Raw genomic sequence first — 56,744 nt, 5'->3', positions numbered from 1 at the left:
ACAGGTGGGGGGCCACACAGAGGGGGGTCGCGGGCCGCCAGTTGGACAGCACTGAAGATGATAGATGGATAGACAGATAGATAGATAGATAGAGCAGATCACATAAAGTTCACCAATATGCATTTAACAAAGAAGTAAACTAATCTAGCATTTAAATATAGCAATCAGAGAAGGGGTTGTCTTTTTTTTTTTTTTTTTTTAGACAGGAAGAAGTGGGTTAGAATAAATGATGGTGAATGATTATCTAGTCCCATGGACACTGAGTTACAGAGCAAACAAATACAGTCCTGTTTGGTTATTCAGTAATTCCGAGACAAATTATCCAGTTCTTTTGTCTTTATAAAGCAGACTCTTGCATTGCAATTTTATAGCAGTAATCACCACTTTAGCCCAATATCAAACAAAGCACAATCCCCTCAAAAATATCTTGCACTAAAAACCTTGAATAGCATTAGAATGATCATTTGTATGTTCTGCTCATATTACAGCCTATTTCTGCATGAATAGATGATTCACATATATGGGCTTATCAATTTTTGCATTTGTGAATTGGAGAGTTTTGTTCTAATTTGAATAAGCTTGCACTGTAAAAAAAAAAAAAAAAACCTGAACGCTTGCTTATTTATTAATATGAAAAATCATCCAAATAGAAAATCTGAATACCTCAAATTTCTTAGTTCAGTATAGGTTTGTGTGTGTGCTGGGTTCACTTGGAAGGGTTGAACTTGCTGGACTCTAGTTGTTTTTTTTTTCACCCCAGTATAAAGCTCGCAAGCTTTTAGATGCTGAAGATTTATATTCAAGTTATTGGACATTAATGTTTTTAAACTACAGTTCAATTTTGGGAGTTTCAGCACAAAAAACTTTGGAAACCGTGGAAAAAGTTTAAATGCAAACATTGATAAATCACCATCGTCAGTTTCTCTTCTGTTACCTGTGCTTTTAGTAATTATAACCTTTTTCTAGCACTATCTTGCAGTCTCATTCACTTTACAAGCACAATGTTCCTCCTCAGATTTTCCAATTACGTATTTTCATTTAAGATATTCGTAAGACAACAGACACGCTTTCTGGTCACTAGGTGATACTGGAAATTATGTACAACAGTGTCTACATTCCCCACATACTTCACCTGAGGTGGTGGCGATGATAAAGACAAAATACTACAATAGAGGAGTGACTGGAGAGAGGCTTTTGTGCTCCTTTCCCTTGGTACCATGTGTTGTCCTGTTATAATGAAGACAATACTGCATCGGGTGTGATCGGTCAGCACAAACCTCCTGCTGGAAGCTGGTATGCCCTGCGTACAATTACCCATATAAGCAGTGTGATTATGCATCTCTGCTCATTTCATCTTGTGCCGCCTTTCCAAAGTTGTTGCTGCTGCTCGATTCATTCTCCATGCTCCACCTGCCCCCAAAGGCTGTTTGGCATGCTTATTTCCTAAATCAGAGCTGTCCAAATGGAGGGACGTGGGCCAAATTTGGCTCTCCTAAGGATTTTTATGCCCACCTGTCTGCTCGAAGGCTCCATAGACTTCACAATATAACACCATAATTTAATTAAATCCAGCCCTCCAACATACTGTATGGGAAATAATCAGCCCACTACATGTAATAAGTTAGACAGCACTTTCCTAAATAATACACACAACTCCTGTTTTCACAATTTTGTTTATTAAACCTCCGCAGGGCACAGTCACAGAACAATCAATAAGATTGGTGAATATCACAAGCTCTTTTTCAAGCAAAATGCATCAAAAAGTTAAAAAGTTAAAAAAAAAAAAAGAAAACAAAAAAGAAAACAAAACAAAAAACAATTTAATTCCACCCAAAAAGGTGATTAATAGCTGCAGAATGTCTCTGAGAGACCGGTATGAGCCAAAAGAACAAAGAAATTATTAATAATAATAATAATCGTAAACTGAATCCAGCCTGAAAGAATTCAGATAAAGGTTACTTCTTGCAACTGGAGAAATGTTGGGCGCTTTCATGGGCTGCACAGGTGGAAGTTGCAGTAGGAATGGCATCAGTGACCAATGGCAAATAACTAAATGACATTAGTTTAGACACAAAGATCACTGTGGCACAAGATGCCAATCTGTAATGTGTCTATTGCACAGGACAGAGCTTCATGAAAACATGCTGGCATAGAAATAACTGATTCAAATGCAAGGTCAGCTATCGACCAATAAAGCTGTACTGTGCATTTTTTTTTAAATCATAAAATAACTTGGGGTAACTACTGAGGAAAAGGACACCCCAGAATCAGTGCCTGGAATGCACTGTACATGCAGAGGAAACAGAAAGTTTAACCACTGGTAATAAAATACTGAAAATTACACTGCTCCTCTACTGCTCCATGATAGAAGGGTAGGAATCAGTCTTAATTTCTATTTTATAACAGGCAGTGATTAAATCCTTTAGTTTCATCAAAATGAACAAAAATCACCCCCAAAAAATGCTAGAAAAATCATATAAAAAGAAAAGCATTAAGCTTAATTTAGCAACAGCGTAATCAAAGGGCAAAACTAATGGCAATGTGCCAAAAGAACAGTAAATGTTCTATGCCAAATATTCCCATTTTACTTTCCTGTTTCTGACTGAAGTAATGATCGCACGTTAAATGCCTGCACCTTGCGATACAGAAAGACCATTTTCAATGTGGATTTGTGCTGTACAAAAACAGAGAATGAACAAGCGCCCTACATTTCACAGGTGCTTTATGGGCCTTGAAAACAAACCATTCAGTCCAAAGAAGCCTTAGTCTTGCAATAACAAAAGCTGCCAATGTAAGAAAAGGACCAACCCAGCTAACCTAACATCTAAGCAACTGCCCCCCCATCACACTGAACAAGAACAAATTGTTCAGTCCGTTTAATCTGGATGTGAGCTGTTTTTAGATCCACACCTACTGTGCAATGGGTCAGCCACTTTGCTTAACAATAAAGCTGATCCAAAAATTATATCTTAAAAGGGAAATGGTCATCCCTTTAATCTGGTTTCTGCTCTGCTTCAGAGTGAAAGGGAAGTAGTGAATAGCAAGGAGCAGCCTCTGGATACCCAGAAACAGTTCCTAACAAAAAACTCCAAAATGCCATCTGGCTGAGATTCAAAAGAACAGCCCACTTTTTTGCTTACCTTAAGGCAACAACACACCTAATGGATTGTCTGCTTGCCCCCTCATGCGTATTTTATACAGGCAGAGGAAAGTGGATATGCTCTTATACATAACCCATACCTCCAATGACAGGCCCAGGCTTGTGTGGAGCTACATGGAGCATACATCAGCATGAAAATGCATACATTTCATGTAGATATATGCTCCATGTAGATACACATAGGCCAACACTGGGCCTTTAAGTGGAGCTGAGGGATGCACGCATAAGAGCGTATCCACTTTCTTCTGACAAACGGAAGCAGAGGAAAGCGGACAATCCATTATGTGCATTCCTTGCGCTTACCTCTCCTGCCGATTTAGAAACTTGAAAATGTATAAGCCAGTCCATGAATCAAAAGGTGTTGGTGCAGAGCCTATGCTACCCCCCAACTGTTCAGAATCAGAGCCAAGCAGGACTCAGTGAAAGTTATTTAGTCTCAGAAAGCAGCTACTTGGGCTCCATGCTAATCACCGTGTACCTCGCTCTGATGCAGAGCTTTTTCTTTTATAAGGGATTCCAGTATCCATTTAATGTTGCCATTACAATAGGGTTTAAACATATAAAACATAAGGTTGGCTGCTCTCAACAAAAAACACTTTAAATGCAGTGCAAAACAATGTAATTACTTGATTTTGGGAGCCTACAGATCAGGGCATTTTCCTTCAAAGCATCTGTAGTCTTAAGACTTCAAGAGCTACATTCTACACATATCCTTTATTATTATGCAGGCAAACTAAAAGCCACTTTCAGATGGTAGCCCTCCAAACTGATCATATTTTTTTTTTAAGTGACAGGCCTACACAATGATCCTAGGACTCAACATGACCAACTATTGTTTCCTTCCAGATCCAGGTAAAATGAATGGAGAGTGAATATAAAGAATTTGATCCCATACACCTAAAAAGTATCATACCTGTGACTCTCTTTAGCCACCAGGCATGGTAACACACAGGTGCCAAACGCACTAATTCTTAGAGAGATCTGTAAACAAACTAAGCCTTTCTGAGCTATATCTGAATATAGGGAACTTCACATTGTCCTGGGGAACAAAATCCTTATTACATGACATAAGACTTCTTTGGGTTGAAAACAGCTGGATGCTGGCTTTCTTTACAGTCACAGATCCCAGCTAATATAGTCATTGCCTACCAGTTAAAGGCTTCCCCACGTTTCTACATTATTGAGTTATAACACCATTAGAAAACAGCAACTTCACAGAAGTTATTGGCTAAACAAATTCGTCTGAATGCTTTTTCATTTTCTTTTTTTTTTTCTTCATTGTTTTGATGAGGCAGCTGGTAAAAGCAGGAATATTGTGATTTGATATTTGGATAGAAATTAAGAAAACAATTATCATTTAATCTACTGAAACAGACAGGGTAGATTTGGATTAGAAAGGAGAGAAGCAAGAAGGCTTTGAAGAATTGTTTTCCATGTGGAAAATATAATGTTGAACAGCACCCAAGCAGCTAACTGGGATACAAGTTCAAAAGGAAGAGTATTATAAGCAAGTTGCACGTAAGTGCTAGAGGGAATAACAAGAAGGGATGCAGAAACATTGCACTCAGAGTCTGTAGCTGTACCAAATGCACACAAAATGTTTCCAACGAGCAATGGCAAGGCCCATATGGACATTACAGAACAAGTATGTTTTTAGGCTAAAGCTTCTATTTACAGTTACAGTGCTTAGCAGCTGAACAGAGTAATCATTTGGGGAGCTACTCTGACTACTGATTCTCTACTGAAAGCAAACCCCATCCCAAACAGTACTGTACAGACCATTTCAACAGACAGAAATTAAATGCCTGCCTTTATAAGGAGGAACTCTAACCATGCACAGCTCAGCAGATTTCACTATATATGCAATGTAAAGAGTACAGTGCCACGTGCTGAGGTTACTTAATAATTAATTCCTACTGGATAGCTGATTTAACTTCCAGTGACAACAGAACAGCTATTTAAACATTAGGATACAGTAAATTCCCTCTTAATGACTGGTGAGAACTCTAGAAAACAAACTGGCCGTATGCAACATTTACGGTGACAGTTATAAATAGCTTGTTTCAAACTTCCGTGGCCGTCATTACTGCTATCCAATCCTGCAGTATCAGAACTAGTTCAATAATAATGCCAATCAAGGCTAAATCATCCCCTATGCTGGCATCAGCATTTATTTGCAGGTCAAGAATCTGTACCATCTGGCATTAACCTTAGGGTTTTGTAGATAATCTGTTGTATTCTAGCACAATGGAGTTAACAGAACAAGCACTTTTCCTGCAAATGCACCAAAGTTTACATTCTGTGACTCTTCAGGTAGGAAAGGACCACAGCCACAAGACCAGAGGGGCAATACAAACACTGAAAGGCAGTAACACAGCAGTAGGCAGGCTACTATTTCAACAATTATAAACTATGAAATGTATTAACCTTTCAGGAGACATAAAAGTGAATTTATCACACCTACTGCATTGTAAATATTGGCACACACACCAGTCTAGTTAGAGATGCTGTCACATGGGATACATTCAGAATGCCCGTAGAATGCTTTTAAAGTTGTCAATGCCCATACTTTCCGATTCTATGAACCAACCTGTGCTCTAATCTGCAGATGTATCTCTAAAAAATTTGGGGAAATGTTAACAAATGTGCAGTCAATGGAGATAAAGTGTCAGTAGTAGCATTACACTGACCCAATTCCGTCTAGTCCTTCTGACCATTTACAAACAGCTTCTCAGAAGAGAAGTAAAAACACCAACAAAAAAAACAGCAACGTCACCCCAGTGACTGTAACCAAATAGAAAGACAGAAAATATAAAAGTATGCTAGCCCTTTGTCATCAGGAGAAATGCTGAGAAGCTTTTAATATGTCTCGCTGTCAAAAGCTTGTTTTAAATAAACTCAATATTATGTCAATGATTGCTAGTATGATTGAGATCTAGAGGAAAGAAAATGTAGCATTATAAGGATACAAGACATTCCTGCACCAAACAGCTGCACTCATCCAAAAAGAAAAAAGAAATTCTTAAAAATATCTTATATATGTATGTGCATATCTGTAACTACACACACACACACATATAATCTATGGTCATTATTTAAATTAAAAAAAAGAAAAGAAAAAAAAATAGAGTTAGCTTGAACCCCAAGCCAATATATGTAAATATCAAATGTGTGACCAGCAGGTCCGAAATGTTCAATTTAATTCAATGTGAAACAGTATATTAAACGCGGTGCCTCCTCCTGGCAATAAGGAAAATCAAACAGGTGCTCCTTCCAAGCACCTTTAGTTTGGAAACCTCAACTGGTAGGCAATGGTGGGATCCAAAACCCATATTTTCACCTTGAAAGGTACGTATATCGTACAATTTTCTTTTAACTTCTTTCTTAATAGGATTCGTTGAACATAACGCTGAGGCGGACACTGGCTCAGCAGGCGATAGAGAGGAAGGAAATAAAGGGAAGGGGGAAAAAAACAAAACAAAAAAAATCAAAACACTAAGAAATTACAAGAAACAAAAGAATTAATTCTCGCTTTTACCCCACCATAACGATGTGGGAGGTTATTACATAGCCAGTTGTGTTTAATCTTGCAGAGATAATGCAAGTGAAGACCATTTGATTGCTTTAAGTGTTGTGCTACGGATATGGCAATGCTGAGGTGATCAAACCGTCTCAGGCTTCTCTTTCAGTCATGTCAGCTATGGAAAACAGCTGGGACAATAGAATCTTTGCAGATTCGTTATTTGCAAAATGGCTTTAAAAGGATTTCTCTGCCATGCATGGCCAGCCCCTAAATTCAATTGGATAACAAAACAGTAATGCTGACTGGTAACTAAGGGCGTGTAAATACCCAGAGGATGACAGGATACAATTCCAGGCTTATTTGAAGATACTCTTACTGTCAACTCTGCAGAATCGCATACAATTTTTTCTTTTAACAAAGGTAAAGTTATTTTCCTAGATTATTATCTTGGCTTTATGAAAAGCTCAGGAAGAGGTCCTATGGGGTCAAAAATTAATATCTTTTAGCTAGGTCTGGCTTGCATGGCTGATTTACTGGCTATGTAATAGCATCCAAATAAAACAAGAAAAAATAAATGTAATCTACAGCAATAAGATCGTACAATTAATCAAACAGAGTATATATATATATAATATCTTCCTTTTTTGTTTTTAAAGCCTTGCATCCAAGGCATCCAAAGTTATTAAAATTAAGTTCATTCACAGAACAAAAACAACTAATCTTGAATTGCTTGCAGATACTGCTAATTTTCATCTGTGTTTTTTTAATATATATTTTGTATTCAGTATATTTTTTATTAAAAAATGTGTTAACGTGAAAATATGTGCAGAGGTTGTTCTTTATAGTGGTGTTTTCAATGCACATTATATATGTAGTCAGTCATGCTTTGGAGAAGAGGAGGAAGAGGAACAGGGTCACAGATTTTCTTCCTCCTAGACCCCCAAAAACGGGGTTTAGGTAAGTAATGCAAATACATTATCCTCTTAAAAAATCCTGACTTGCTCAGTCTTCTCCCTCCCTCCAAAAAACAAAACAAAAAACAAAAAATGCTACTCCATTTGTTTTCTACCCACTAGACCAAAACACCTTCAATTAATATTTTAAAAAAAGAAGAGGGGTGGTTAAGGGTGGTGTCAGGTACGTCGCGTGGGTACGGTGGCCTTCACAGATTAAGGAGCAGCAGTGGAATTAACTCCAGATCTCAGCGGCTCACTCTTGTCTCCTCCAGCCTGTGGATCTTCTGAAAGAGTTAAAGATGCTGTCTTGCTAGACAACATGGAGATGTCCTGTGTCAGACCTGATCCATTTGGCACCTCACTGCTACAACAAAAAAGTAAAATAAATAGGTAAATACCTTAAAGGGCAAAAGTTAAGATTTATGACACAGGAACAACACAACAGGTCAGCCTTTTCAATAATACATAGTTTAGGAGTGATATATTACAAGAACAGGGTATCTGGCAAACCATGCTGCTAGCAGCATAATGGTCTAATCGCAGTGTCCATGAGAAATTATGTAAACCCAATAATGTGCTTAAAGAAAACCAACACTGGCATGTACTGCTACCTTAAGCCATAGTTGGTAAAATTTGTTTTGCTATGTTTCACTAAAAGGGTACAATTTAGGCAAACAGTCTATGTCAATTAAATACTGTCAGTAAAATGGGTAGGCTGTAGAGTGAAGACACACGAAGCTACTAGTAGTGGCTTCTTGTTATGGCTACAAAAATAGACAATGCTGATCATTTACTGATAATTGTCTCTGTGTTTTAGCAGAGGCAATTCTCAGCATTGTCTATGGCAGGGTATTTGTAGGCGTGTAGTAGCTATAATAAGTGGCTGCTACTAAGTACTATATAAGCAGAAGTTTTTCAGTGCTGTACTTTCTTCACCTCATCTTAGCTGTACTAACAGTAAAACGGAAGCAAACTCATATTTCACACAACCTGTGCCTATTTTTGCCGCATTTGTGGCAAATTTAGGGAAAACCCATGTTAAATATTCAGTAAGTTATTTTTTTTTTTTAAACATTTAAAAGTAGCAAATAATCCACACACACACAGGGGCAAAATATAACGTCCTTATTGTGTGTCTTTTATCCAGTATTGCAACCCGCTAACGAAAAGTTTTCATTAGTGTATGCAAAAAAGAACTCAAATTTCAGATTAAAACACAAACAAGATTACCTGAATGTTAGTGGGAGTTCATGTGATAGAACACTTGTCGGTGCCTCCAGTTGCCCATTTTCTACTTTGATGGTATCTGCCTTGCTTTTCATACTCAAAGAATGGCTTTCCTTTAAAGAGAAAGAATATTGGTAATTTGGATTTTATATTTACCAAAAGATAAACGCATGGATGTTTGTTAGTAAAGATTCTCTGACGAATAACAATACAATTAGAACATGGACAATGCAATGATCAAATAGTAGAAATCCTTATAAAACAAAAACTGGCTTACCTAAAATTGTCTCTCCAAATGCTAATGATATATAATATTTTGTATGTTTCCTTTATTTGTTTCTTATATTAGGGATTGAATTATTTGCTTCATTTTATTTCCTTTCAATTTTTGAATTTCCTTACAGTTATGTAGTTGAGTTGGGTTAAAAATTACCAAAGTTCATCAAGTTCAACCTCTTTAAATTAACCCCAGTGCGTATATACACTGCTCAAAAAAATAAAGGGAACACAAAAATAAGACATCCTAAAACTGAATGAATAAAATATTCTTATTAAATACTCCTTCGAAGAGGAGAAGGGAAGAAGGGTTGGTAGGGAGTTTGCACATTTGCTCGCATTGGGGTTAGTGAGACTTAAGGGGTTAATATGGTAAATTTGGGGTGTCTGCTGTTGTAGGCAGGGGGTCCCCTTCCACATCCAGCCATGGTTGCCATACTTTATCAAACTTTGCTGGGCATCCTCTGGCAAGGTATGTCAATTTAATGGAGGGTAGGGCTCCGTTGATGAGCTTGATCCATTGCTTTTTCCGGGGGGGGTTTGGGTCCCATCCAGCGAAGTATAATACATTTCCGAGCATAGTAGAGTAAGGATCGGGCAAATAGTCTAGAGGCGATGCTTCCTACTTGGTCCTCCAGGATGCCGAGTAAGCAGGCGTATGGTGAGAGGAGGGGAGGATAGGCAAGGTGACTTGACATATGTGTGGTGATGTCTATCCAGAAATCCTGGATCCTAGGGCAGTTCCAGATCATATGTAGAAAGTTTGCTTGGTCTGTTTGACATCTATGACACTTGTCAGTTTCTCTGCGGCCAATTTCCTTTAGCCTGACCGGAGTAAAGTAGATCTGCATCAAAAATTTGTATTGAATTAGCCTATCCCTTGAGGATATCAAAAAGTGATATAGGTTCTCTGTTACCTCCTCCCATTGCTCCTCTGTTAAGTCGCCCAGCATTGACCTCCATTTGAGGTAGGTTCTGTGGAAGGGGGCCTGCGAAGCTGAGTTCAATAGTATAGCCTAGACACCAGCTTGGGGGGGCATTCCTGGGTCAACAAGTTTTCTATGGCGTAATTCTCATATACTAGGGAGGTTTCCCGGAATTGGTCCACGAATGCCTCCCTCAGCTGTAAGTATTGGTACAGTTTAGCATCAGTCAGCAAGGGCCTGCTTCTAAGATCAGTGTATGTGGGGAACAAGTTCTCCTCAAGTATATCCTTAAGCTTTTTTATAGGCCAGATTTGGAATTGAGGTAGTTGCGTAAGGTGAATTAGGTTACTATTGTTCCAGAGGGGGAGCCTGGGTGAAAGCAGTGGTGGGTCTATGCCTAATTTGAGCAGTGCCATGAGCCACAGTCTGTGCGTGAGCTTTATGATAGTGGTAGTATGCTGTATGTCTCCTTGTGTTCGGTATGGGGCGTTTTCCATGGCTTCAACCGAGCCCAGTATTGTGGCTTGTAGTGCCATATTTGGGTTTTCAGCATCTGGGGCCAGCCACCAGTGGATGTAGGCTGCTTGGGAGGCAATATAATACGTTTGGAGGTTGGGTAGTCCCAGCCCTCCTCTTTCTTGAGGGGCGCATAGGGTCTCCTTGGCTATTCGTGGAGTTTTGTTGTTCCAAATAAAGGATGTGGTAATCTTGTCTATTCTTCGAAAGAGTTTTTTGGGTAGGTATATGGGGGTGTTACGAAGTACATATAAGAACTTGGGAAGGAAAATCATTTTAAACAAAGTTACCCTTCCCCAGAGTGTAAATGGGAGTCGCTGCCACACCTCTGCTGTTCTGGCATAGTGTTGGATTATGGGCTCTAGGTTTAATGCTATATATTGAGATAAGTCCTTATGTATAATGATGCCCAAGTATTTGAAAGAGTTCGCTAGTTGTAGATCAGGGTGCGGAGGTCTGATAGGGGCTGTTGGTTGGTCAATTGGGAAGATGACGGATTTCCTCCAGTTCACCTTGAGCCCTGAGTGTGTACCATAGGTTTGTATCAGTTCCATCGCTATTTGCAGAGAGGGTCCTGCATCCTGTAGGTACAACAGCACATCGTCTGCATATAGCGAAATTTTTTCCCCCACCTCCCGGAGTTTGAGCCCTTTATAGTTTGCTGCTTTCCTTACAGCAATTGCCAGTGGTTCAACCGCTAGGGCAAAGAGGAGGGGGGACAGGGGGCATCCCTGTCTTGTTCCTCTGTGCATGGTGATAGTCGAGGATAGGATTCCATTGACTCTCACCCTAGCCGTGGGTTCTTTGTATAGGCGCTTAAGCCAGCCTATGAACTCTCTACCTATATTATAAAATACTTCGTTCTTTACATAGTTGAATGTGCTGACAACAAAATCACACAAAAATTATCAATGGAAATCAAATTTATCAACCCATGGAGGTCTGGATTTGGAGTCACACTCAAAATTAAAGTGGAAAAACACACTACGGGCTGAACCAACTTTAATCTCCTTAAAACAAGTCAAAATGAGGCTCAGTAGTATGTGTGGCCTCCACGTGCCTGTATGACCTCTGTACAACGCCTAGGCATGCTCCTGATGAGGTGGCGGATGGGATCTCCTCCCAGACCTGGACTAAAGCATCCACCAACTCCTGGAATGTCTGTGGTGCAACATGGCGTTGGTGGATGGAGCGAGACATGATGTCCCAGATGTGATCAATTGGATTCAGGTCTGGGGAACGGGCGGGCCAGTCCATAGCATCAATGCCTTCGTCTTGCAGGAACTGCTGACACATGAGGTCTAGCATTGTCTTAGATTAGGAGGAACCCAGGGCCAACCGCACCATCATATGGTCTCACAAGGGGTCTGAGGATCTCATCTTGGTACCTAATGGCAGTCAGGCTACCTCTGGCGAGCACATGGTGGGCTGTGTGGCCCCCCAAGGAAATGCTACCCCATATTACTGACCCACTGCCAATCCGGTCATGCTGGAGGATGTTGCAGGCAGCAGAACGTTCTCCACTGTGTCTCCAGACTCTGTCACGTCTGTCACATGTGCTCAGTGTGAACCTGCTTTCATCTGTGAAGAGCACAGGGCGCCAGTGGCGAATGTTGGTGTTCTCTGGCAAATGCCAAACGTCCTGTGCAGTGTTGGGCTGTAAGCACAACCCCCACCTGTGGACGTTGGGCCATCATACCACCCTCATGGAGTCTGTTTCTGACTGTTTGAGCAGACACAATAACATTTGTGGCCCGCTGGAGGTTATTTTGCTGGGCTCTGGCAGCGCTCCTCCTGTTCCTCCTTGCACAAAGGCGGAAGTAGCGGTCCTGCTGCTGGGTAGTTGCCCTCCTACGGCCTCCTCCACGTCTCGTGATGTACAGGCCTGGTCTCCTGGTATCGCCTCCATGCTCTGGACACTACGCTGACAGACACAGCAAACCTTCTTGCCACAGCTCGCATTGATGTGCCATCCTGGATGAGCTGCACTACCTGAGCCATTTGTGTGGGTTGTAGACTCCATCTCATGCTACCACTAAAGTGAAAGCACCGCCAGCATTCAAAAGTGACCAAAACATCAGCCAGAAAGCATAGGAGCGGAGAAGTGGTCTGTGGTCACCACCTGCAGAACCACTCCTTTATTGGGGATGTCTTGCTAATTGCCTATAATTTCCACATGTCGTACAACAGTATGTGAAATTAATTGCCAATCAGTTGCTAGCAAAAAGGAATCATAAGATGCCATTGGTAGCACAAGGAGCCAGCTGTAATAAAATTGTATAGGCATACCTGCAGTAAGAACAACCCTCTAAGTCTGTTAATTGTCTGTACACAAATATCAAAACAACATCAGCAAAGGTAAGCCCAATGTACTATTTCCCAGTGAAAGTGAATGTGTCTATAACAAAGATTCATACCAAGCTGAGTTCACGTGTTCTCTTCCCAATCTCCCGTTCCACTTGATGAAGTTCAAGACTCAGCTGTTCACTGGACATCATACTTGGCCACTTGGCTGGTGGTTGTGGTGGAGGTGGCTGCTGGTTTCCAAGTGAAGGTGCCTCTCTTGGCAACAGCAGGCGGTTAGTAGCTACCTGTTCGTACAAATCAAAATGCACAGTAGAGTGAAAAGCCGGATTTAAAGCTCAACTGTGAATTGGTTGGCCCCCAGGATTCTAAAGGAAGAGGACTGCTTGCTCACATATCCCCTTGTCCTGGTGCAGTTTTCTCCTAACAGGTGCACCAGCCAGGGGTATCAGGTAAGCTGGAGGGTGGGTAACATTTGTCACCCCCCCAGGGATTTAGCCTTCCCTTCTCCTTTGAATAAGTTTACCTACTTAAAGGACATGTAAATCCCACACACAAAAATTTAAATCAGTGAACAGCCTCTTTGAAATCTTTCAATACCTGCCATACTGGTTATCCAGAGGTTAATAGTAAGGCTGCAGTGTTCCATTTATCACTTAGATTTCCTTCTCCTCCTCTAATCAACCTGCCCCCCCCCCCAGGAAATTGCTTTGGCTGTTGGCTTGTGGGCAAGCTCAGTTGTTCTAAGCTCACAGTCTAGCAGCCAGTGAAGAGATGGCATTGCTGGTTCCCATAGAAATTCAGCTCTAGCAAAGACAGTTCTGCCTGTGTGAGCCTGTATTCTTGATGAAATGTATGCTGAATTAGGGTCTGTGTGTGTATGCTGTTTGCAGATTTAAATGTATCTGATTATGTATCAGAGGAAAAATGGCCACCGGGTGAAAGCTGCTATTTGCTTTAGGAAAATGTGATGGTGCTAGGAAACAGAGGGGATATATGCAGTACAAATGATGCCGTTTGGGTGGGGGAGAAGTGCCCAACTGATACATTGTAGGTAAATATAGGCTTTACATGTCCTTTATTTCATTAAATGAGCAGAACAATTTACCAATATATATTGCATACCTCCATGCCACGCATTTGTGTCTGCTGACTGATCTGCTGGTTAACTTGCTGCAGTTCCATCCTAAGCTGTTCTCTTTCAGATGTTGGTAAAGGCTTGGATATCCTTTCACTGTGACAAATTATAAAGCAGGAGCATTATTTCTACTACAATTGTTTTGTGCACTATAGGGCATTTTTAAAAAGATCATCATACATACAGTGAGACAGAGTATGATAAAACAAATTTGCAACTGAAATCCTGTATATATGCTGTTATAGCTGCAGTTTAGCAAGTCCACTGGCTAAAATGGCGGTTATTGTTCAGTATGCAAAAAGCTTCTTGGTACTGTCAAAGCCCAGGAACTTCACCTGTTTTGTTGCTACTGCTTAAGCATTCTAGCAACCAGGCAGCAATCACCAAGTGATGCAAGAAGATTAGGTAAGGGCCTAAAAAGAAAACCTTAACAAACAGATAGGTATTTCAGTTGCAGGCAATATAAAGGCTAAGAATAAAAAAAAGTAAACAAAATTAATAACGAAGACCAATAGAAATGTTGCCTAAAATACATAGTTAATTTATAGACGAACTTTCACTTTAAAAGAGAACTAAGCCGAATATGGTTAGAAATGCCATATTTTATATAATAAATGGAAAGCACTAGCTTTTTTTAGCATCTCTATAGTAGTAATGATATAGGTCTTTACAGTTGTCACAGATGCTTCCCATTTTGGATTCTGTAGAAGTGTCCAGGATAGTGCATACGCTCAGTGTGCTCTGGGCAGCTGTTAAGAACAAAAGCTTAGGTCCATCGCAAATTATTAAAATGGAGTTTGTCTGTCATATAAACTGATGCTACAGGTCTGATTATCAAATTCTGATGCTAATTGCATGCTTTCAGAGCTGCCATGTAATGGTATACTGTTACATGTATGTATGTATATATATATGTATGTATGTGTGTATATATATATATATATATATATATATATACACACACATACACGCATACACAGTATATTGTGAGTCGGCCCCTAACTGACAGCAGCACAAAACATTTGCTGTGGTTGTCTTGGGCTGGTACAGCTTTAGTTAAGCTTTAGTTCTCTTTTAAGTGCATATTGCACAAGCTGCCCTACAAAACAGACCTGGCAGCTTCTTGTTAATGATAATGTAGCAACCATTAAAACTGTGTAGTTGCAGAGATACTGTAGAGGTACTGTAATGTAATATGCATATATATGCATATATGCATATATATATATATATATATATATATATATATATATGTATATATATATATATATATATATATATATATATATATATATATATATATATATATACACACCTTTCACTCTGCATATATAACTGTGTGAATTCTAATGTAGAATACTCATAATTCATTATTTTGCAGATAGTGTTTTTACTTAATGTGGTACATCTGAGCAACTGTGGTCTGAAAACAGACGTCCATGTCTGGAAGCAACAAACATGCAGATGTGCATTATGTTTAAAGGGAACATATTGTGTAAAAGAAACAGGAATGTGCTAGAGCATTATACCTCTAAATATAGAAGGTATCTGCTTAGTAAAGTTGAATTTCAGGCTGATCTATTAAAGTTTCTCTAAAATCCCTGCTTCCATGTCCCATGTCTTCCACTTCATGCTGCCTCCTTTCCCAGGCTGTGCAGGGGGCCAGCAGAACACTTGTCACTGCACTGTAGTATAGAAACAAATCAGCAGCTAAGCTGATCTGATAGGGAGCTGAAGTCTGCCTTTGCTTGTGTGACTGAAGGGCTGTGATTGGTTATCCCCCTCTTAAAGTGCTGACAGGGACAGTAAGAACACACCCACCCTTCATCTGTTATGGACAGGGACCATAACAGATCTAAAAAGAACTCTAATAAAGGGGCCGTGTTGAAAGATAATGATCATTTTTAGCCCAGAGTAAAAGCTGGCACATATATTATTCATTACTGCCTACAAAACTAGGGGGAGGGTTCACTTATGCTATGTCTCCTTTAAGAGAGACTTTTTTTTTTTCGATGGAAAGTGCTTGGTGACTATATAGTTTTGCGGTCATACCAAAAAGTTACATTTATTAGTCTTTAAAGAGAAGCAGAAGAGAGAAAAAAGGTATAAAGTGAAGCTAGAGATGTTCTTACCGCTCACTTAACTGTCCCTGAGAAGAAAGGTTTTGATGGGGTGGATATGATGCAGCACTCAAGCCACCGTGACTGTACAAGCTGTAATCTTTAATGAGAAATCAAGGCAATTTCAGATAAATTATACTATATTATAGTGCTCTACCAGAAAATGTATTTACAAACTTACAAATGAATTAAGCTTTGTCAATCATTTCAATACATAACTTGCTTTTTGCGTTGTGGCACCATAAGATCTTTGCATACATTCCCTTTGTGCAATGGAATACTAAAAATTTAATGTATACAGATATTTCTATTGCAGGTCTTTGATATAAAAAAAAGCCTCACCAGACCTAGAGTTATACAACATTCCTAGCTAGGAGTGGCAAAAAACAAAAGACTGCACTCCAGACCTATGTAAAAGAAAGATACTCCACAAAAATGTTGCGTTTGCAGCTAAACACTACCATTAATACTACTATTATTAATACTAAGGTATGCATATGAATAGTTGAACATTAGACCAAAAAAAATATAGGGCTGACCAATAACAAAACAGTCGTCTTTCACATTGGTCTGGAGTTGAAAAAAAAAAAAAAGTGTCTAATTTCAGACATTAACAGGCTACACCCTAAATTGGGGTGGACCATGGCCATGGCCACTAAGACATGCTCCTTCTGGGTACTTAGAAGCTAGAGAATACACTGTACAAGTAAAAAAAATCTGTGACATTTTCTTCTTTACACTACTATGCAGAAAACACAAAAGTCGGTTCACTGGACTAGAAAATGATTCAAACAGAACAGCTTTTGTTATTCATTGAAAGTCTCTGGAAAATATAGTTCATTTATTTAGCTCACTGGATTAATTGTAATCTCAACTAAAATGTTATTTAAATTGCTGATAGTGCTCTATTTTTTAATATTTCAAACTGATGAGGTGCTACAATATTATTGTTTGCTTTACTTTTCTAAAATTAAAACACACACCTGTAATGCTAGATTTTACAGCTCCTTGGGCTGCCAAGACCTGCTGCATTGGGCCTGGTGGTTGGTATAGGGCCTTCGATGTGCGGGAGATGGCCCCAAAGCGAGAAACGGTAGGTCTGTCTCCAAAGGGAATCAGATCATCCTCACCAGGCTCTGTAGCTCTTCGCTGAAGCTCAATGCGTTGGTCTCGTAGGGATTTGCTGTCAACATTCTGTAAAAAGAAAAGTACAGTTCTGGAATATATGTTTGCCCCTAAACCATCTCCTGACTTCTGCAGCTTTCCAGCAGTTTGCAATTAATTACTGGACATACAGTCTCATCACCTCGTTAAAGGGTTTCCCACCTGCCATTGCTCTGAAAGCAGCTACTACTGGGTAGCATATAGTCATATTTAATATATAGTTTATATATTTACAGTTACAGGTTTGAGCCTTTTCCTACTTTAGAAACCCTTCAGCAGCAGGTTGATATCTATAAAAAAAAAATATGTCTTTGCCTTTGCCTGTACTGTGACCCCCAACTCTGCTACTTACCTCTCTTTGCACAGTAATTAAAATATATATTTGTATTCAGAAAATACACGTTTTCAATATAGTTGACTTTCTTGTACTACAAACTCAGCACTCTTTGTTGCAAAGTCTTGGTGCATCCTCCTCAGTTCTTAATCCCTTACTCTTCACACCTTCTCATGAAGTCTTGCTTTTAACTATACAACACTGCCAAAGTTCGGCTCTGCATAAAATCTCTGTTCCTTTTCATATTAACTTTTATAGAAACATTTAAGCATAAGAGAATGGCTAGATATATTATAAGTGGCAGCACTCGTATTACAGAGGGCAAATTGTAATGAAAAATAGCAAGAGGTCGCCTAGGCTTTACAAAATAATAACATTTGAATGAATGTATAAAAAAACCCAAGCACCCAGTTCTCTCCACTTACAGCTACTTCCACGCTGCCACCAGATGAAACATCTTTGGATTTGTTGTCTTTGGTTCCAATGTAGGAGCCGAATGTGTCACAGGACCAGGGTGAATACTGACTGTAATCGTTCCCTTTAAATTTCCCAGGTACTTTTAATTCCTCATCAAGGTACTGTGTAAATAAATGAAAGCAATAATAATGAACTAAAGCAAACCCTTAACAATCACAAAATTAAAGCCTTTGCGCTTCAGAGTGCTGATGGGTATGTTTTCAAAAGCAGCCCTGTTAGCATAACCCTTATACAATGTCTGTTATTAAAAGGGTAGTTTAGCATAATTTAACTTTCAGTTTGATGTATACCAGGAATGTTAAATTGGTGGTCTGTGGGCCAGATTAGTCCCTCAAAAAGATTTTAATGGGCCCAAGACCTCTTTAAATAACATCATCATTTTGAAGGGATTCTGTCATGTTTTTGATGGTGTACTGTTTATTTCTAAATTACACTGTTTACATAGCAAAAAATTCACTCCACATATTAATTGTAATATTGGTGTGTAGGCAGCCATTCTTAGTGCATTGTGCCCGAGTCTGAGCTTTCAGAGCCAGCGCTACACATTAGAACTGCTTTTCAATAACCTATTGTTTCTCCTACTCCCATGTAACTGGAATAGTCCCAAGCCAGACTTGGATTTCTTACTACCTTTTTCTTACTATCTTGCTACCTTCCCATTGTTCTGCTGATCGGCTGCTAGGAGGGGGGGTGATATCACTTCAACTTGTATTGCAGCAGTGAAGAGTGACTGAAGTTTATCAGAGCACTGGTCACATGGCTGTGGCACCCTGGCAAATGAAGAATATGGCTAACCCCGTGTGAAATTTCAAAAACATACAAAAATCTGTGAAATTCAGACTTCAATGCTGGAGAAACTCTATTAACTAATGCGGTTTGAAAAAAACATGTTTTCCCATGACAGTATTCCTTTAACATATTGCAGCCTCTAAACATACAGCATATGTTAATATTTGGCCGACTACATAGAAACTGTCAGACAGCACTGATAAAAACAGCTTTTTCCTTTCTAACGAGTTTTCTAACATTTTAAACTTTACCAGCTGGTAAAATGGGACCCCAGGCAGGCCTTCCTTTTCCCAAAATAAGCACTGGCAATTTTCATTAAAGAACCATGCCACTGTTTTCTTTTGCTTTTCAAAAGATTCCTGTAGTGGTACATGCACAGTAAAATATGATACTGTTCATGTGCATGGGATCTTAGAAATTAGGGAAATTAGAGGAAAATGGTGGTGCTGTGCTCTAATGACCATAATGGCCATAAACTGGCCAATTTCAGCTGCTGATTTGGCAACTTACCTGCCCGTGTATGGGCACCATCAACAGGCCTTCCTGACTGACATCTGGCAGGTTTGATTTTTACATCAGATCGGGGACTGCATGGTATGGCCACCATAACTTGGGCCAGTATGTTTTAATAGAAGAGCAGTGCCCAGTTTAGCAATCTCAGACACCTGGGGTTTATAGTTTAATCTGGCCCTTTAGCATTACATAAATCACTAGTTTGGCATTTCTATCTAGTTGATGGGGTCACTGACCATGCTAAGACTGGGAAGAGACTAGAAGTTCAATAAAAGTTCATAAACTAAAAATAATAAAACTATAGCCTTCTGGTAAAAACTAAAAGCTTACATGACAGGTTTAAGATAGGCATGATATAAAAGCAAATCATTTATAAACAAAAGAAACAAAGTAAAAAAATAAACACTCATCACAAGGTTGCTCAAATGAGATTTATCCTTAAAATTTGAATTGTTAACATGAAGGAGATTGTCTCCTTTAAGCATGCCAGAATAATGAAGATTTCCAGCAGAGGCTAGGTATAACACCCTTTAGATCAATAAGTGATGATAAATGCTTAAAGAGTACACTGCTGGGACTGTACACTGAAACACCTTATGATACTTTTCTGTCAAAGCTTGTTACCTCTTCTGGATGGAAGCTGTGAGGCAGAGTAGGTGAGGGTGCAAAGGGAGGAGGGGAAATCACTTTTCTTTCTTCTAGCTGAAGCATGATCTCCTTACGGCGTCTATGAAGTTCATCCAGGCTGGGGTGAGGCTGTGCTGTGTGCTGAGGAGGCAAACGAATATATGGTTCCTGAAATTCAAATAATTACATAAAGGCATCAAAAAACTTACTTTGTGTGTCAGATATATCAACATTTTTTTTTAGAGGACTTTTATTGCCTCCTAACTTAAGAGGTACATGAGGGGTACAAGTAAATAAATATGAAACAATCTATTAATGGAGAATTCAACCATTAATTCAACAACAAACGAGACAAGTCGTCACTCTGCATATAGTCTGCCTTGTGCAGTTTATGTTGTACATTTTCTATTATTTTCCTTTTGTACTGTGCCCCCTGTATTGTTCATTCTTCCCCTCCAGTTACTTATTACTCTTACCGTTTGTTCAGAATCTTTTACTACCCTTTCTAAATTTAAACTCTTTAATCATCCTATCATGCCTTTTCTTTGCCCTGTTCAACATTCATTCTTTAACACATTTACATTTGCCAATGACATTTTGCTCAATCATGTGATATCTTAGCCCTGACAGAAACTTGGCTCTCCAGAATGATACTGCCATTGAGGCTGCACAAGCTCATCTCCAATACAATTTTTTACCAATGACCACAGCAGTGGTTTCCTTCTCCCTGTCATTTCAAATATATCCCTATACCTCAAGTCTAATATTGCCATTTTTTGATCAAATCTTCTACCCTTGCACTGTAGGTGCAGACCACCTGGTACTTCCTGCACTTTCTTTGCTGCCCCAAAAACCCTGCAATCTCCTAGGTGATTTAAACTGCCATGCTGTTGATCCCTCACAACTGTGACCTTCGTCATCTGAATTTCAACAGAGCACAAACATATCAAACAATAAGGATGGGCTTATTATGGAATTAGAATATCAAAATCAGACTTTCTACTTTTAACAGTAACCCATATCCATTTTCAACCTTGCTGCCATTTTTTTTTATCTAAACTTTCCACCGTCAGAATACCTGCCCTGTTATCCTATTAAAGGAACAGTAACACTAAAAAATAAAAATGTTTTAAAATAATTAAAATATGATGTACTGTTGCCCTGCACTGGTAAAAGTTGTGTGTTTGCCTTAGAAAGACTACTATAGTTAATAGAAATAGCTGCTGTGTAGCCCCGGGGGCAGTCATTTAAATTGAAAAAAGGAGAAAAGGCACAGGTTACATAAGAAGATAACAGATAAACTGTGTAGAATACAATGGGAATCTATGCTACTTATCTGTTATCTGCTTAGTAACCTGTGCCTTTTCTCCTTTTTTCAATTTAAATGTCTGCCCCCATGGCTACACAGCAGGGTATTTATATAAGCTGTAGTAGTGTTTATGAAGAAAACACACAACTTTTACTAGTGCAGAGCAATAGTATATAAAATATTAATTATTTTTATACACTTTCATTTTTTTGGTGTTACTGTTCCTTTAAGTTTGGAACTGCATTATTTCCTCTGACCCTGAACCATTGCAAATCTAGCACAAGTGAGAAGTCCAACCAAATTTCTCACAGAACAATTCTCACAGAACAATTTAGCACTTCCAAAGGTCAAGCAAGATTACTATATTACATTCAAATAATATACTGAATTTAATAAACTTCTATCCCTCAATAGCAAAATCACTCAGTTTTCATATCCTCAAGAAAAACTGCTTCTTCCTACCTATGCCCACCTTCTTCAAGAACAGTCTTCTGATTCTGAAGCCTCCAAGCTTCTCGTCATCTCCACTCACAACTTGTTCCCTCAACTCCGTGCCCTCTTTTGCTTAAACAATGTGCTGCAGCTCCTTTGCATATATTCAGCTCTTCCCCAGCTATCGGAATTTACTCTTGCTCATCTCAAGTATATCTTACAAAAGGCCACTATTGACCCATTTTGTCTGTCCAACTACTATTGCATATCTTTTCTGTTAAAGCTATGAAATCTGGCTTTCAACGTGTCCACTCTGATCCTCAAAGACCACCTTTCTATCCTCAAGGCTAAACTTAAAGACTAAATCTTGAAGCGTTGTTGTTGTTTTGTTGTAGTCGTATGGATATATACTAATTCTTTTGTAAAACTAGTTACACCCTCATCATATGGGTAATGGTAAGATATCACAAAGATTGAGTATGCAGAATGGGGGGCCCTTATGACAGATGATGAAGAGTAAAAAGGAACAAAGCTAAGTTGAACTTGGCCACACAAAACCACAGCGTTTCACTTATATGAATACTGCATGTTTTTGTACAAAAAAATTAAAATGTGCGGATGAAGTACTTAGTAATGGCAATATTTATTTTAAATATTTTAGAACCCTAAAATAATCTCACAGTGTTGCACATTTACTTTAGCTATTACATTACCATATATTATTTGTTGACCTTGAGCACTCTTTCCATTTGCTTGTGTTCTCATACATACTCAGTTAAGAGGAAGATGGATATTATACTTACCCTATGATATGATGGCCTTATCTGTCCTGGATGTGTATAATAACCTTCAATTCCCTGATATCTCTCTCTGGATTCAGGAACATAGGGAGAGATAGCAGCAGGAGGCATTTCTAGAGGCACCGGACTTGCACGAACTATTTCCTCCCTTTGGTAAGGTGGAGCATTAGAGGGATAAACACGACGGTTGTCATAATGTGGCTGGTACTGGGTGGGTACAATTGTCTGGTACTGCTGAGTGGGAGTGCCATACTGTGTGCTGACAACTCTGTCCTGTAAGTAGGGAGTATAGTGGTCGAGGTAGGTGGCGGCTGGTTCAGTGGCAGCAGGAGGAGGTCTGACAAAGCGTGAAACACACTGGGAGGACTGAGGTGGGTAATAAACACCTAAAAGTGAATTTGATTAACGTGAGAACTTACATAGTTGTTTCTTAAAAAAATCATGTACATTAAAGGCCATTAATATTTACATTTTTTCTTATGACTACACAAATTAGGCTAAAGTCTCCTGGTGTGATGCTATTTGTAGCATTGCCAAGCAATTTGCATGCATGTGCCATGTGTCCTGCAGAATGTAAACCACTGGAAAGTGTGTTAGACATCACAACGGACAGAATAGCTGAGTTCACTGCAAATACCCACATCTTAATATCTTAACATCTTAGCTTGTGTGTCAAAGATACATGACGGGTAATACAAGCTGGATTACATTGTGAAAAGGCTGCCTCTAGTTTCTCAAGCCGCTGTCTGAAGAAAAGCTTGCACACAGGACTACCCACATCAAATGATCTACATTAAATCTGCAGCAACTTCCAACTACATGCAGTGACAAATTTATATTCATCAACACTTAATAAAATGAATATTTAATGAATTAAACATCACTTACCTTGTGCATAGGGAGCTGCATCAAATGGAGGTCCACCACCCCGACATTCTTGGTAAAACGTATCTGCTGGAGGAGGGGCATATATTTGTGAACCACGTGGCACCATTTGGATTGGCTTGGAAACCGGCAATGGTGGCATATCACTGGATACACGCGAAGCAGCAGGATGAGCATTGACAGGCAAAGCAGACATAGATGCCTTGGGGACAGAATCCAGCCTAGCCAAAAATTGAAATATAAAAAAGTAAAAAAAAATATTTTCTAGAAGCTTAGAAACTGCTGTGAAGCCTCATGGCAAAAACTCATCTAACTACAATTGTAGTTAAACCAAATACATAGCCAAAACCATAACACGGGTCTCCAAGCTGACTCCCAGAGTTGGACTGGCTCCCACTGAGAAACCCTGCTTAAAATGTTACTGCCAAATCAGAAGCAATACACATTTTTCTATGCTGTTTTTAAAGGACAAGAAAACCCTCAGCATGAGTCTTAGGCATGTGTTAGGATGCAATAGAAGGAGCGCATACACACTTACCAATTTTCTCCCCTCCCATCATATCCTGTTTCATCAAGTGCTCCCCAAAACTTAGTGCACGTGCATTTAATAAGTCTGGAAACCTTTGCATGTGCATAAACACAGAGCTTTTGTATACTACAAAGAAACATACATCAAGTAAACATTAAAGTACATGTGCAGATCAAATATGCTGGGGTTTTCTTTGGCCTTTAAGCTACAAAATTAAAAATACAAGCTATCTACCAAATAAATAGTCTCTTCCATCATCTAAATAAAAATACATTTTTGGAGAAAGTTGACACCTAACCTAGCAAAATTAAAAGACCAAAAAAATAAATTTATTAAAAAAAAACACCCTGAGATTCTTACAGTTCTGGAGGAGATCCAGGTGCACTGCTGCTCAATTGATCCAATTTTACTTGTTTCAGCACTGACTCAAAGCCAGAGTCTGTACTCCTTGAGATGAGCTGTGTCCCCGGAACAATGCCGTTGGGAAGCCCACTTGGCTTTCGGGGTGGCAAGTCCATAGGACCTTCATCAGGTGCTCCTATCGGTAGTCCAACCTCATTCAACTGACCAAGCGAAGCACTGAGTGGCCGTCTTGGAACCAAACGTTTGTTCATTTTCCGAAACCTAAAGTAAACACGAGCAGGAAAATGTCTAAAGCAATAAGTTAAGTTTTACTGTGAGATGCCACGCGTTGGTACTGCCCAGTCATACAACCAAGAATGGATACTAGACCCTAAACTGTGCCTTTTAAATATCCTGGTTGACTATGATATGAATATGCAAGGCTTTTGAAAACTGTAGGCAAGCAACAATATATTGGTAAAGCTCATCTCTGACTACCAGGGAACAATAGTTAACAGGGAACTGTCATGAAAATCAAATCGTTCAGACAGACAGACAGACAGATATGATCATGATAATAATATTCTTAAATAAATGTTAACCAAAAACGTAAACACTGCAAAAGTTCCAAAAAATGTTATTATGTGAACTATCTGTAACGTTTCAATACAATAAAGTTGCCTGACTGGGAAAAAAAGAAGCATTTGTAGTCATTACACAAAAAAAGACAAACAGTTTATAGCCTAATTCAGCGCTGTCCAAGTTATTACATGAAATAGGCCTATTTACCACAAGCCTCTGCTTGGACAGCCCTGGCCTAATACATACCACAAAAATCACATACATAAAGGGACATATTTACACTTTATAGCATCTCCCTAAAAACATACCACCATCAATGATAAGACAAAGGATGTCAAGATCTCTTGCTAAAAAAAAAGGATGAAAATGTAATGTAAAAAGTAAACAAACAAGTGAGCAGAGAAAAGAAGAAGTAGAAAGTATTAAAAAGGAGATTCAGGAAAAATCAGTGTGCAGAACAAAAAATAAACCAAAAGGCTTAAGAGTAGAATGAGGGAATAGAAACAGAACCATTTAAGGAAAGTATTCCTTGCAAAAAGGAAAAAAAAGGGAAACGAATATAAATGAATGAATGCAGAGCAAAATCAGCTGAGGGGTAGGAGAATAAAGAAGCAGAACAAAAGGAAATAGTAAAATAAAAAGTAGGGCAACATAGAAAGGAAACACAAAAGCGACAAAGTTAAAGACCAGAATATTAAATATTGGAAGAGACAGTGAATGAAGAAAAATGACTAAACCACTCACCGCATAAACATATAGAAACACATTTTAGCACATAAAAGACTGCATGCCTTTTACATTAAAGTGTTTGAACTTACTTTTCTAACTCTTCTTGAGAATGGGCAAAGGTGCAGCTTGCCCCACGGGGACAGCCTCCTCTCTGTTTCATATCTCTACACATGTATGTTTTGTACTTGCTGTGCTGTGGAGGCTGCCAGAGAAAGCAAAAGGTAAGCATTTCTCCAGTTCACTGTAGGTTCCACTACCTTTATGGAATTTGGTTAAAATCATTTCAGTTAACAGAACCCAAATTTACTGCCCTCCAAGTGACTCTAATCACTAACCTGCACTCCTCTTTCCTAAAAAATGTATTAAAGTGCGCCGCCAACTAATTTGATTTTCCCGTGGGTTGGCACATCCGCAGTACAGAAATTTTTTACACTAAGGGGCCCATTCATTAAAGTCTAATTGAGTACGAATGGAAATTTTTAAAAATTTCTTCTAACTTTTAAAACTGTGCGTATTTTTTTTCGTATTTAATACATATTTTTCCCCAAACGTACTTTTAAAAGTCTGAAATTCGGACTTTGATAAATCAGCCCCTTAGTGTAATGCACATATACCAGCCCAGGAATCACTTGGAAGATGGCAGTGCAGCACAAATTGGGTCCCATGTTAGTGATTAGAGTTAGTGGAAGTTATAAAATGCCCCCCTCCTCAGAGAACCTGGGTTCCAATATCCCATTAAGTAATATTTGGGGAGAATGTTTGTCTTTCTTGTTATACCTAGAAACTTAGCATAAAGAGCAATTAAAATATGTGTATTATGGACTCATAGCAGAATGTTTTATAACAGTGATCCCCAACCGTGAGCAACATGTTGCTCCCCAACCCCTTGAAGGTTGCGTCCCAGTGCCCCCAAACCAGGTAGTTATTTTTGAATTCCTGGCTTGGTGGCAAGTTTTGGTTGAATAAAAACAAGATGTACTACCAAATAAAACTGCCAAAAAAGTGTGCATAGAGGCTCCCTAAAAGCCAATCTTAGCCCAATTTTTGGCACCTCCATAAACTTTTATGATGCTTGTGTTGCTCTCCAAAGTCTTTTTACATTTGACTGTGGCTCACGAGTAAGAAAGGTTGGGGACCCTTGTCTTATAATGTTTTAATAGAGATAAAGCCTTAACTAAAAACTAGAATTACAGTGTCATAATTTGCTAGGAAATTTGAAGCTAAAAATCTAACACTGCATTAAAAGCCAGAGGCTCAGACTGCCATTCTCAAAGTTATTAATGAGACACAAAATATGACTATTAGAATGTTTTAGAATGTGACAAAAATATAATCCCAATGTGACTATGAATGTGCAGAAGACACTAATCTACAAGAAAATGTTTTCTCTTACCTGCTGTTGGTCTGTTCCCTTCTTGCTATGATTCTGAATATAATCCACTAATCCATGCACTACAGTTTTCACTGCCACCAGACCATCCTCTAACTGCTCCCATGTTGGAGGAGGGGCATCTGAAAAGCAACATGTGATGGCTTTTAAGTACCACTTTTATTTTCCAACTGCATCTACTGAATACTTTAAAAGCTTCTATGAAGGTATTACTGACTCAGTTTGCAGATTCTACATAAGATCCCATTTTTGTCTGGCTGCCCTTGCAACAACCTGCCTTATCACTCCCATAGATGTTCTGGAATGTTTTAACTTCCTCTGGTCTAAAAGGACATAGATCTATGTCAAATCAAAAATTGAACTGTACAAGTATGTGTACAAATATATCTACATGTGTTTATAACCTTTCATAGAAATACCATACAACTATGTCAGCACAGACATCCCTTTGTTAAAAAGACATCAGTCACTTTTTGTAGATTCTAGACACTTTGGCCTCCTTCTAGTAACTTTGATCCTATAAAGGATTTTTTTATAGTATTAAACCTTGTGTTAAATTATGATTAAGAAAAAAATGAGCAAATGAGCGTGAACTGCGACAATGAAAATGAAGGGGGGGGGGGATTAATGCGGGGTGTGAGGGCAACATGGGGGCAATGGAAGGACAATGTTCCAGACTAGGGGTAGACAGAAAGGTACGTGCCAGGCACCCCCCTGACAGTTGCGCCCTAGGCACGTGCCTCTTCTGCCTACCCCTAGTTCCTCGGCAAGGAACATGCACCCAGTGAGCTCCCAAGACAAGAAGGCACATAACTTTTCTTATTTGGCTCACTCAAGTGTCTATATACAACAAACCTGATTCTAAAGTCATGAAATTTGTATCAGTCAGAAAGAAGCAAAGGTGGCAACTGATGCAGATGATACAGCACTTCTTAGCCACTTTAACATTGGTTGGCTAACATGGTTTCATTGTTCTATCCCATAACAAAACAGTTGGTGCCCTATTTGGATAAGCCACCCACTTTAAAAAGGGGCATTATTACAAAATGTCTTTTCATACAAAAACATCCCACAGTTGAAAGGTACATATTTTACTTTACTGCCTTGTAAAAAAGGGAGGTTATATATGGTCAAAAAAAATCACAAATGAATCAAACATTTTGTACAGTTGAACTTGCTAGGTATGTTTAGTTAAAAGAAAAAAAAAAAAAAGGATTAAGTACACTACGCCTATGTTCCCGTACATTTAATTTACTGGAGATTAATCCTATAGCATTGTAATATTAATTTTCTTTTACTTGCCAGGTACTATCCAAATGCTTACCTGGACTTGGGTCTATGTTCGCTAACAACTCCAAATGAGGTCGAAGTCTATTAAGATTTGCGGGGTCTCCAGTCCTTTGCAAAGCAATGGTCAGTTCCTGGACACTCTGAGCAAACGAGGCTGGGGTCTGCAACTTAACAAAAATTTTCTTGTAATAAATTAACCAGTGTACTAAACTCTAAAGACTAGAGTATCCATGATTTATAAGAATGACACATTTGTTATCAAAACAATCTATGGATAGGAAACAGATCTGGCAGAACAAAAGGCTAGCACAGTAAGAACATATGAAAACTAAGAGAGGAATAAGGCTGTTACCTTGTCAATGATAGACTGCATGTGGGATTTATGCGACTGATCTCCATACAGGAGGGAGGACCACTGATCAGGAGCAATGCGCAATCCTGCTTCCATGGCTATTTGAACAATCTGAGAATCATGCTCTCGACGCAGTGCTTCATAGGTGCGAAATTCCTCCTTCAGCTGCATTAGGGAGGAGTCTTCATCACGTTTTGTTACCTGATTAAAAGAATAAATGGGTTGAAATAAAACATTTTAAAGCAAGTAAGAAAATTCACAGAATTTATCAAGCGGCAAAAGCATATCAAACACATTATTTATTCCTTGTCTTGCTGTGCAGTTTTCATAACTACTTAATATCACTGAACAAGCATTATTTAAGTAAAACTTCTCTTACCTTAAAGCAAGAGGCTCGGTAGAGCAGCTGGACAACATGCCCAATGCTAGTTTTCGAGGCTTGGGGGAACCGTGGTTCGAGTCTCTGCACCACAAATAAAACAAGGACTTTCCGTGAGAGCGCAGATCCATCTTCCAGAGCCAGGAGGACAAGCTTAAGTGCCTCTTCCTGCATGGCTAAGAAGAACAGTTCAAATTATTAAGGTGATTAATACAAACAGATTCTGTACAATTCTCAGCTCATTCTTTGTGACTCAGATGTGCTCAGCATAAAACATATAATTTTGATAAGCCTTACACATTTGCTATTCACAAAAAAATGTATCGGCAAAAAACATGCAACAACTTGATCTCCCCTTGGACATAAAAAAAAAATCATAAAAAGCTCAGTAAATGCAAAGCATACCTGGTCCTAGAAACTGGCAGCCACGGGCACGGACAGCTGCCCATAGATTGGAAGACAGCTGCTGAGGATTTTGGTGTTGCAAGATAAGCTCAGTGACTGTTCTCTCTCCCAGCGAACGAGCTGCTCTCATAGCTCTAATACGTCCTTCCTCCTCAACCAACTGACAATGCACAAGTGTCACCAGTTTCCTTTGCATTGGACGACTCAATACACTTTGAGTTGTGCTGTTTAGACCTACACCTGGTTTTAAAAAAGAAAAAAAAAAACAACCAATCAGGAGAAGAAAATGGACAGCAGAACCACTGTTTCTACAATATGCGACATGTGTGACCTAGTACTAATTCATGCTAACATGTAGGCATTGCAAAAAAAAAAAGTTGAAACCTTTAAGCTTTTCAACCTAACAAACTATGGGGCATGTTTACCAAGACTGGACATAAATATCTCCGGTGATGTTGCCCATAGCAACCAAGTTAGAAATCAAAGCAAAGACCTAATTGGTTGCTACAGGCAACATTACCGGTGATATTTATCTCCATTCTTAGTATACATACCCCTATATCTCTTGCAGATGTGTGACTTTAAAGAGACAACTGACCCTAAAATGCAATTGCTGGTATAAGAATTGAAATGTCTTAGGTAAAGATTCTAAACGGAAATTTCAGTAACATAGCTATCAATTATGATCTTTTAAGATCGTTCGTTCCCTCCACTGACTTTCAGGGCTGAATCTTCATATACGGAGGTAGAAACAATAGGCCTAAACCTGACGATTTAGGCCTAAATGCAGATTTTGCTTGGGCACCTTCAACAGTGTCCGATCAAAATCTTTTGTAAAGTATCTCAGCTTAGAGCAACAATCAAATGAAACCCACATACCTCTTGCAGTGCTAAGGGGTTTTAAATATAGAGCTAATTCTTCTACACATTTCCTAGCTTCCTCATAATGTTTGGTGTCCTCTGCTCCACACCCTCCACAGAGGGTGATCTGTTGTTGTTCAGGCACCTAAAAATAAAAAAACATTTCAGAAATGAGAAGCTTACAAAGGAAGCAAAATCTGTATATTAAATAAAGCAAACTGAAAGCATTTGCCACTATTAAAGAACAAGGGTATGGTTTGCTTTTTAGACACATTTTAACCTTCTTACACACCATCTGACATCTTAATTTATTTTACTTTTTAAATCATAAAATATTAATGAATTTTTGTTTTATTTTACCTTTTCCACCTAACCCTATATTACTTTGCAGTTTAGAAAGTTTGATATGTACAATCTGTATAAATCAGCCTGTAATTAGGACCTTTGACTGTAAGCTCCACTATGGGCATTATATACTATATGGTCAAAAGTATATGGACACATGCCTGTCTTTTTTCATTTAAAGGACACGTCTACCACAAAAATAACTTTTTGCCTAATAAAACATAATTCTAAGGAACTTTCCAATATCAACGTACAGGTATGGGACCCATTATCCAGAATGCTCGGGACCTGGGGTTTTCTGGATAAGGGATCTTTCTGTAATTTGGATCTCCATACCTTAAATCTAATAAAAGATATTTTAAACATTAAATAAACCCAATAGGCTTGTTTTGCCTCAAATAAGAATTAATTGTATCTTAGTTAGAATCAAGTACAAGGTACTGTTTTATTATTACAGAGAAAAAGAAAATCATTTTTAAAAATTAGAATTATTTGCTTATAATGGAGTCAATGGTAGATGGCCTTCCCGTAATTCAGAACTTTCTGGATAACAGGTTTCTGGATAACAGATCCCATTCCTGTATTAAAAAATTATTAGTGCATTAAAAGTTATTTGTAAATGTAATTGCTAGAGAAAGCAGTATTTGCTGAACTCCTGGTTGTTACTTTTTAAACAATGTTGCAAGTGCCAGGCTCCTCCAGCAAGGCAGGTCTGTAAAATCTGCTGGTTTGTGTTACATTGTTTCACCAGGGCAGAGAATAGAAAAGGACAGGCAGACACTGCTTTTAATAGCAGTTATATATACAAATAACTCAAAAACCATTACAAATATGTAATGAATGCATATTGCAAAGTTGCTTAGAATTAAGGTTTCTTTTATTAGGCAAAAAATTATATTTGGGGTTGACAAGTCCTTTAAAGGGGACCTGTCACCTTGAGAAATAATTCTAAATTGTTTTCTATTGTGTTTGTCTAGCAAAATAAACTTTACTTACACTAAATAAATTTTAATGTTATTTTCAACCTTGGAATTCACAATTGCAGCAAGCAGGCCAGCACCATTTTGTGGACACTTATCAAAGCAGGCATTGCATCCTGCCAATATCTTGTTTCTGTGCCAGTATGGGGGGACCTGATACCCATGTCCATGCACTGGTTACAAAATTACATGATGAGGAGGGAGGGGGAATGTGAGGAGTGCAGCAACATCTAAAAAGTTCTGAATTGAAAGTGAAAGTAACTCTCTGCCCCACCTCTATGCCTGAGGCATAGGGGCGGGGCAGGCAATATATGATTGACAGCTGGGAATTTTAAATGCTTTTATAATGGGTATAGATATGGTAATTAAAATGATTTTTTGTTCCTTGTTTAATTTGAAAGGGGCTTTTATTATACAGCTTTTTATGTTTGGGTGACAGGTCCACTTTAAAAACTATGGCTATTAATAATATGAAGGTAGCCCTTTCCTTCCTGTTAAAACAACCTTTGCCTCTAAATTCTGGTAAGGTTTCCCACTAGAATATTGTTGGTGGGATTTGCTTCCATTCATGCATAAGAGGCTGGGCACTTATGTTGGGCAACCAGCCTTGGTTCAGAGAGTTTTAATTCATCACAAAGGGTTTGAGGAAAGAAGGAACACAGGCCAGTCAAGTTCTCTCATAACACCTCTGCAAACCTGTTCTGTATGGACCTTACTTTGTGCACAGGCCTGTAAACCTGATAAAACAAAAAATAGTTTTTTTCCCAAACAGCTGCTACAGAGTAGGAAGTGTAGGAAGCTTTAGAGTTATACAACCCTATAGATCTATGCCTCCAAAGAGTGAAGGCTGCAATTCAGATGAATCCCAAACTCAATCCTTGATTCAGTGGATCCCTAAATGCTGAAATTTATTTGGCCTTTGTTCCCACCATCTATAATTTTGCTGCATAATACATGTATGTATGTATGTATGTATGTATAACTTTATTTATAAAGCGCCACAAGGGTACGCAGCGCTGTACAGTGTTACAGAATACAAAATTACACACAGGGAGGACGAGTGATATAATAAATAAATACAATAAATACATATATGTATATATATATATATAAGTGCCATGCGGTATGAGACACAGTAGGAAGGAGGTCCCTGCCCAGTAGAGCTTACAATCTGAGTGGTTGGGTAACATACAGGCACAAACTGGAAGGTAAGAGTGCATGGGCATTTGCCCTTAAGTGCAGGACTGGGCAAAATTATGTCTTAGTGCTCCAGAAGGTAACAGCTAAGTTTTTTCTTAAAGAGAGTGGGTGAGTTTTCCCTACAGAGGGATTCAGGGATAGAGTTCCAGAGGTAAGGAGCAGCGAGATAGAAAGGTTTAAGACGAGAGAGCGCAGTGGGTGTGGATGGTGTAAAGAGACGGAGGCTCTGAGAGGAGCGGAGGAGACGACCAGGAACATGTAGGGAGACCAGTGAAGAAATGTAGTGAGGAGCAGAGGAGTGAAGGGCTTTGAATGTCAGCAGAAGCATTTTGTAAGCTATCCTTTGCTTGACAGGCAGCCATGCTAGTGAGCTTAATTGAGGCTGAGCAGGATCCCTCTTAGGAGAGAGCAGGAGGATCCTGGCAGCAGAGTTTAAAATTGATTGCAGGGGAGAGAGGTGGGAGTCTGGGAGGCCGGTTAGTATGTACATTGACATAAATAATGTACAGGTATAGGACCAGTTATCCAGAATGCTCGAGACCAAGGGTATTCCAGATAAGGGGTCTTTCTATAATTTGGATCTCCATACCTTAAGTCTACTAAAAAAATGAATAAAACATTAATTAAACTCAATAGGATTATTTTGTATCCAACAAGGATTATTTATAACTTAGTTGGGATCAATTACAAGGTACTGTTTTATTACTACAGAGAAAAAGGAAATCCGTTATAAAATTCTGAATTATTTGAGTAAAATGGAGTCTATGGGAGACAGGCTTTCGGTAATTCAGAGCTTTCTGGATAATGGGTTTCCGGATAAGTGATCCCATACCCGTACTGCATAGGGCATTACTGGGCAATAAAACTGCAGATTCCTATAAATCACGGTCTTTGGTTCAGAATATGATGTTTTGCACTGCATCCTCTCATTTCCATCAATATAAGTGAAATGCCAAAAAGTTTAAAAACTAAATGTTATCCAAAACAATATTCAATCAATCATATAAAAGCAAATGCACATGTGCAGGCCCAAAAACCTAAGCTACAGACAACATCCATGAAAAGCCTATTTATTACAGGGAGAGCAAATTATACTTTTTCTTATGCAAAACAGAGTCTGCAAAGGAATTTTACCTTGGAAAAGGTTTCCTTGTATGTAATATATTGTTTTGCATATGCACTATTGTTAAAATGTCCTGATTTTTTCACGTCTGTACAATAATCAAAGCATAAATGGCCAGTAAGCTTGTGTCATCTCAGTTATGCATAGCAGTGCAGCAGTGCTTTTTGCTGGGTAAATTATTATAGAGATTGTTGTATGCCTCAAAATATACTGGTAACTTTCCATTGCTGATCTTTTTATGATCCAAGCTTATGTTGTGGTGCTTGTATATATATATATATATATTACAAACTTACACATGGACTAATTTACTCTACAGTATTCATCTGATTTGATGATTATCATAAACAGCAGCTCAATATAGTGTTTGGAATGCTGTCCCAAAATGCACAAAACCACAAAAATAGGACAGCGCTGTCTTAAATGTACCCATATCCATGAAACAGCTACTTCTTTATGCCTATATAGTATAAGAAAATCTAAAGCTACTGGATGAGCAGTGAAACATTGCAGATGTTTCACTACTTAGCCAAGCAGCTTCTTCAATTCCACTGGCTGGTACAGGAGACTCTCCCACTAATCCAATCACAATGGCACACTAACTATTCAGAGGGGTGACAACAAACTCACAGAGGTTGCTGTGGGTTTAGTGTGATAGGATTACCAAGGTGTTATGCAACTCTTAGGGGTTGATTTATTAAAGTACCACAGGTACGGAATGCGCCGGGTAGGTGAGTTTCTGATTCATTAAAGCTTCGGTATTGTGACTTTCCTTGGGCCAGTTTGGAGCTACATTGAGTCCTATGGGAGGCTTCCAAAATCATGCACAGATCTAAGTCAGAAAGGTTTTCCCGCCGTTTACGATCGTTCGGATGCAAAAATTTTGTGACTTTCAGATCGCCAATACGATATTATCATGACTAATACGATTTTTTCGTAACCATTTTTGCGATATTTGCGGTCATCAGAAATGATCGTATTTAATCCTAATTTTTCCCATTTCAGGAATCAAACTTGTACTTTGATGAATCAGCCCCATAAAGACAGGTATTACTTGTTAAGGTTGTGTTAATCAAAACGAGAAGTGTTATGAAACCACTGGGGTACAGATGTTAGGGAAAAAAAAAAAAACAGCAAGTCCAGTGGTTATGGAAACCCCTGCAGGATGCATTTTCTTATAGGGGATCTAAACTCCACATGCCCCACTGTGCCCCTTAGTTCTCTATAGAAGAAGTTGATTTATAGTTATAGTTATATAATTATAGATGTAAGAAAATTCAGCAAACATAGGTAGTTTGGATCCTAGCAACCAAATGGATGCTGAATCTCCAAGCTGGAAAGCTGCCAAGCAAAAACTAAAATAATTAAAAAAAAACGAATAATAAAAAATGAAGACAATTTGCAAATTGTTTCAGAATATTACTCTCTACTACAGTGATCCCCAACCAGTGGCTTGTGAGCAACATGTTGCTCACCAACCCCTTCGATGTTGGTCCCAGTGGCCTCAAAGTTGTGCCCATTTTTGAATTTCTGGCTTAGAGGCATGTTTTGGAGGCATAAAGACCATGCGTACTGGCATCTGATCATCTGAACAGGTGAAATATGGGGAGACTTAAGGGCACTATTGAGACAACTGAAAGTATGCCTGCAGCTTGAGATTAACTCTTTATTAGCCTTTCCTTCTCCTTTAAAGCGTCTAAAACTTAAAGCTTCTAAAGCTTTCTTCTAAAGCTTAATAGTTTTGGTTCTCCTTTAACAGATCCTGGTGCAACTATCCTGAGGTTAGGGTCATATCAAACTTCCAGCAGATAGCAACTATGCTAACAACACAGTGGAGCCGAGTAGGGATCAGCCAAAAAACCACAAAAGCAGCCATTTTTAGGCCTTTCCCCACTTGGCTCTGCTTTGTGTAGTCAAGCAGAGTTGGAAGCTGTATTTGTCAATACAGGTTTACTGAAGTGCATAAGGTAGTGGATCTGCTTCTCTCAGCCTGCAAAAAAAACACGGTCTGAGAAAAGAGGAGCAAAAGCTCTTTGTGCCCTTGGCTAGGAGAACCTCAATTGCTTAAAATACCAAGCAGCCTAGAATGCTAAATGATTTGCTGTGAGCATGCATTCATTTAACTACTGGAACCAAGAGACTTAATTCAAACATGATGTATTAGGACCCTATGTTCCACTGGACCACATGGTATTAGCAGTCATATCTTCAGTTCATGCATCACTTGGACATCTAACCTTTGGTCATTACTCTCCTAAGCTCATTACACTGTTACGGATATATGAAAAAACTGCTGTATCAATCATTCAGCCATAGTTTCAAGTAAATCTAATAAGTGTCTGGCCCAAATCTCACCCTAACTGACCCTACAACTGAGCCATTAAATAGATTTAAGAAACAAAATTAACCACAGCACACACAATATCTTTGTCAACTGAACACTGTTCAATGATGCAAAGCCCTATTCACTGCACTCAAGCTGAAAAAGGGGTATACTTCTCCTTTAAACAACTAGGAACAGCAAAAATTATGATTACTAATTTGTCTGCTATAGAAAACATAGAACTGTACCACAGTGTTTATCGGGAATCCACTGCTTACCTCACTGCAAGCTTTGTACTGTTAGTGTAATGGCAGACAAGGAGCCTTGTCATCTGGGGATTTTTGTACATAACAAGTTGTCTAATTCCAGGCAGTGTCATTCAGAGCTACTAAAGCAAGTAAAGGGCTGTCTTGCAAAAAAAAAAAAAAAAAAAAAAAGGACATTGACTCCTTAAAAATGATATTAATGAGCTGGAGAGACTGCAGAGATGTGCATTTAAATTATTAGTTTAGAGTGTCAAGGTTGGGGTTGTTGGAAAAAAGACAGTACCACAGATTTACCACGGAGACAAATCTCCTTGACTGCCAGTACCATTAAAGCAGTGTCACAATAGGCTATTTTGTACCACCAAAAATGTTACATAGTTACATAGGGTTGAAAAAAGACCGTTGTCCATCAAGTTCAACCCATCCGAGTAAACCCAGCACACAACCTATACTAACCAATCTATACACTCACATACATAAACTATATATATACACAACCAGTAATACTAACTGTAGATATTAGTATCACAATAGCCTTGGATATTCTGCTTGTTCAAAAACTCATCCAGGCCCCTCTTAAAGGCATTAACAGAGTCTGCCATTACCACATCACTAGGAAGGGCATTCCCCAACCTCACTGCCCTCACCGTGAAAAACCACCTACGCTGCTTCAAATGGAAGCTCTGTTCCTCTAATCTATAGGGGTGACCTCTGGTGCGCTGAATGTTTTTATGGGAAAAAAGAACATCCCCCAACTGCCTATAATCCCCTCTAATATACTTGTACAGAGTAATCATGTCCCCTCGCAAGCGCCTCTTTTCCAGAGAAAACAACCCCAACCTCGACAGTCTAACCTCATAGCTTAAATCTTCCATCCCCTTTACCAGTTTAGTTGCACGTCTCTGCACTCTCTCCAGCTCATTAATATCCTTCTTAAGGACTGGAGCCCAAAACTGCACCGCATACTCAATGTGAGGCCTTACCAGGGACCTATAAAGAGGCAAAAATATGTTCTCATGCCTTGAGTCAATGCCCTTTTTTATACAAGACAGCACTTTATTTGCTGTAGTTGCCACAGAATGACACTGCCTGGAATTAGACAACTTGTGATCTACAAAAACCCCTAGATCCTTCTCCATTAAGGATGCCCCCAACACACTACCATTCAGTAGATAGTTTGCGTTTATATTATTTCTACCAAAGTGCATAACTTTGCACTTGTCAACATTGAACCTCATTTTCCAGTTTGCTGCCCAGTTTTCCAAATTTGTCAAATCACTCTGCAAAGCGGCAGCATCCTGCATGGAACTTATAGTTTTGCACAATTTAGTGTCATCAGCAAAAATATAAACAGTACTCTCTATGCCCACCTCCAGGTCATTAATAAACAAGTTAAAAAGCAAAGGACCAAGGACTGACCCCTGCGGTACTCCACTAACCACACTGGCCCAATTAGAAAATGTTCCATTTACCACCACTCTTTGTACTCTATCCTTCAGCCAGTTCTCTATCCAATTACAAATATTATGTTCTAGGCCAATATTCCTCAATTTGATCATTAACCTTCTGTGAGGTACTGTATCAAACGCTTTAGCAAAATCTAAGTATATGACATCAACTGCCATTCCAGCATCAAGGTTCCTGCTCACCTCCTCATAAAAGGCAACTAAATTAGTCTGGCAAGATAAAACCATGCTGGCACAAACTAATAGTATTGTGAACTGCAATGTATTCAACTATCCTATCCCTTATTACCCCTTCCAGAAGCTTTCCTACTACTGATGTCAGACTAACAGGCCTATAGTTTTCAGGCTGAGAACGAGATCCCTTTTTAAATAATGGCACCACATTAGCAATCCGCCAGTCTCTCGGCACCATGCCAAACCTCAACGAATCCTGAAAAATTATGTGAAGAGGCTTGGCAATCACAGCGCTCAGCTCATTTAATACCCTGGGATGAATCCCATCCGGTCCTGGACCTTTGTTTACCTTTACATGTTCAAGTCTCTTTTGAATTTCCTCCTGAGTGACCCACGCGTCAGTAGCTAAATTACTAGCACTGGGTATATTAAAAGGGAAGCCTTCATTATCTGGCTCCTCAGATGTATAGACAGATGAAAAATAAGAGTTCAAAATTTCTGCTTTTTCCCCGTTCTCATCAACCAACGTACACCCCCCCGTGATAATAAAGTTCCCACCCCTTCTTGCTTCATTTTTTTACTATTCACATAATTAAAAAATAATTTTGGATTCTTTTTACTCCTAGCTGCAATATCCCTTTCCATCTCTATTTTAGCTTGCCTGATAGCTTTTTTGCATGCTTTATTTGCTTCCTTGTACCTGATGAAAGTTTCTGCTGTCCCAGCTAACTTGAATGCTTTAAAAGCACCTTTTTTATTACCAACCTCGACCCTAACTCTTTTATTCAGCCATAAAGGTTTTGCTTTGCGATGCCTCTCCTTGCTTACAAGGGGAATATACTGTTGTGTATACTTGCAAAGCAATGTTTTAAAGATGTTCCATTTTCCTTCTGTGTCTAACTCCATGAAAAGCCTTTCCCAGTTGACACATTGCAGAGATGTGCTAAAGCACACACAACAGCACTCCCCACAGGATAAGACTGAAAACACCTGACAAGCACTCAAAAACTATCACCTGAAAAGTGTTAGCAAAGCACTTCTCAGGTGATTTCAATGTTAGGCTACTTCAGGCTGTAGTATTAGCGGCAAGTTTAAGGGCTATTTAAAATCACAGTGCATAAAGCTCCAGAAACAGCCCCATGTGACATTTCCCTTAACAGAAGTAATAAGAGTGACAATTGTAATTGTCATAAAGGGATCAAAATCTCACCTGAGCTCCTACCAGTTGCAGGAGAGCAGAGTTGACAGGAAGAAGCTCAATATCTGTGTTGATGGTGGTCTGATCAAATGGACAAGCCTTGCGGTGAAGCTTGTTTAGGCACATCTTGCAAACTGTGTGTCCACAGCCTAGACTGATGGGCTTCCGGATTGTTTCGTCGAAAGTTTGGGTGCAAATAGGGCAGGACAGAAAGTCGGTCCATTGCGGTGCTTGTACAGGCATGGCGTCCTTCTAAAATATAAGGGCTCGCAAAGCAAGGGGCAGGGAAACTTAAGCACAGATTCCACTGGAATCAAAAATTCTTTCCAAAATAAAGTTTTTATTTCTTATATAACTTCTGTAAATACAGACAATCAGCACATAGCGGAAGAGGTGACCTAATGAGAGAAAAGAAAAAAAAGACACATTACACACAAATGATTAAAGAAATGACTCAGCTAGATAACACAAAAATACAGACTGTTCTCTTTTGCGCTTCCTAGTATATGTTAAGAGTTAACTTGCCATTACAAATTAAGTGAAGAGGAAGTGCACTTTAACAAAAATGTTGCTCCTTTACAATGGTATTAGTAACAAACTTATTCCCAATACAATATATTTTTACTTTGGCCTTCTTAATATACCTTTTGTTTTCTGTTGGTTTCATTTCTGACTACAAGCTACCTCATGCTTGTATAGGGGGTATGTAACTCCACAGTAACTTATAAAACCTTTTATTTTACAATAGTGGGTACATTATAAAAAAAAAATTAAAAAAAAAATAAAATAGAGATATAGTCACGAGGGTTCAGTTAAATCCAAATTATTATTCTACAAAATTCTGAATCCTACATTTGATGCATTTCAATAATCCACAGCTATAGTACAGGTATAACAAACCAATATAAGAATAAAAAGATTAAGTAAGCACATTTAGTCACATCCAATACTATCTTGGGGTATAACTTTATTTTGGTACTATAATAAGCACTTTCCTATTTGCCTTACATTAGGAGCCCAGCTAATGTGACAAGGACAGTGACTCATTCTCCAACACGGAAAAGTTGTGTAGAAAAAGAATAAAAATCAGGCAGCTCACGTGCACAACTGACTCACTAGAGGAAGTGTTTTCCCCGCTATAAAAAAAAAACACACACGCAGGCATCCCCAGTCCTTCCTGACAAGCTTCCCTGTGACCCAGCTCATAGAGAGCTAAGAGCACTAATGACATTTAGTGGGTTCCAAATATAGAAAGCAATGACAAGGCAGCACATGGACCAAGTTATGTTTACTAAGCAAAGAGATGCAAATAATGCTCGGCAGTTTGGATTCAATTTTTAACATCTTGTAAGATTATACAATACCAAGAACCAAGTTAAGTCCAGTAACTAATATCAACAATTGGTTTCCTACTGTGCCCAGCCTGGAAAACTAGAAGAGCATAGAATGTTGTTATAAATACTAATTGCATTCCAGATGATACAAAATAACTGGCTTAGTCCAAAATGTCCAAAATCAAAATGTTCTGATGACCACAGTGAAACGTTTCCCAAGATGGTGTGTTATTTATTATGTATAAAGAGGAAAATATTCCATAGTAGTATATCCTGTAGACTAGATGAAAAGGGGAATTAGCATTTTTTCTCCAGAATTTTTTCTCTGCTTGTTTTTCTCTGGGCTGGTGCTGTTTTCTCTGAACAGGGGCACCAGCCCAGGGTACAAGGTAAACAGTTAAAGTTACTTGGGGGTGCCTAACATTTTGGCACCCCCAAGTGACTTTGCCTTTCCTTCTCCTTTAAACGTTAAAACGCTCAGTGGGTTCTTAGAAATAATGCACTTTACTTTTAAGGGATATTCACAAAACAGTGAAAATGTGGATATGGGAATCAACTAGAATTTGTCACAGCTAACAAATCTGTGAAAGGGTAACAGGGCTTGTTTTTGAGGAACTGCATTAATTCGGTGCTCAGGGCAACAGTTCACAAGTAATAGAAAATTCAATACTATAATGTACAAAAATACAGTACTGTTTGCAAAACTAACCAGTAATTTGAGCCAGAGAGCATGACTAAAATAAAGGACCTCTGCAACCGACTGCACCCATTGTGTGACATAAGTCAGTAGGATATGCAGTTGTTAGGGTATATGGAGGGAACTGCACTAACAGTTTGTGTATCCCAGGTGAGGTGTGTAAATGGCCCAGCTGGATTTTTGTTACATAGATAACCCATGTGGCAAGCCATTAGCTGCTACACTACAAAGCCCAGGATTTCCTTCACCACTCCCATCAGTCCCAGACCCCTTCATGTAGCATGCCCATGACCACGCGTCCAACACCTGCATTGCCAAAGAGAGAACTTATCCTTAAGTCTTGCACTGATTGGCCTTCAGTGTGGGCTTTCTTTTGCCCTGCACCTTTAAGTGGGCCAGCCTTACAATTTAGGAACCACTGCCATCTTGCAGAAGCCCTTTATTGTGTGCTTACCAACTGCACTTGCTCAGCATGGTAATACAGTGTTGATTATCACTGTGCAAATGGAAGGGATTGGCAGTGTTATGCTTCTACTCTTTCCATAGTTTGCTTCCCACTATGGTTGCATTGATGTGGCAGCTCAGGCCCAGCAAAATAAACAGTGTCAGAGCAGTAGTGGTTAATGGGGCAGTTATTTATCAGTTAGCAGAGAGCAAGAATTCAGCAGGTGAAGGTAGAATGGAGATTTGCAGTGCTGACTTGGGTAGCTGAGGTTGGAGCTGGGAGCAGGAAGCAGGGGTGGTCTGTGCACACCAACTGCCTGAGAACTGAGCATAGTGCAGTTCCGAGGTTGTTCGATGATTATAATACTTTATTTATTAAGCACCCACATACTTCACAGGGCTTTACAGAGATTATACATCATTTATCCCCTGCACCAGTGTCCAGTGTGATTTGTGTACATTTTGTTTGGGCATGTCTTTAGATGGTATGTGTGTGCTGCAGGGGTGGGGGAGGACATAAACACAGATATTTCAGGGAGAGGGTCCACAGGCAGTGTTTAGGAGCGGAGCCTGAGTCAGGGCCAGGACCGCTTCAACAAGCCAATCTGGTCCCTGAACAGAGCAAGTTAATCGACTGTGATAGATCTCTACTACATTACTTACACTGGCAACTGACTGCTCCGAAATTGCCACTAGCAACAACAGCAGCTGCTGGTGGAAAGGCCTACAACACAGCTTTGGCTTTTCAAAGTCGCACAAAGTTTCCTCCTGCAGGCAATGCATAGGCCTTTCCACTGTGAGTCCTGTTGTTGCCAGTTAGTCGCGGGCAACTAACTTGCTCCATGGCACATTAGCCTAAAGAACTCACATCGGCAGATGAAATCTGCCTGTGTATGGCCACCTATATTCAATAACAGAATGTTATAGCTACTAACAATTCCTGTAAATGTCAGTAAGTGACTAAACATACAAACAAAATTACAATCTGTGAGTTTAGCATATCTGAAGGAACTATTAAAAGAAGAGTGCTATTTAACATTCCTGTTCTCTTACAGTACTTGGAGAACTGCACACAAAGCAGCATTTTTTTCACAACAGGCCATATTTGTTTATAACCCATTAGTCAAGTTGCTTGCTCCACTGGTTTCATAATAGCCCCATTCGTTCATGTAAGCTAGATTTCACCAGGAATCCTCTTGACTGCCTCACTACACAGTTGCAAACAACCAAAACACAAAACAACTGCCAGGGATATAATTAAAGCAACACTCCAAATAGACATACAAATGTGTGTTCTGGATACATGTAAGCCTTCTCAAAGCCCCAGCTTTTTCTGTCAGACGTTACACAAGCTCCCACACCCAACTCAGCAAACTGCACTCAGTCCCAATCAGCTGCGGGCAGCTATACCCTTTCCTTGCAGTCTCACTAGCCAATCAGTGGCTACTCACCTATAATGTGTTCCTCCATCAATAACAGTTCCAAACTGTTAAAAAATGCCAGACCTGGACAATAAATAAAGAGCGGCCACCTATGTAGTAAACATATTCCTTACAAACAGTGCTTCCTCATTCTTCTGATGTCTCACACAGGCAACGCCTCCTTTAAAGGCACAGCACGTTCAAGCTGAAAGAGGAAGTGAACCATAGTATTTAAGAAACTCTACCAGAGTGGGCTGAAAGGAGCTGCCTGTTTTAGCCACAGTTTTTTTTAACCCCTTAAGCAAATCACACACTAGTAAAAATACAATACATAAGGAAAAAAGATCCATGTCTACACTTTTGGCATTTACCATAATATAGCTTATTCTGTCATAAAACACAGCTGTCATCATAAGGTGGCAAATAGGGGGGACTGAACTGGGCCCTACAATTGAGGACAGTGCAAGGAGGGAGGGGGGGTTGGCCATAGTAAGAGTATCCCTTTTTTAAATTTCTTGGTGATACTGTGATGCCAGCTGATGTATCAACACATTGTGTAATGCAGACACAACAGGGAAAACAAACAAAAGGAAGCTTTTGACAGGAATTAATTCAGAAGTGCACCTCTGATCTCTAGTAAGGCCGATGACAGACAAGGAGATTAGTCGCCCCGCTATTAATTTCCTCTTGCGTTGGTGACTAATCTCCTTGAATGCTTTTCCACAGGCCAGAATGTAACTTGCCGGTAGGAAACCATATGTGTTGCTTCCACTTTCTGAAGTCATCCAAAGTTACCTTGCGAGGAAACTTCGGGCAACCTCAGAAAGCCAAAGCAACATATATGGTTTTCTACCAGCAATTTACATTCCTGCTGTTAGGAAAACATTCAAGCATATTGGTTGCCAACCCTACAGAAGATTAATCGCAGGGCAACTAATTTCCTTCTCTGCCACTGGCCTAACACTACAATCGGTTAAGTAGGTCACATCGGGGCTTTGCTTTGAATGCAATGCAGATTAACCAGCGAGACCCTAATGCAACATGCTGTGTTCAGCCCGTGATCAGCACTTACATGCGCCTGTGTAAGAACAGCCCCATAATAAAGATTGGGATGTTTCTGGCTGCCCTGCATTGGAACGCAGGAGAACACCACCGGAGAACACAGGACAAAACGCTCTTTTTCCCTAATGGAAAAATGTTTAATGGGACCATTTCAGGTGTCGATTACATTTTTTAGAAGTCCAAACACACTGCAGCAAAATGCCTAAAATCACCCCCCCTTTGCATTCTGCCAATTGTTGATTTGCATTGGTGTTGTATGTTTGGCCTTCTAAAATACTACAAAATCGACCCATGTACCAGTTTCCTTAAATTACACAGGGCATTATTCGAAAAAGATGCACCAACGGTAATTTATGGTGGGCTTGGCTATTTATTTATATAAAAAAAAAAAAGACAAAGGAAATGTTATATCACATAAATGTCACCCTATACACAGATGCTGCCAATTGGGAGAATTCATAACTCTAACATATTCAAAAAAAATGTGTTCCACAAGGCAAAATAGAATAAATCAAATATACAGTGGTGTGAAAAACTATTTGCCCCCTTCCTGATTTCTTATTCTTTTGCATGTTTGTCACACTTAAATGTTTCTGCTCATCAAAAACCGTTAACTATTAGTCAAAGATAACATAATTGAACACAAAATGCAGTTTTTAAATGAAGGTTTACGTTATTAAGGGAGAAAAAAAACTCCAAATCTACATGGCCCTCTGTGAAAAAGTGATTGCCCCCCTTGTTAAAAAATAACTTAACTGTGGTTTATCACACCCCCAGTTCAATTTCTGTAGTCACCCCCAGGCCTGATTACTGCCACACCTGTTTCAATCAAGAAATCACTTAAATAGGAGCTACCTGACACAGAGAAGTAGACCAAAAGCACCTCAAAAGCTAGACATCATGCCAAGATCCAAAGAAATTGAGGAACAAATGAGAACAAAAGTAATTGAGATCTATCAGTCTGGTAAAGGTTATAAAGCCATTTCTAAAGCTTTAGGACTCCAGCGAACCACAGGGAGAGCCATTATCCACAAATGGCAAAAACATGGAACAGTGGTGAACCTTCCCAGGAGTGGCCGGCCGACCAAAATTACCCCAAGAGCGCAGAGACAACTCATCCGAGAGGCCACAAAAGACCCCAGGACAACATCTAAAGAACTGCAGGCCTCACTTGCCTCAATTAAGGTCAGTGTTCATGACTCCACCATAAGAAAGAGACTGGGCAAAAACGGCCTGCATGGCAGATTTCCAAGGCGCAAACCACTTTTAAGCAAAAAGAACATTAAGGCTCGTCTCAATTTTGCTAAAAAACATCTCAATGATTGCCAAGACTTTTGGGAAAATACCTTGTGGACCGACAAGACAAAAGTTGAACTTTTTGGAAGGTGCGTGTCCCGTTACATCTGGCGTAAAAGTAACACAGCATTTCAGAAAAAGAACATCATACCAAGAGTAAAATATGGTGGTGGTAGTGTGATGGTCTGGGGTTGTTTTGCTGCTTCAGGACCTGGAAGGCTTGCTGTGATAGATGGAACCATGAATGCTACTGTCTACCAAAAAATCCTGAAAGAGAATGTCCGGCCATCTGTTCGTCAACTCAAGCTGAATCAATCTTGGGTGCTGCAGCAGGACAATGACCCAAAGCACACCAGCAAATCCACCTCTGAATGGCTGAAGAAAAACAAAATGAAGACTTTGGAGTGGCCTAGTCAAAGTCCTGACCTGAATCCTATTGAGATGTTGTGGCATTACCTTAAAAAGACGGTTCATGCTAGAAAACCCTCAAATAAAGATGAGTGGGCCAAAATTCGTCCAGAGCGCTGTAAAAGACTCGTTGCAAGTTATCGCAAATGCTTGATTGCAGTTATTGCCGCTAAGGGTGGCCCAACCAGTTATTAGGTTCAGGGGGCAATTACTTTTTCACACAGGGCCATGTAGGTTTGGATTTTTTTTCTCCCTTAATAAAAACCCTCATTTAAAAACTGCATTTTGTGTTTACTTGTGTTATCTTTGACTAATAGTTAAATGTGTTTGATGATCAGAAACATTTTGTGTGACAAACATGCAAAAGAATAAGAAATCAGGAAGGGGGCAAATAGTTTTTCACACCACTGTAGATGGTCCATAAATAAAACAGAAAAAATATATAGAGAACATTCAAGACTGGAAGGATGTTTTCCACACTGGACTTCAAATATATGCGTATGTATCTATGATGGCAGGGGAAAAGAACAATAAAATTCAGGCTACAGATTCCTTTGTACCTGGATTCTTGACCAGGTGAATGCAGAAAATGCATACTGAAAGATCTGACTTTAAACTTAATTTACAATTTGCTCCCCTCTAGTAAACCGCAGTAGAAAAGCTGAGACGAGTCAAACAGAACGAGCATAAGGTAAGACACTCGGCCATTAAGCCAACTACTGGAACTGCAGTTAGGCTTGACTTCTGCCAAATGCTAATGTCACACTAGAAGACTATTCAGCTGCAATTCAACACCTAAGAAAATTGACTAATTGAAAAAATCTCTGCAAAGGACACACACTCAACATACAGCCTGTGCCTGTTGCCAATGACTTCATCTGTCACTATGCACACAAGGTAGATTTTAGACCAAAAATGCACACTTGAGTGTTCTGTGAGCGAAAATTCCCCTTGTGTACCCAGTGACAGGACAGTCACTGGTAAAAGGCACAAGTAGTATTGGTGAGCGCAGCTTATATACCATAATTCAATTACAATAAAGCTGTTTTCAGTAAACTTTCAGCATGTATTTCACCCTAAAGATCTGCCCATTCGATTCTGGTTATTTGTAAATGTAACTGCTTTTAAAAGAAGTGTTTGTCTGTCCATTACTATTCTCTGCCCCGGTCGATCTGAAGTTCACAAAAGTCAGAACAAGGTGTACAGAAAGTAACAAATAATGTGTTCAATTGCAACTACATTTGCTTGACGTTTATATTATGTATTTTCAAATAATTTTAAAACGACAGTTTTAGTACAGTTATAGTAATTCATACTATAAAGTTGTGCATAAAGTTGTGCAGAATTACATTTTCTTTCAATGGGCAACATTTTCAAATATTGAATTTAATTATTCTAGAAGCAACTCAGTAAAATTGGGGGTGGGGTTGCCAACAACCTAAACTGTAAAAATCTGATACATTACTTAATACATTCCTCCCCTAATAAACATAGTACTACTCTTATAGTTAACAGATACATTTTTCAAAAGCATCGGAGGAAATGTATCAAGTAATGTAACAATCTGTAACTGAAAAAGTCAACTAAAAGTAGATACAATATTTGAAGTGTCTGGAAAGTAAGCAACCTCTTTAATGCACTTTCATTCCTTTACATGTCACAGGGAAGAACTCTGCAATCAAAATGCATAAACTATTGCCCTTATGACTGTAGTAAACAGTGGGGAGCCACCTTGCTCCTTTCTTTTAATCTTTAGCTAAATTACTTTCATATCTCTTATCAGTTGATTAAAGGGCTTCTATTACCCACATTTTTTCAATTTACATTATGTTTTTTATAAGCACAAAATATACATAAAGGCTGATGCCACACAGGGCTAATTCTTAGCCTGTGGAAAAATGCAGGCCAAGAATCAGCCCCTACACTGGCATCAGCCTTCTACTTTGCCTGCACCCGGAACCATTGTGTCACATTGGAAGCAGGCACACGCGGCGGATATCGACAAATAAACTGGAGAGTTTGCTTTACAAAACCAATGTGTCAAAGTGTCAAATATAATTCAGTGGAAGAATTTACTGGGGTTTGCCATTAGCAATTTCATAACTCTTTATCATAGTTTAAAAACATTTTTTAAATATAATTTTAACATAGTTAAAGAAATATTTTTTATAGGGATACACTAAATCCAGGATTCGGGATTCAGCCAAGATTCTGCCTTTATCAGCAGGTTTCAGATTCGGCCAAATCCATGCCTCTGGCCGAACCGAATCCTTAAAATCATGTGACTTTTTGTCACAAACACAGAAATTTTTCACCACGTGCTTTGTGCTGGGTTGCCTTTAACTCTTGATTAAATATGCAAATTAGGATTCAGATTCGACCAAATCTTTTGTAAACGATTTGGGGGTTCAGCCAAATCCTAAAATAGCAGATTTGGCGCATCCCTAAACGTTACAGGTCAGCAGCAATATCTAGTGTTCTACTGTACTGTGAAAATGGCAGATACATACACAGATTACTTTTTAGAATAAGCAATGGCAAACCCCTGGGTATGACACACAGTAGCACACAGTAGCTATTACTACATAATAACATGCCTAAATAAATGTTTGAACTAAAATGGATTTTAAGTACCATACAAAAAAAATTGATTATTATAGATAGCAAACCACATTAATTTCTGCATTTAGCCAAAAAGAAATTAAGGGAGACAAAACACAATTATATCACCACGTCTAACCTAGGATGCCATATTAAAAACAATGAGTTGCAGAGAAGAAGACTGACATAATGACAGACTGCAAGGAATCTTGTAATGCAATAGATTTGTCAAAGCAACCAAACAAGGAGCCTGCCCCCAGCAGACTTTATCAACACAACCCTCCTATGTGAGACTGAAACAGACAAAACTTCACAAGGCTAAGGACTTGAGAACACTGTTTTTTTATAAAGGATTCCGTTTTCAGTGTGTTGGGCTCATTTTAAAGTTCATTCACAGGAAAACTAGAAGGGCCTGTATAAAGGGATCTTAAAATGTACATTTTAGATGTATTTACAGTAGGGAGGCACCAAATCCACTATTTTAGTATCCGACAAAAACCAGACTCCTTTGAGAAAAATTTGTCCGAATACTGAACTGAATCCTAATTTAAGGAAAGGGTTAAAGAGAACTGTGCACAAAGATCAAGGTAAAAAATGTTTCACTTCAGTGTTTAGTATTTTATGGATTTGGTTCAGCCAGAGGCATGGTTTCGGGAGGATCCAAATCCTTTGAATAGGGCCAAATGCCAGATTCAGTGCATCCCTAATTTTCAGTAATTTTCATTTGTCATGTGTATGTAAAGGTCACTTTTTCCCCTTTATTATTTTACTCACTAGTGAAATCTACATATCTAGAAATGTCTGAATGTAATGCTGATAGGGAGAGAGTTGACCATTACCTAAAAATGTCCCAATTTTCCTGCCCTGTACGTAGGTCATTGCAGGCTAGGGGGCTGCCATATCTCAAATTAATTGACATGATTTCCAAAAAGAAAAAAAATCTACTGCTTATTCACTGGGCCCAGCAACACATATGAAGCGCCCATCCTTTGTTAATCTCCTCTACAGCTGAGTGAATAATTTCAATGGGCCCCATTTGTCCATTGCAAACCAAGTGTGCCACAGCCATTCTTGTGCTGTTCTAGTCCATAAAAGTTCTAATTATTCAGTAACAGTGATCTGGCTATTGACTTAACTCAGCACTGATAAGTGAGGTGAAATGGTAAATGCACAAGAGGTAATTTGTAAACTCAGGGATGATGTATTAAAGTGTCCATACAATGGTCTATGGGCAAAAAGGAAAGGATGGTTTGTGCATAAAGCACAAATAGCAAAGGGCTCCATTTCCCCTCATTTGCTGATGCACAATGCACTGGTTGACATGGCACATTGAAAGACGAAATTTATAACCCTGCTTAATTTCCAAACCAGTGAGCTGAAATAGATGTACCTAAAATTATATTAAGCAAACTTTCATATACAATATAATGGGTATGCATATGGACAGCTTGAGGCTGATATCTCATGAAGAGATTAAGTCTAATCTCTCCAAAATGCCCTCCCACTGGCAACATGAAACTTTGCATGACTTTGGAAAACCTAACAATGTAGGCTTTCCACCAGTGATTCATATAGTTACCAGTAGAAAGGCATTTTGAAGAGATTAGTTGCCCGCGATAGCAGAGATCTATGGTAGGCAACTAAATCTCTGCATGAGACATCAGCCTTAGGCAACTGTCACAGAAGCTATTGCCATTAGGCAAAATAAAGCAGTAGACAAAACATTTATCTCCACCTGTAACCACTTGTAAGTGCTCTGGCACACGGGGAGATTAGTCACTCGCGACAAATCTCCCTGTTCGGGCGCGAATAATCTCCCCGAATTGCCATCCCACCGGCGAAAATGTAAATCGACGGTGGGATGGCATATGCGGTGGCGCTATTTCACTGAAATTGTGGAAGTTTCCTCTCAAGGCAACTTCCGCAATTTCACTGAAATCGCACTGCCGCGTATGCCATCCCACCGGCGATTTACATTTTCGCCGGTGAGATGGCAATTCGGGGAGATTAGTCGCCCCGCGAACAGGGAGATTTGTCGCGAGTGACTAATCTCCCCGTGTGCCAGAGCCCTTACAGTAGTCAAAAAACACAGAGGCAGGTTAACTGGATCCTGACATAATTGACCCTTGGGTGTGAATGTGATAGAGACCTTACACTGTAAGCTTGCTCGGACAGGTACTTATGTGAATGAAGTATAATCTCTATAAAGTGTTGGGTGAGTAAAGGTGTCTGTGCTACATAAATACCAGATCATCTATAATCAATGGGAAACACAGTGCCTAAAATAAACAGTGGTGCCCAGACTTTAGAGAGCAGTTACAGAGTGGGTTGTTCGACCACTGTTGTTCTCTGTCTGGCGGCAGGAGAAAACACATTATGTGATATTAGCCATAGTGTGAAAAGGCTGATGTTCACCCTGCCAGTTAAACAAGCATTTAGACAGCAACTTTAAATTCTGCTTTAGGTTTCTACAACATCCCAATATACCACAAACAACTTCATAATTAGTGCCTAGGCTTACTGGCATAAATTGGATTACGATTAGCGAGGACAAAATTAGGGCTCAAAAAAGAGGCAATATTTCAAATACACATATAGGTGAAGTAAAAGAAAAAAATGCCTAGCGATAAGAGCAATTAGGGCTAAAAGCTGTGAAAGATGCTCATATAACTTGTATAGAGACCACTCTAGGAAATGGAAGCAGCACCACTGCAGATGATTTTACTAGCACTGAACTATTGTGACCCCTGGCAAGATTTCAACTGCATTGCACCCATTTACACTAGAGGCAACATGTGTTTTTCTGCCACTGCACTCCTGCAAACGGCAATGGACAAAAAAATCGATCTTCTCTTCTATGCCTGGAGAGGGGTGGTTTTGACAACCATTTTCCTCTGCCAGAGGGCAGTCAAAATTCTTAGTGCGCCATAGTCCTAGGAGTTAAAACAGAAGTGAATGTGCTCTGTTCTCTACAAGGACTGTGCAACAGTAGCCTAATGCCAGACGCACTTTTTTCTTGTAGAAGGCTTGAACACCAGATTATTATTCAGAGCTTAATGTGGCTGTAGACAGGCAGTTTTAACCTGTCAAATTGAGTTGGACCGATTTGGCATATTACCTGTCTGTGTAGGGACCACCGACGGCCTGCCCATCGTCCAGTTTTTGGAAGAAAATTGGCCAGGTGTCGATTGGGTAGGTTTGATTTTCCTGTCAGATTGGGGGCCAATAGGTGGCCATGTCGGTGGAAAGATCCACTGGTTTGGTGATCTTTTCAAGTGTGCAAATCGTACCATGTATGGCCAGCTTTAGGATTAGGCTGATTCTCAGCCAAAAAATAAAGGCAGGCTGATAATCAGCCCCTACACTTGCCTCAGCCTGTGATTGCACCCGGCCACTGGTACGGCCCAGGTGGAGGCATGCGGAGCAGATTTCGTCACCAAAAGCACGAGTATGCAATCTGGTGCTGATCTGCAGACGGGGATATGCTGAGGCATGTGTAGGGGCTGATTCTTGGCCTGTAGTTAAATGCAGCCTGGTGTGGCAGTAGCTTAATGTCATAAGGAGCGCTTTTCAGCTGGCATGCTTCAGGAAGCTGAAATATACCCGTGACTGCCTCCTTGGCCCTCGCAGACTTGAATGGGAGGCGTGATAGCTTTAATTCCCAAAAATACTCCGATTTCTGTTTTCAAGATAAAAAGGGGTTACACATGAACACTAACTTTTTTCCCATTTAAATCAATGGGAGCTAAAACTGGGAATTATGGGTGCTTAGGGACATGAGTGCTTTACATTCTGCAGTATACAGAGCAAAGACAAGCAGATAGGGGTGTTTTAGTTCACCACTGTTTTCCATCTGAGTTGAGAAGGTAGTTAATGTATGCTGAAATTAAAATATCATTAGAGCAGAATTAGACAAAGTCAACCAGAGAGACTCTATCTGATGAAACTACAATGCCTTGCAAGTATTCAGACCCTTGACCAGTTTCTTATAAGTTAATATATAGCATCTAACATGAAAACTCACTGTGCAGTATTACAAAAGCACTGAAACCGTAAATATGTATTATTAATGTAACAAAAAAAACAGCAACACAAAGAAATATACTGTCTACATAAGCATTCAGTGGGGATGCAATATGCAGCAATGTTGTTTAGGGGCTAGGTTAGGCTGATTTTGGCCAATTGTTCCAACCAGATTTCCTCCAGGTTGCTCAGGTTTTAACTTCCATCAAACTGAGATGAGGGGATTTTAACTGAGTTTATTTGGCATTCCTTTTTTTTAATTTCTATATTAGTATATAAGAAAAAGGGGTACAGAAAAAGGTGGGCGAAATTCTGAAAGGATGTTATTTGTTCCTTGCCTGCGGGATAAATATTTGTCAGAGGTTTGGAAACTGAGGAGTAGCCATCTGACTAACCTTAACAACCTGGAGCAAATATAACTTGAAAAAAGGGACAAATGAAACCGGTACATCTATTTCCCAAATAAGTTAAGGCTATTACCACAGGTGGCAATAAACAGTCAACCTGCTCACCTCCACTCTATGATGTTACTGCATCTACAGGCATGGTGTTGGGCATTAAAATGTCTGCGCACAGGCCAATGCTTACTGAAGCGGAGGTGAGCAGTTTGGCCGTTTCTTAAACTGTATTTATACGCAGGCCACATCTGGCATTTCCCTAAAGCTTCAACTGATAAAAAATCTGACAAAAGTGCGTTAAATAAATATTTTAGCAAACAGCAAATTTTTGTTTTTTGCTTAACATTTATTTCTAGTAAACAATATCACATCAAAATGAGTTTCAGTGCATGAAGTTATTTTTCAGTAAAATAAAAGAATTTGTCAGCAGTCTGAACACTCTTGAAAGGCACTGTTACTTTTGCAAGATGCAATTAGGCAAGCCCACACTCATCTCACCGTACTCCAAGCTACTGGTTGACTGGAAAGTATTGCTGTACTGCCAGCTTTTTGTCTGTATGTGCTGCTTTAGCTATATCTGGCAATGCACCTACAAAGGTTAGAATTTCCCCAATGATCAGCAAGTATCACAACTGTGTCTCAACTAACATTTACCCATGCAAGCTCAGAACAGCTTTAGTCATGGGGAATCCTGCAGAGCAACTTTGGAGATTTAATTACCACATGAAAGTGTCCATCTGAGCCAGAGGAGCAACTTTAACATTGCATTGAAAAGCCAAGAAAACATCACTAAAAAAGCGGTACAACCCAGCCCTGTGATCCCACTGACACCCCTTTTGGTTGTCCTCCATACATGAGCATTTCAGAGACTTCTCTCTGGTAAATGCAACATTCCGCCAGCTGTACCCATTTATAGATGAGGAAATGCTGAGCTCCTTTTGTGTATTGCTGGCTTATGCCCAAAAAACTCAGTATAGGGCCAAATAAGTTCTAAGCAGCATCTCATCACATCCTAGGTTAGTGCTTTCCAACAGTTAACCAATGAACTGTTGGCTAGACTATAATAAAACAATTATATCATCCAAAGAGATCAGTGAAGTTCTATGGGGACAAAAAAGAAGGCCACATATGGCCATGACCTATGTGTAGCCAACACAATGCCAACACTGGCCAAAATGTCCTTAATATAGATGGTGCAGTTCTTTCTTATGCTACCAAAAACCATTTCTCTTGGACACTGGTGTATCCTTGTTTCATATCCTCGTTATAAAGTTCATAATTTAGCAATATAATATTCCTAGACATGCTATGTACATATGGTAGATGTCAGTCACAAAAATCCCAATATAAGCCCACATTTGTATTTTTCACCAATGAAGAGAAAGATATTGTCACAATACTTTATCTTATACAAAACACAGTCACAACTTTGATGAAAAACACGTGTACAAGTGTATATTATATATTTCTACATATCACAAACCGCATTAGAGTCTGAATGGAAATCTTTCAATCACTAAACTAACTCAACATATCTCAAGAGCTGTTACATATCCAGAAGTTCTTTTACCAATAAAATCTATGGGAACATTTCCACCATGAGAGAACAATTCTTTTGTGTTTTAATGTTCAAGAAAATATGAACCACAGATAAATACCCATAGAAGAAAATAAATAGAAGAATCTATTTTTGATAAGTCTTCCACTTAATAATAAACCCAGTAGGATTGCCCTGCTACCAATATAGACTTATGCTTCTTGGCTATCAAGTGCAGAAGTACTGTCTAATTATTACCAAGAAAAGGCAAATTTGTATAAGAAAAACTGCTTATTAACACATGGAAACTCAAAATAACAGGGGTGTGCCAATTTGGTAAACACCCTGCAGTGTTTTAAATCACTTACTTTTTACCCTCAAGCTGATAATTCTGTTCCATAAAAAATGCACCAGCACAGGGTACTTCACAATACTGTCATTTTCCACACATCTCCCAGGTATCACTTGTATCTCCCTGGGTGGGTGAAGACACAGTACAGTCATCTTTTAGGAATTTACTGTACTACACTTACTTATCAAGGGATACCCAAAAGAAGTGAAGATGAAGAAGCAGTTCTGGCATGATGTATCTAAGGATGGTATGTTTTAAGGAAGAGAAGGGCCAGACTGGGAGTAGATGAGCAACTGGGGGCACCAAAGTAATTGTCACCTACCCCCAGTGATTTTAAGCTTTATCATTCAAAACTGGATGTATGAAAAAAAAAGTCAATGCTGTATTTCAAAAACTGGCTTCAGGATAATAGATGCCAGACCCACAATAAGAAAAAAATACACATACATATCCCACACATAAATATATATACACATACATATACATACACACAACCTGACCATATACCCTTAGAGATATTTGATTCAAAGTGTTAATACCTCCTGTATTTATACACATTATTATCATTTCTGTGTTTGTGTATAGATAGATATTTCTCATATATATACTGCATATCACTGACAGCGGGGGGAGGGGGGTGGCTAATCCAAATAAGTGCATAATGCCAAACGGCCCCGCTTTTCACGGGACACTCTCAGTTGTCCTAACACAGCCCCCAGTACCGGATCGCTACTTACACCTCCCGCAAAGGGGTCCATTGCGAGCTCCTTTCCTCCTGTCTTACAGAAAATCCCGACGCCCCGAGTCTCATTGCGCGAGATTGTGGCGTCACAACCACACGTAAGCGCAATGACGCATCACGTAGCCGCCTTGTGGGAGCGGAGACGGCGTAATTCAGCGATACACAATCGGAAGTTGCGACTGAGTGGCGGAAGGGGCTTTGTTTTTCTTTTGCGCGCACCTTCTACTTTTGTTAGAGAACACATAAAATAAATTTTTTGTGTTTTGACAACCATGGCTTCCGCTACCTCAGCTCACGATATTTCATTAGAATTGTTTAGTTTGTGCTCGGTGCTTTGACTTGTCAGGGAACTTCAAAAAAGACATTTTTGATGATTTTCATTAGAACGTGCCGCCATCAGAGCCTCTTCTGATTTGACTTAAAAGGAAATAATATTTTATGAAAATTATGGTCTGGTGAAATGAAGTCTTTTTAGGTTTTTGCACGTAGGAGGTCGCAGTATTTTTATGCAAACAGTGGGTAATGTAGGCGAAGCCAAGGGATTACATTGACCGAAAGTAATCTTGCACATTTCATTTGGACTTGAGTATCATGTGTTTGTTCAAATTAAAGAGGCTTCAGATGGGGTTTTTTGCCTTCCTCTGGATCAACTAGTAGTTAGGCAGGTTATATATAGGCATTATGGTTGAACTTGATGGACGTATGTCTTTTTTCAACCCAACTTACTATGTTACTATGTTCCCTGTCAGTTCCGCAGCATAAAGTTCCAGGGCCCCAATAAGGAGTGAGTGAAAACCAGAGCCAGTAGGGCGGAAGGCGCTTTGTTTTTCTTCTGCTCGCACCTTCTACTTTTGTTAGAGAACAAATGAAAGACTTTTTTGTCTTGACCACCATGGCTTCCACCACCTCAGCTCATGATATTTCATTAGAATTGTTTTGTTTGTGCTTGGTGCTTTGACTTGTCAGGGAACTTAAAATAAGACATTTTTTGATGCCTTTCATTAGAACGTGCCGCCATC

The 56,744-nt window shown here is 39.3% G+C and overlaps 1 protein-coding gene across 4 annotated transcripts; it reads right to left on the bottom strand.

Annotated features, from left to right (window-relative positions):
- Positions 1-1,657: 1,657 nt before the first annotated feature.
- rc3h1 (ring finger and CCCH-type domains 1) lies at positions 1,658-55,855 on the bottom strand. Of its 4 annotated transcripts, none has more exons than XM_004914022.4 (20): positions 55,721-55,855; positions 39,423-39,808; positions 30,354-30,480; positions 29,475-29,714; positions 29,070-29,245; positions 28,691-28,891; positions 28,373-28,505; positions 27,052-27,170; positions 25,748-25,860; positions 24,366-24,629; positions 23,480-23,697; positions 22,595-22,977; positions 20,048-20,218; positions 18,070-18,222; positions 17,130-17,340; positions 16,159-16,246; positions 14,014-14,122; positions 13,002-13,175; positions 8,870-8,979; positions 1,658-8,000 (listed from the first exon to the last, which is right to left on the bottom strand). In XM_004914022.4, the coding sequence occupies exons 2-20, from the start codon at positions 39,651-39,653 to the stop codon at positions 7,853-7,855; spliced, it is 3,369 nt and encodes a 1,122-aa protein (XP_004914079.1). In that variant the 5' UTR covers positions 39,654-39,808; positions 55,721-55,855; the 3' UTR covers positions 1,658-7,852. The 4 variants fall into 4 exon arrangements, with proteins under 4 accessions (XP_004914079.1, XP_002931481.1, XP_004914081.1 ...); XM_002931435.5 differs by having other exon boundaries at positions 1,658-8,003; positions 55,721-55,854; XM_004914024.4 differs by having other exon boundaries at positions 1,658-8,003; positions 20,048-20,191; positions 55,721-55,854.
- Positions 55,856-56,744: the final 889 nt, after the last annotated feature.

The sequence above is a fragment of the Xenopus tropicalis genome, chromosome 4 (assembly GCF_000004195.4).
Source record: "Xenopus tropicalis strain Nigerian chromosome 4, UCB_Xtro_10.0, whole genome shotgun sequence".
In the NCBI taxonomy this organism is placed as follows: Eukaryota; Metazoa; Chordata; class Amphibia; order Anura; family Pipidae; genus Xenopus; species Xenopus tropicalis.
This window is presented reverse-complemented; position numbering and strand designations above follow the sequence as displayed.

Coding starts and splice junctions, on each gene's coding strand:
- rc3h1 (XM_002931435.5), bottom strand. CDS start 39,653: ATGCCTGTACAAGCACCGCAATGGACCGACTTTCTGTCCTGCCCTATT. Junction 24,630..25,747: donor TCTCAAGAAGAGTTAGAAAA/GTAAGTTCAAAC, acceptor TGTTTACTTTAG/GTTTCGGAAAATGAACAAAC. Junction 17,341..18,069: donor GTGGCAGCGTGGAAGTAGCT/GTAAGTGGAGAG, acceptor TTCTTTTTACAG/AATGTTGACAGCAAATCCCT.